This window comes from Babylonia areolata, chromosome 18 (genome assembly GCF_041734735.1).
Source record: "Babylonia areolata isolate BAREFJ2019XMU chromosome 18, ASM4173473v1, whole genome shotgun sequence".
Lineage (NCBI taxonomy): Eukaryota > Metazoa > Mollusca > Gastropoda > Neogastropoda > Buccinidae > Babylonia > Babylonia areolata.
In genome coordinates, this window is record NC_134893.1 from 73,583,841 (window position 1) to 73,655,929 (window position 72,089).

The 72,089-nt window shown below is 44.4% G+C and overlaps 3 protein-coding genes, 1 long non-coding RNA gene and 1 pseudogene across 5 annotated transcripts in view; 4 read left to right on the forward strand and 1 right to left on the reverse strand.

Moving 5' to 3' along the window:
- The window catches only part of LOC143293083 (uncharacterized), a 30,076-nt pseudogene extending 16,711 nt beyond the window's left edge, over nt 1-13,365 (forward strand). Inside the window, exons 2-4 of the transcript XR_013056726.1 lie at nt 5,672-5,945; nt 7,401-7,523; nt 10,830-13,365. The product of XR_013056726.1 is annotated as an uncharacterized LOC143293083 (transcript). The remainder of the gene's footprint in view (nt 1-5,671; nt 5,946-7,400; nt 7,524-10,829) is intronic.
- Nucleotides 13,366-21,102: 7,737 nt separating this feature from the next.
- LOC143293085 (uncharacterized) lies at nt 21,103-26,620 on the forward strand. Its single transcript, XR_013056727.1, has 2 exons — nt 21,103-21,200; nt 21,343-26,620. It is a non-coding gene; the product is annotated as an uncharacterized LOC143293085 (long non-coding RNA).
- On the reverse strand, nt 25,034-51,840 carry LOC143293084 (LETM1 domain-containing protein 1-like). Its single transcript, XM_076603988.1, has 9 exons — nt 51,456-51,840; nt 48,973-49,127; nt 48,591-48,703; nt 46,240-46,319; nt 44,283-44,469; nt 40,351-40,452; nt 38,131-38,265; nt 33,528-33,624; nt 25,034-29,771 (listed from the first exon to the last, which is right to left on the reverse strand). The coding sequence occupies exons 1-9, from the start codon at nt 51,581-51,583 to the stop codon at nt 29,656-29,658; spliced, it is 1,113 nt and encodes a 370-aa protein (XP_076460103.1). The 5' UTR covers nt 51,584-51,840; the 3' UTR covers nt 25,034-29,655.
- Nucleotides 51,841-52,651: 811 nt separating this feature from the next.
- Nucleotides 52,652-55,303, forward strand: LOC143292151 (uncharacterized). The gene is made up of 4 exons (XM_076602338.1): nt 52,652-52,842; nt 53,187-53,267; nt 53,900-53,972; nt 54,551-55,303. Exons 1-4 carry the CDS (start codon nt 52,747-52,749, stop codon nt 54,790-54,792), a joined length of 492 nt encoding a protein of 163 aa, XP_076458453.1. The 5' UTR covers nt 52,652-52,746; the 3' UTR covers nt 54,793-55,303.
- A 3,782-nt stretch (nt 55,304-59,085) lies between these two features.
- LOC143293086 (prohibitin 1-like) lies at nt 59,086-65,506 on the forward strand. Its single transcript, XM_076603989.1, has 6 exons — nt 59,086-59,245; nt 60,429-60,590; nt 61,508-61,650; nt 62,498-62,614; nt 63,266-63,361; nt 64,438-65,506. Exons 1-6 carry the CDS (start codon nt 59,158-59,160, stop codon nt 64,648-64,650), a joined length of 819 nt encoding a protein of 272 aa, XP_076460104.1. The 5' UTR covers nt 59,086-59,157; the 3' UTR covers nt 64,651-65,506.
- The last annotated feature ends 6,583 nt before the right edge of the window (nt 65,507-72,089 follow it).

The following is a 72,089-nucleotide window of genomic DNA, read 5'->3' on the forward strand; positions in this document are numbered from 1 at the left end:
CATTGACACAGGATGTGAGTACTGTGTGATGTGTAAATGTGGAGAGGGCGTTGAAGCATTGACACAGGATGTGTGTACTGTGTGATGTGTAAATGTGGAGAGGGCATTGAAGCATTGACACAGGATGTCAGTACTGTGTGATGTGTAAATGTGGAGAGGGCATTGAAGCATGGACACAGGATGTCAGTACTGTGTGATGTGTAAATGTGGAGAGGGCGTTGAAGCATTGACACAGGATGTGTGTACTGTGTGATGTGTAAATGTGGAGAGGGCGTTGAAGCATTGACACAGGATGTGTGTACTGTGTGATGTGTAAATGTGGAGAGGGCGTTGAAGCGTTGACACAGGATGTGTGTACTGTGTGATGTGTAAATGTGGAGAGGGCGTTGAAGCATTGACACAGGATGTGTGTACTGTGTGATGTGTAAATGTGGAGAGGGCGTTGAAGCATTGACACAGGATGTGTGTACTGTGTGATGTGTAAATGTGGAGAGGGGATTGAAGCATTGACACAGGATGTGTGTACTGTGTGATGTGTAAATGTGGAGAGGGCGTTGAAGCATTGACACAGGATGTCAGTACTGTGTGATGTGTAAATGTGGAGAGGGCGTTGAAGCATTGACACAGGATGTGTGTACTGTGTGATGTGTAAATGTGGAGAGGGCATTGAAGCATTGACACAGGATGTCAGTACTGTGTGATGTGTAAATGTGGAGAGGGCATTGAAGCATGGACACAGGATGTCAGTACTGTGTGATGTGTAAATGTGGAGAGGGCGTTGAAGCATTGACACAGGATGTGTGTACTGTGTGATGTGTAAATGTGGAGAGGGTGTTGAAGCATGGACACAGGATGTCAGTACTGTGTGATGTGTAAATGTGGAGAGGGCATTGAAGCATGGACACAGGATGTGTGTACTGTGTGATGTGTAAATGTGGAGAGGGCATTGAAGCATGGACACAGGATGTCAGTACTGTGTGATGTGTAAATGTGGAGAGGGTGTTGAAGCATTGACACAGGATGTCAGTACTGTGTGATGTGTAAATGTGGAGAGGGCGTTGAAGCATTGACACAGGATGTGAGTACTGTGTGATGTGTAAATGTGGAGAGGGCGTTGAAGCATTGACACAGGATGTGTGTACTGTGTGATGTGTAAATGTGGAGAGGGTGTTGAAGCATGGACACAGGATGTCAGTACTGTGTGATGTGTAAATGTGGAGAGGGCATTGAAGCATTGACACAGGATGTGTGTACTGTGTGATGTGTAAATGTGGAGAGGGCATTGAAGCATTGACACAGGATGTCAGTACTGTGTGATGTGTAAATGTGGAGAGGGTGTTGAAGCATGGACACAGGATGTCAGTACTGTGTGATGTGTAAATGTGGAGAGGGCATTGAAACATTGACACAGGATGTCAGTACTGTGTGATGTGTAAATGTGGAGAGGGTGTTGAAGCATTGACACAGGATGTCAGTGATGTGTAAATGTGGAGAGGGTGTTGAAGCATGGACACAGGATGTAGGGACAGACAGGGTGAGGGACCAGGTGACCAGCCAACCAAAGGGTAAGAGGAGGACGAGGGAAGGGAAGAGGGAGGATAGGAAGGTGGTGACAGGACAGGTCATGTGAAAGCCCAGTGCTGACTGCCTGCCTGGCCCTTGTGGATCCAGGCCTTTCTTGCTGGGCTCTCTCCTTTCACACTTTCATACTTGACTCTTTTTTTCTCTCCCTCCACCCTCCCTCTCTCTTCCTTCTCTTTCTTCCCTTCCCTCCCCCCCTCCTTCTATTTTCTTTCCCCCCCCTCCCTTTTTCTTCCCCCTTCCTTTCTTCCTCTCCCTCTTCCTTCCCTCTCACCCTTTTCCTTCGCTTCCCTATCCCCCCCCCCCCCACACACACACACACCCTCCCTTTTTCTTCCCCGTATCTTTCTTCTTCCCCCTCTCTCTCTTCCTCTCTCTTTCTTCTTCCCCCCCCCTCTCTCTCTCTCTCTCTCTCTCTTCTTCCCCCTCTCTTTCTTTCTCTCTCTCCCCCCCCTCCCTTTTTCTTCCCCCTATCTTCTTCCCCCCCTCTCTCTCTTCCTCTCTCTTTCTTCTTCCACCTCTCTTTCTTTCTCTCTCTCTCTTCCCCCTCCCTTTTCTTCCCCCTCCCTCTTCTTCCCCCTCTCTCTCTTTCTTCCTCCACCTCTCTTTCTCTCTCTCTCTCTTCTCCCCCTCTCTTTCTTCCTCCCCCTCTCTTCCTGCCCCTCTCTTTCTCTCTCTCTTCTCCCCCCTCTCTTTCTTCCTCCCCCTCTCTTTCTCTCTCTCTCTTCTCCCCCCTCTCTTTCTTCCTCCCCCTCTCTCTCTTTCTCTCTCTTCTTCCCCTTCTCTTTCTTCCTCTCCCTCTCTCCCTCCCCCCCTCTCTCTCTCTTATCCCCCCTCTCTTCCTCCCCCTCTCCCTCTTCCTCTCTCTTTCTTCCTCCCTCTCTTCCTCCCCCCTCTCTCTCTCTTCTCCCCCCTCTCTTTCTTCCTCCCCCCTCTCTCTTCTCCCCCCTCTCTTTCTTCCTCCCCCCCTCTCTCTCTCTCTTCCTCTCTCTCTCTCTTCCTCTCTCTTTCTTCCTCCCCTTCTCTTTCTCTCTCTCTCTTTCTTTCTCTCTCTCTCTCTTCTCCCCCCTCTCTTTCTTCCTCCCCCTCTCTCTTCTCCCCCCTCTTTCTTCCTCTCCCTCTCTTCCTCCCCCTCTCTCTCTCCCTCTTCTCCCCCCTTTCTTCCTCCCCCCCTCTCTCTTCCTCCCCCTCTCTTCCTCTCTCTTTCTTCTCCCCCCTCTCTTTCTTCCACTCCCTCCCCTCTTTCTTCCCTCTCTCCCTCCCCCCCCTCTTTCTTCCCTCTCTCCCTTCCCCCCCTCTCTTTCTTCCTCCCCCTCTTCTTCTTCCTCCCCCCTCTCTTCCCTTCTCTCTTTTTCTTCTTCTCCCTCTCTCTCTCTCTCTCTCTCACACACACACACACAGTTTCACAGCCATGTTATCAAATGGTTGTCTTTTTGGTGAAGATAATAGTGTTCTAAGTATGTTACACTTACATGATCGTACTCCTGTTTGTGTTAGAAATTTTGGCGCAATATTTGCATCAGTATGGAACATCATAGCCTTAGCATTCTTGAATTGGCCACACTTTTGATTTTTTTATTTATTTATTTGTATTTGTATTTCTTTTTATCACAACAGATTTCTCTGTGTGAAATTCGGGTTGCTCTCCCCAGGAAGAGCGCCGTCGCTACACTACAGCGCCACCCATTTTTTTGTATTTTTTTCCTGCATGCAGTTTTATTTGTTTTTTCCTAACATGTTTTATTTGAAATGAATTTTTTTAAAGACAAATACATGAACCCCAGTTTAGTTATGGGGATAGCTTTAAAGCTTTGATGCATCCATTTATAAAATGTGTTTTTTTGGTGAAATCTGTGTCAGAAAATAAATATAAAAACAGGACTGAATAATGTCATGGCAGTAGAATTTGAAACAGTTTTATGATCAAAAGACAGTCACTGATATTGAGGATGTTGTCATAACTATGGACATTCATCACAGTTAAGGTTAGACTTGCACAGTGGGCAATATAAATCAAGAAAGAAATGTATACCTTGTCTTTCCTGTCAGTTATCATCTATTCAAAAAACAAAACAAAAAAGAAAAGAAATAAAGCAAATGTATTGTAACATAAATCATTATATGGATCGGTCTGCACACTTTGATGTCTCCTTGAAACTGAAGCTAATATTCTGGTACTGTACTGGTTTTCAAAATATTAGAATTTATAACCCTGCAATATCATCAGCATCTTATGAAGTCCTGGCAAGAGATGTCAATTTTTCTCAGTCCACCTGTTTTCTGTTTGATGGCCATTTACTGTCCATGTGCTGTGTCACACTGAGAACTTGACATTGGGAAATGGAAGGGGTTTCCTGGCCAGTGCTGTGAACAGAGGAGACAGCTGACACACAGGCTGTGTGTGGAATGGCACACAGTAATAGCTCATCCACCTGTTTCACTCACTGGTTTGTGTGACGATGAGACACCTGTGAAGGTTGGCTGTAGACGCTGTGTGTAACATTCCATGCTGTCAGATCAAAGTTTCAACTGACACCCAGCAGTCCATCCACATATACTCAGCCAGTAATCGACATTAGGAATGTTTGTAGTATTGGTGAGAACAGTCTATCAGTATTTTCTGAAGGATACTGTTTTATTTTGTTTGACAACAGTGAAAGGACAAGCTGGTGGCTTCTGATATTCAGTGTCATCCCAGTGCGATAAAAAGTGTATTCTACAGACAGTATGGGATACTTTTTCTCACAACTTGGCCCCATGTAATTCAGGATTATGTGCACATAATACACGGTTAAAATCTGTCAAAATGCTGTTGTGAAACAGAATTGTATTGAGGTTAATCTCCCAACCTGGACATGATGTTAAAAGGTTATAACTATATAAGGTGGCACTTCAGCACATGGTATTCCTGGCAGGGAAAAGAAATGAAATGATCCCACTGATGACAATGAAATGGCAGACAGCTCAGCAGCAGACCAGAAAGTAGATGATGCAACATGTCAATATAGTTCTTATCATGGCCTTCAGGGCTCCATCACTTTCCACCAGACTGTAGAAGTGACAGTGATCTAGTCATCAGTGCTTGACGTGCTGTTGATCATTAATTTTTCATGCATGTACGTCTTTGCTGTGCCTTGTGTATTGTTACAGTTTGATTTTAGAATTTGGAGATTGATTTTAGAATTTGGAGATGTGTCTTCTACTCGTCTGAAGTGGTGGTACACCATACATGACAAAAACTCTCAACCAAAACATTACTTTCCCTGCACTTATTTTGTTAAGTGGGGAAGCTATTGTATAGTAAGACATCGTTGATTGGAGGTCTATGTCTTCATGTTGCAGTTCAGTTCATCAGGCTTGATTGAACAGTGGTATTGTCATTAAAAACCCACCAGAATCATAGTTCTTGACTGACAAATGCAAGAAGAGAAAATAAATAGTGACTAAGTTCAGGTTGCAGGAGATTAGTTCAGTTTATTTTCTGAATAGACCAAGTTTTGATAGTTTGTCTTCCAAACTGATATTCTGTTCATTTGATCTTGCTGCTGTGTTCTTTGTCTTTGTTTTCATTTTTCTATATTTATGAACAAATAAGACTACCCAAAAAACAAAAACAAAAAAAAATGTTCCTTCATTATAGACATGTTGTCCAGTTTCCTTGTCATTTACCTTGTTTCATGGTTCAGGTTACAAGCACAGCATGTGATGTTTATCCTTTGTGTTGTGGTTGTGTTGGAATGACAAATGTATCATTGTGGACCTGGCCTGTTGCTGCCGTGTGTGTGGAAATAGAAAGGAGGAAGGAGAGACAGGCAAACATGTCAGCTTGACCCTGTTTTGTCTAGACTTGATGACAGGTTTGGGGGTTTGCTTTTGCTTTTTCCTTTTGTGTTTTTTTTTTCTTTGCTTAAAAAAGACTGGTGTGTGGATGGCAGTTTTTCAGTAGGGCTGTAACTTGAAAGCAACAGGGTTAGATTTCATTTCATTTCATTTGACATGGATGACAGAGATGATTTTTTTTTTCTTTCCCTTTACCTGGCTGAATGACAAAGGTCGTCATTGATCAGCTCCCCTTGTCTGCCTGTTGCAGTTGTCAGCGGTGGTGGACAGACAGACAGACTGGCACCAGGGATGGAAGTGTGCTGACACCACCTGCACGTCGCCAACACCGGCCATCATCCAGCACAGCTGCTGCTTGTAGACTTGCCACCAGTGTCGTTTGGCTACCTCTGGCGTCAACATGCCGAAGCGCAAGTTGGAAGAGTTGGACAGTGGCGAGGATTTGAACTCGGCCCAGTCTGAGAGCGACGACAGCAACTGCAGCAGTGTTACCAACAGCAGTGCCGATGTTTCTGTTTCCACTGGTGAGTGCCACTTTAGTTTGTGTGTGTGTGCCCCGCATGAAAACTGTAGGAACCAGGTTTGTGAGTAGCTTGACTGTTAGTGTTGTTGAATTCCTGACTGTGGTGATAGCATGAACAATAATTACACCTTTGTGGTGATTTCACCATGTGTTTTGAGTCATGTGTTATGAAACCTAAGGTATCCGACAGAAAGTGGAGTCTCAGCCCTGAAACGGTCCCAGTGGGCTCTGCTTTAATTCATAGACCACAAAAGGTGTCATTTATTATATATTAAGAGGCAACTTGATTTGAGATAGTTGTGGTGTTCAGTTTCTTTCTGAAAGTAGTCACTGCCAAGTGGTTTGCATTTTATTGTCCTGTTTTTTCCTGGTGCTGTCTTTTCCCCTTCACTTTTTGTCTTCTTTTTTGTGTGTGCCTTCCATGTCAGTGCCTTCTCTGTGTTGGGTTTTTTTCCCTTCCTTTGTGATAACACACTTGTATCAGTTTTCTTCCTTTGTGATAACACACTTGTATCAGTTTTCTTCCTTTGTGATAACACACTTGTATCAGTTTTCTTCCTTTGTGATAACACACTTGTATCAGTTTTCTTCCTTTGTGATAACACACTTGTATCAGTTTACTTCCTTTGTGATAACACACTTGTATCAGTTTACTTCCTTTGTGATAACACACTTGTATCAGTTTTCTTCCTTTGTGATAACACACTTGTATCAGTTTTCTTCCTTTGTGATAACACACTTGTATCAGTTTTCTTCCTTTGTGATAACACACTTGTATCAGTTTTCTTCCTTTGTGATAACACGCTTGTATCAGTTTTCTTCATTTGTGATAATACACTTGTATCCGTTTTTCTTCCTTTGTGATAACATACTTGTATCAGTTTTCTTCATTTGTGATAATACACTTGTATCCGTTTTTCTTCCTTTGTGATAACACACTTGTATCAGTTTTCTTCCTTTGTGATAACACACTTGTATCCGTTTTTCTTCCTTTGTGATAACACACTTGTATCCGTTTTTCTTCCTTTGTGATAACACACTTGTATCAGTTTTCTTCCTTTGTGATAACACACTTGTATCCGTTTTCTTCATTTGTGATAACATGCTTGTAACCATTTTCTTCCTTTGTGATAACATGCTTGTATCAGTTTTTCTTCATTTGTGATAACACACTTCAAGATTTTCTTCTTTGTGATAACATGCTTGTATAAGTTTTTCTTCCTTTGTGATAACACACTTGTACAAGTTTTTCTTTATTTGTGATAACACACTTTTATAAGTTTTTATTCCTATGTGATAACACAGTTACAAGTTTTTCTTTCTTTGTGATAAAACACTTGTACAAGTTTTTCTTTATTTGTGATGATAGTCTTGTATGTGTCACATAGTTAAATGACGTTGTTACTGGTTATGGTATATTTCTAACACGTTGTGCTGGCTGCTTTGTTGCACCTAGTTGGGCAGCCACCGCCCGAGAAGCGTTCCAAGAAGAACGTGAAGTTCACGGACGTGACAGTGTACTACTTTCCAAGGAAGCAGGGCTTCACCTGTGTACCCAGCGAAGGAGGGTCTACCCTGGGTGAGTCCACAGCCATCTGTCTCTCTGTCACAGCCTGCTGTCTCTGTCACAGCCTGCTGTCTCTGTGTCACAGCCATCTGTCTCTGTGTCACAGCCATCTGTCTCTGTGTCACAGCCTCCTGTCTCTGACACAGCCTCCTCTCTCTGTCACAGCCTCCTGTCTGTGTCACAGCCTCCTGTCTCTGTCACAGCCTCCTGTCTCTGTGTCACAGCCTGTTGTCTCTGTCACAGCCTCCTGTCTCGGTGCCACAGCCTCCTATCTCTGTGTCACAGCCTCCTGTCTCTGTGTCACAGCCATCTGTCTCTCTGTCACAGCCATCTGTCTCTGTCACAGCCTCCTGTCTCTGTGTCACAGCCATCTGTCTCTGTGTCACAGCCATCTGTCTCTCTGTCACAGCCTCCTGTCTACAGCCTCCTGTCTCTGTCACAGCCTCCTGTCTCTGTCACAGCCTCCTGTCTACAGCCTCCTGTCTCTGTCACAGCCTCCTGTCTCTGTGTCACAGCCTCCTGTCTCTGTCACAGCCTCCTGTCTCTCTGTAACAGCCTGCTGTCTCTGTCACAGCCTCCTGTCTCTGTCACAGCCTGCTGTCTCTGTCACAGCCTCCTGTCTCTCTATCACAGCCTTCTATCTCTGTGTCACAGCCTGCTGTCTCTCTGTCACAGCCTCCTGTCTGTCACAGCCTTCTGTCTCTGTCACAGCCTCCTGTCTCTGTGTCACAGCCTGCTGTCTCTGTGTCACAGCCTCCTGTCTACAGCCTCCTGTCTCTGTCACAGCCTCCTGTCTCTGTCACAGCCTCCTGTCTCTGTCTCTGTCACAGCCTCCTGTCTCTGTCACAGCCTCCTGTCTCTGTCACAGCCTCCTGTCTACAGCCTCCTGTCTCTGTCACAGCCTGCTGTCTCTGTGTCACAGCCTGCTGTCTCTGTGTCACAGCCTCCTCTCTCTGTCACAGCCTCCTCTCTCTGTCACAGCCTCCTGTCTGTGTCACAGCCTCCTGTCTCTGTCACAGCCTCCTGTCTCTGTGTCACAGCCTGTTGTCTCTGTCACAGCCTCCTGTCTCGGTGTCACAGCCTCCTGTCTCTGTGTCACAGCCTCCTGTCTCTCTGTCACAGCCATCTGTCTCTCTGTCACAGCCATCTGTCTCTGTGTCACAGCCTCCTGTCTCTGTGTCACAGCCTTCTGTCTCTGTGTCACAGCCATCTGTCTCTCTGTCACAGCCTCCTGTCTACAGCCTCCTGTCTCTGTCACAGCCTCCTGTCTCTGTCACAGCCTCCTGTCTACAGCCTCCTGTCTCTGTCACAGCCTCCTGTCTCTGTGTCACAGCCATCTGTCTCTCTGTCACAGCCTGCTGTCTCTGTCACAGCCTCCTGTCTCTGTCACAGCCTCCTGTCTCTGTGTCACAGCCTCCTGTCTCTGTGTCACAGCCTGCTGTCTCTGTCACAGCCTCCTGTCTCTGTCACAGCCTCCTGTCTGTCACAGCCTCCTGTCTCTGTGTCACAGCCTGCTGTCTCTGTCACAGCCTCCTGTCTCTCTGTCACAGCCTCCTCTCTCTGTCACAGCCATCTGTCTCTCTGTCACAGCCTCCTGTCTCTGTGTCACAGCCTCCTGTCTCTGTGTCACAGCCATCTGTCTCTCTGTCACAGCCATCTGTCTCTGTGTCACAGCCTCCTGTCTCTGTGTCACAGCCTCCTGTCTCTGTCACAGCGTCCTATCTCTATCACAGCCTGCTGTCTCTGTCACAGCCTGCTGTCTCTCTGTCACAGCCTCCTGTCTGTTTCACAGCCTGCTGTCTCTCTGTCACAGCCTCCTGTATGTCTGTCACAGCCTGCTGTCTCTGTCACAGCCTGCTGTCTCTGTCACAGCCTCCTGTCTCTGTGTCACAGCCTGCTGTCTCTGTCACAGCCTCCTGTCTCTGTCACAGCCTCCTGTCTCTTTGTCACAGCCTGCTGTCTCTGTCACAGCCTCCTGTTTCTGTGTCACAGCCTGCTGTCACTGTCACAGCCTCCTGTCTGTGTGTCACAGCCTCCTGTCTCTGTGTCACAGCCTGCTGTCTCTGTCACAGCCTCCTGTCTCTGTCACAGCCTGCTGTCTCTCTGTCACAGCCTGCTGTCTCTGTCACAGCCTGCTGTCTCTGTCACAGCCTGCTGTCTCTGTCACAGCCTCCTGTCTCTGTCACAGCCTCCTGTCTCTGTGTCACAGCCATCTGTCTCTCTGTCACAGCCTCCTGTCTCTGTCACAGCCTCCTGTCTCTGTCACAGCCTCCTGTCTCTGTGTCACAGCCATCTGTCTCTCTGTCACAGCCTCCTGTCTCTGTCACAGCCTCCTGTCTCTGTCACAGCCTCCTGTCTCTGTCACAGCCTCCTGTCTGTCACAGCCTCCTGTCTCTCTCTGCCACATGCAGTCCTTGCCACATTTCTTTTTCACAGCCATTGCACCTGTACTACATACGTCAGTTCACTTCAAAATACTTTGTCATCTGCTTCAAACAAGTAAGATGGAAAATTTTCTTTAGGCTCACTCTTATGCTGGTGAACAGATAAATGCATAATAAAGAGATGAATATTCAGTACACTTTTCCCTGAGCACCATGCACTTACACATCATCAGGTGAAAGAAGACAATTCAGGTCAGAAAAATAGCACATTTAAAGACACAAGTGAAGCAGAAGTGAATGAATAACCTGCACACCATTGATTGAAACCTAAAACACAAGTTGCCAATGCTGTGATGATGTTGGCTGTACGTCCAAATACCATGCTGGTGTCTGTTGCCCAGCATTGTGGAAAAGTTGTATGCTGAGCAAGAATGTGAAGAATGAATTGCCTTGATGCTGCAGCATGTGCAGTGGTTGTGAAGTGTGTGTGGCTGTGTGACAGTGGGAGGTGTACCTTGACCTCTTCTTTCTCTGTCTGTCTGTCTGTTCTGTTGTCTCTGTCTCTGTCTGTGTGACGTGTTGACTAACTGATGGGAGCATGTTATGATAAAAAATGTGTGTGTGAGTGTGGGTGTTTTCGTGTGTCAGTTGCATTGTACTTTTTAGGGGTAGTAATGTAGCACAGTGATGTATACTTTTTTATAATGTTGTCTTCAATATTTTGGGAAATATGACAGACTAAGATTACGGATATGGATTTTCCATTTTTCTGGAATTGTTCTCAGCATAAAGCATAGCAGAATTGGTCAGCATTGAAAGGGTTAAATAATGCCACTGTTTATCTGTGTATTACTGGACACAGTTTTCCTTGAGAGCTTTGCAGCTGACAATTGAGTATGTCAGTGATGCTGAAAAGAGGGTGTGTGTGTTTCAGGCATGTCGAGACAGCACAGCTTTGAGAAGAAGTTCTCGCTGAAGGACCACGTGAAGGAAAAGAAGCGGGTTCACCGGCAGATGGTGATGGAACAGCAGCGTCAGGGCAAGCTGTTCCCCTCCCCCCTGCTGGCCCTGGCAGCCGAGGACCTGCCGGACGTGTCCTCGGGGTCAGACTCTGAGAGTGACTACGACGACTACTACTTCCTGCAGCCGCTGCCCATTCGCCAGCGTCGGATGCTGCTCCGCAGTGCGGGGGTCAAGAAGATCGAGGGGGATGAGAAGGACGACTGCCGGGACATCCGCATCTCTCGCAACCAGTGTGGCTGTGACTGCAAGGTGTTCTGTGACCCCGAGACGTGCGCCTGCAGCCAGGCGGGCATCAAGTGCCAGGTGGACCGACTCTCCTTCCCCTGTGGCTGCACCAAGGATGGCTGCGGCAACGCTGCTGGCCGCATCGAGTTCAACCCCATTCGCGTCCGCACGCACTTCATCCACACTCTGATGCGGCTGGAGCTGGAGCGGAAAGACGCCGAGTCCAAGCGCAGCCCCGCATGTGCGGGGGGAGGGGGGTCAGGGAGTGGTGGGGGTGGAGGGGTGGTGGGGGTGAAGACGAAGGAGGAGAGTGAGGACTGGAGCCAGTTCAACAGCAACGAGCGGGGCAGCTGTCGCGACTGCCAGAACACGGAGGTGTGCAATGTGATGATGCAGGACGTGCAGCATGCACACCTGGCAGCGGCCACAGAACACGGCAACCAGCGCTACCTGGGCTCACCCCCCATCCACCACCCCCACCAGCCCCCGCCCCCCATGCCCCGCGTCCTGTTGTTCAACGACTCCGAGGAGGAGGTGTACAGCGCGGACACCAGCAGCAGCCTGTACCACTTTGACGGGGAGGAGGGATCTTACACCGACCTGGGGGAGGGCTGTGGGGCCGAGGTTCTGACCCCGGGTCATGCCACCTACAGCCGGACAGGGGGGGGCTACTCCAAGTCCTACCAGAACCTGGTGTCCTTCCCCTCCCCCTCCTCCCTCCTCCCCAGCAGCATGACCTCCCAGCATCCCCCTCTGCCCTCTGTAGTCAATGTGCGCCACTCTCCTGGCGCCCACGCTGCCGACAAGGGCAAGTACATGACTCTGTCATCGTCAGGACCTCACTCCTCCTTCAAGCTGGAGCCCATCTCGGAGATGCTGAGCCCCATCCAGTCCCTGTCCTCCTACGTCAGCAGCCAGGAGACGCTGGCCGGCCCCCCTGCCCACTCCGCACCCTCCCACTCCTCACAGACATGGTCGTCCTCTCTGTCTCTGGCTGACACTGCTGCTGCTTCCACCTCCAGCGGTGGGGGTGGTGTGAAGGTGGGTGGGGAGGCGGGGCGGAAGACAGAGCCTGGCACCTACAGCCTGCTGACGTCACCCTCCACGTACGCAGTGATGACCAACACCACGCAGGACCAGCTGAAGGAGAAGTGTCCAGCCATCTCCTCCCACATGCAGAGTCGCCATGACGACACGGCTACGCCCTATGCCAAGCCCCACCCCAAGGCAGACTTTGCCTTCACTGTGGGCTGTGAGGACCCTGCCGATCCCTCAGCAGACATCAAGGACAAGCAGCACTTTGCCCTCAACTCCTTCTCAGAGTTTCCCCTCCTGCGCAGGCGGGCTGGAAACACCAGAACCGCTCCAGAGTTGTCTGCCCTTGGACGCTGCCGCCGTGGCCCCCCCACCCCCTCCGCCCGGCTCCAGCAGTCCACAGAGTTCTCAGGACAGTTTCCACTCCCAGGACCTGTGTCCCCTGGAGCCAGCCACCACCATCTGTGGACCTCTGGAGCCTGCAGGGGGGCAGGGGGGGGACTGCCCCCACAGGCCCCATGGCACCCCCCTCACTGACTCTAACTGCCCCCCTGCCGGCGCCGCGCCCTCTGTCCGGCAACCTGAAAGTCAGGCTGCTTCCTCCTCTCCCTCCTCCTCTCCCTCCTCCTCTTCCTCCTCTTCCTCCTCCTCCTCCCCCTCCTCCTCCAGCTCCTCTTTCCCAGCACAGCAGCAGTCCAGTGAGGAGACTGTCTCTCAAAACTTTGGTGAGATCATTAAAACTTCTATTGTGGAGACAGTGTCAGCTTAATTTGCTGCGGTGGCTCAGCACTGCTTTGGAGCTCAGATGTATGTAAAGTGAACACTGTTCAACCCGTGGTTGCTCAAAGGAAGAGTTTTCAGTGTGAGAGGGTTGGAGGCATGACAATGACAGACATTGGAACAGTTGCATGGCATGTGTGTGGTGAAGAAGACTGGGCAGTGGAGGTGGGTGACACAGTGTGACGCACTGCGGTGACAGGGAGGTCCAGGCACCTCAACTCCCTCACCACTGCTTGAAAGAAACCATCATTATTACTACTTATCTCTTTATTTATTGCTGTATTTTTTCCTTTTGGGGGCCCTTGTGAAGAGAGGGGGTGTTTATAGATGAGAACAGCTGATTGATCACATAATAATGGATTGATTTCTCATTTCTCATGATGGTTCAGAATAAAGTTCTACATGCAGTTGCTGTCATCCATTTCCTTGGAATGAATGATGACTTTATCTCAAAACCAAACCATGACCCCGAGTCATGAAAACCAGTTGTGGCATGATAATAAAAAATGAATGACTGCCCTGGATTTGATGACAAAGTGATCTGAGGATGAAGAAGCAAGCAGAGAGAGCCAGTGGAGGTGTGGGAAAACCTCACTGAACTGAAGGACACACCTGTTGGGTAATGTCAGGTCTCTGCTGTCCACGTCACCTGTATTAACAGCTGTGTACATACATCTGACAGACGTTTCTCTCTCTCTCTCTCTCTCTGTCTTTCTCTCGTTTTTTGATTTAGCATGAAGTCTTCATGCAGGTTTGTGTGTGTACATAATACAGTTTTGGATGCTGTCATGTTGGGGTCTGATTCGAATCTTTGTTTATGATGTACAATTTTGGTCTTTGTTTTCTTTATTTTATGATTACAAAAAAGTGTGTGTTTGGAGCAGGGGTTGTATGATGCCCAGTGCTGTGTGCAGGGTTGATATATAAGGTAACAGTTGAGGGACTGGTGGTTGACGGCCATGTGGAGTGAGGGTTGATATATAAGGTAAGAGTTGAGGGACTGGTGGTTGACGGCCATGTGGAGTGAGGAGCGACATGGCTGGCTTCTCTGTGGTCGCTGGCAGTGATGTGTTGCCTGGGACTGTCTCACCTCATATCCACTTTGTTCCTCATTTCCTGTTAACTCCAGTCATTTGTAACTGTGACACTAACTCTCAGTGAATGAAATCTGACACAAATCAACTTTCAGATCTGACATTTTGATTTTTTAACTAAGGAGGTTCGTCATTTATCTTTCAGGACTGGGTTGCACGAATTATCTCGGCACTGCTAAGGTAGCTAAGTGTTAAGAATGTACCCATGTCTATGGTAATTCGATAGACTTGTGAACAGTTTGAGCGCTTAACAAACTTAGCATTGTATAGTGTGATGGCTTGTGCAACCCAACCCTGTTAATGTGTCCAGCTATAAAAACCATGTTCTATTTTCAGTTCCGAGTTCAGTAATTTGGTGGAAATGTCAAGATATCTAGGTACTCACAGTGGTATTGAATTTGACAGAGAACCTTGATTGTGGCAGAAAACAGACGTTTGGGGTGGTTAGGGACAGATGAAAAGAGGAAAAGGGTATTGTGACAAATCAGAGTGGATTGGTGTTCACCAGGTTTTTACTCCAGTCCGTCTGCTGCTGTTAAACACTAGGTTCACTACCATGTAGATATGGTGTATGTTTGTGGGAAGAACTCTGACAAAGGAAGATTCAGCTTGAATTTCTATCTTTTGTATTTTGGGTGTTTTTTTCTTTGGGTCTTTTAAATTGGGTTTTTGTTTGTTTGATTTGGGTTTCCTTCCTCCTCTTGTCCACTGGAATTGATCACCAGGAAGAGTTAAGACACTGTGGGGAGGGGGGGGGATTTCCAGCTGGGAATATCTTGAAGAATAATTTCAGTTTAGTCACCGTCTTTGTTATTTTCCTTCTTTTTCCAAAGGTGAGATGAAAGGTCTCTTCAGTGAGTGTAAACCAATTTCAGTTTAGGTGTTTTATTTCATGTTGATTGGCATAGTTTGTAGTGATTTCACAATGTTCTGCTGGTCAAGAGGTACAGAAAGTGACACGCCCCAAAAAAACAACCACCCCAAAATCAGTCAGAAATGGTGGCCCCATATTGGTGAAACAAAACATAATCAAAACAAAAACAGCTGAAGGTTGCAGCTTGCTTATGCTGATATGAGCATTTAGGAAGGGCCTCATCACACATGGACCATTGCCCCAAGAGACTGGGGGATGGGGGGGGGGGGGGGGTTGGGGGGGGAGAACAACTGGCAGCTGATGAAACAGAAACATGCAGCTGGTGATGACATCACAGTGAGAGGGCTGTGGGGGCTGTGGTATGCATGTTTCCTGATATGACACTGTGCTGCTGTATGCATTGTGCCGGCACCACCATGGCCGCTGTTGACCTGCAGTCAGGGTCTGGGGCAGGCCGTGCTGGCTGTACACTGGGCTTGTTGGGGGTTGGGGGGATTGCACTCTGTTTCACCTTGTGGAGATAGTGTCCAACACTTGGTGAGGTGAACCAGTTGGCTTGTAGTTGTACCCACAAGGTGATGTTGAGTGCTGGGGTCTCCAAGTGTCAACACTTGTTGAGATGAACCACTTGGCTTACAGTGCCCTCAAGGTGATGTTGAGTGCTGGGGTCTCCAAGTGTCAACACTTGTTGAGATGGACCAGTTGGCTTACAGTGCCCTCAAGGTGATGTTGAGTGCTGGGGTCTCCAAGTGTCAACACTTGTTGAGATGGACCAGTTGGCTTACAGTATTCTTCTTTAGTTCTTTCCACCAGTCATAGGTGGTGGTTGTTTGACATCATCAAGTCTTGGGGTAGTGTTCAGTCTTCTGTCCTCCAGTCATAGCTGTTGGTTGTATGACATCATCAAGTCTTGGGGTAGTGTTCAGTCTGTCCACCAGTCATAGCTGAGGTTGTTTGACATCATCAAGTCTTGGGGTAGTGTTCAGTCTTCTGTCCTCCAGTCATAGCTGTTGGTTGTATGACATCATCAAGTCTTGGGGTAGTGTTCAGTCTGTCCACCAGTCATAGCTGTTGGTTGTATGACATCATCAAGTCTTGGGGTAGTGTTCAGTCTGTCCACCAGTCATAGGTGTTGGTTGTATGACATCATCAAGTCTTGGGGTAGTGTTCAGTCTGTCCATCAGTCATAGCTGTTGGTTGTATGACATCATCAAGTCTTGGGGTAGTGTTCAGTCTGTCCACCAGTCATAGCTGAGGTTGTTTGACATCATCAAGTCTTGGGGTAGTGTTCAGTCTGTCCACCAGTCATAGCTGTTGGTTGTTTGACATCATCAAGTCTTGGGGTAGTGTTCAGTCTGTCCACCAGTCATAGCTGAGGTTGTTTGACATCATCAAGTCTTGGGGTAGTGTTCAGTCTGTCCACCAGTCATAGCTGTTGGTTGTTTGACATCATCAAGTCTTGGGGTAGTGTTCAGTCTGTCCACCAGTCATAGCTGAGGTTGTTTGACATCATCAAGTCTTGGGGTAGTGTTCAGTCTTCTGTCCTCCAGTCATAGCTGTTGGTTGTATGACATCATCAAGTCTTGGGGTAGTGTTCAGTCTGTCCACCAGTCATAGCTGTTGGTTGTTTGACATCATCAAGTCTTGGGGTAGTGTTCAGTCTGTCCACCAGTCATAGCTGAGGGTGTTTGACATCATCAAGTGTTGGGGTAGTGTTCAGTCTGTCCATCAGTCATAGCTGTTGGTTGTATGACATCATCAAGTCTTGGGGTAGTGTTCAGTCTGTCCACCAGTCATAGCTGTTGGTTGTTTGACATCATCAAGTCTTGGGGTAGTGTTCAGTCTGTCCATCAGTCATAGCTGTTGGTTGTATGACATCATCAAGTCTTGGGGTAGTGTTCAGTCTGTCCACCAGTCATAGCTGAGGTTGTTTGACATCATCAAGTCTTGGGGTAGTGTTCAGTCTGTCCACCAGTCATAGCTGAGGTTGTTTGACATCATCAAGTCTTGGGGTAGTGTTCAGTCTGTCCTCCAGTCATAGCTGAGGTTGTTTGACATCATCAAGTCTTGGGGTAGTGTTCAGTCTGTCCACCAGTCATAGCTGAGGTTGTTTGACATCATCAAGTCTTGGGGTAGTGTTCAGTCTGTCCACCAGTCATAGCTGTTGACATCATCAAGTCTTGGGGTAGTGTTCAGTCTGTCCACCAGTCATAGCTGAGGGTGTTTGACAGCCCCCAAGGTTTGTCCCCTACTGATTTCAGTGTTGTCTTTCTCTGGTCCACACTTGGGACATTCATGTTCATTGCCCTCCACTTTACAACCACCGCGCCTCCCCTTGTAAAAAAAAGAATTTTGTCCTTTATTTATTTTTCCTTCAGTTTCTCCTCTTGTCTGGGTTAACTGTGAACCGCAGAATTGGATGATTGCTTTCATTTGTGCAGATTCCTACCTCTTTGATCTGAATAAACTGTCCTGTTGAATCATGATATGTGTAAACAGCATCTTACAGAAATTCTTTTCACAGTCTCTATTTTCTGGTTGAATGTTACTCTGCAGTTTGTGTCTCAGTTTGGGTTAGTTGTTTTCATCAGAGACACTTTGAACTCTGTCCCATCCTTTGGTGACTGACTGAGGTATATGTTGTTGTGTTGGTCACTTGGGTTGGCAAGAGTGGGCAGAACGGCTCCTCTTTGAAATCTTGCACTTACAGAGTTGTTTCGGCTGTGAACCTGTGTTCTCTCCCTTTGTATTGTGTTGACTACATGAACAGCTTTATGTATGTGTGTGTGTGTGTTGTTCACACACCCAGGAAAATGAAGCAACATTGATTTGACTGATTGAGTAGATATACAGTCACATTTATTGAGCAGTCAAGAGAATGATAAATATACCCCCCCCCAACCCCCCTCCCCAAAATGGGCATATAGTCAGCTGGCAGTTTTTTCCCCCTGTTCCCAGCAGTCATATGTCTGTAGCCATTCACCTCCGTTCCACATATGCACCTGCCTTTCTGCACACTTGGAAAACACACACACACACACACACACACTCTCACACAGCCAAAAATGTTGTTATCCTAACTCTACAGTATGCCTCAGTCAGGCAGTGAGTGGTAGAAGCGATTGAGGAACAGCACTCAAGGAATCCCAGACAGCTGCAACAGGAATGGTGGAGGGTGAGGTCCATTATGGGAGTTTGGACTTTTTTTTATTGCTGAAAATGTGGTCAAGACATAGAAGGGTGTGGGATGTTTATGTGTCCATTATGGTTATTATTTTCTTTTTGGCACTGTGTAGGATCATTTATTTGAGGGAAAGAATGGATTCTTTAGGGTCTCATTTCTTCCTCTCCCTTTTTCTGTTGGGCAGTAACACTAACCGAATAGAATGATGATTGATTTTTTTGTTTTTGTTGTTGTTGTTGTTGAGAGTTCTTGGTATTTTTTCTGTCAGTTCAATGTCACATCAGTGAGGATCATTGTGCTTAAAGTCATTGATGCCAGCATTACCTCAAAAGCTTTATTTTAAAAGATACACAACAGAATCTTGTCAGATATTTGGTACTTTGAAAGAGGGAGAGAGAGAGAATGAAAGATTTATTTAATTTTCTTTTCTTTTTTTCTTTCCTTCAGACTTTTTGCAGTTTCTGATACGTGCAGAGTTGAAGTAATGAATGTCCAGCTGTGACTGGGTTCTTGGCAGTGAGGCATGCTAACAATGACACACTATGGTGTCCAGCTGTGACTGGGTTCTTGGCAGTGAGGCATGCTAACAATGACACACTATGGTGTCCAGCTGTGACTGGGTTCTTGGCAGTGAGGCATACTAACAATGACACACTATGGTGTCCAGCTGTGACTGGGTTCTTGGCAGTGAGGCATGCTAACAATGACACACTATGGTGTCCAGCTGTGACAGGGTTCTTGGCAGTGAGGCATGCTAACAATGACACACTATGGTGTCCAGTTGTGACTGGGTTCTTGGCAGTGAGGCATGCTAACAATGACACACTATGGTGTCCAGCTGTGACTGGGTTCTTGGCAGTGAGGCATGCTAACAATGACACACTATGGTGTCCAGCTGTGACTGGGTTCTTGGCAGTGAGGCATGCTAACAACGCCACACTATGGTGTCCAGCTGTGACTGGGTTCTTGGCAGTGAGGCATGCTAACAATGACACACTATGGTGTCCAGCTGTGACTGGGTTCTTGGCAGTGAGGCATGCTAACAATGACACACTATGGTGTCCAGTTGTGACAGGGTTCTTGGCAGTGAGGCATGCTAACAATGACACACTATGGTGTCCAGCTGTGACAGGGTTCTTGGCAGTGAGGCATGCTAACAATGACACACTATGGTGTCCAGCTGTGACTGGGTTCTTGGCAGTGAGGCATGCTAACAATGACCAACACTATGGTGTCCAGCTGTGACTGGGTTCTTGGCAGTGAGGCATGCTAACAATGACACACTATGGTGTCCAGCTGTGACTGGGTTCTTGGCAGTGAGGCATGCTAACAATGACCAACACTATGGTGTCCAGCTGTGACTGGGTTCTTGGCAGTGAGGCATGCTAACAATGACACACTATGGTGTCCAGCTGTGACTGGGTTCTTGGCAGTGAGGCATGCTAACAATGACCAACACTATGGTGTCCAGCTGTGACTGGGTTCTTGGCAGTGAGGCATGCTAACAATGACACACTATGGTGTCCAGCTGTGACTGGGTTCTTGGCAGTGAGGCATGCTAACAATGACCAATACTATGGTATCCAGCTGTGACTGGGTTCTTGGCAGTGAGGCATGCTAACAATGACACACTATGGTGTCCAGTTGTGACTGGGTTCTTGGCAGTGAGGCATGCTAACAATGACACTATGGTGTCCAGCTGTGACTGGGTTCTTGGCAGTGAGGCATGCTAACAATGACACTATGGTGTCCAGCTGTGACTGGGTTCTTGGCAGTGAGGCATGCTAACAACGACACACTATGGTGTCCAGCTGTGACTGGGTTCTTGGCAGTGAGGCATGCTAACAATGACCAACACTATGGTGTCCAGCTGTGACTGGGTTCTTGGCAGTGAGGCATGCTAACAATGACACACTATGGTGTCCAGCTGTGACTGGGTTCTTGGCAGTGAGGCATACTAACAGTGACACACTATGGTGTCCAGCTGTGACTGGGTTGTTGGCAGTGAGGCATGCTAACAATGACACACTATGGTGTCCAGCTGTGACTGGGTTCTTGGCAGTGAGGCATGCTAACAATGACACACTATGGTGTCCAGCTGTGACTGGGTTCTTGGCAGTGAGGCATGCTAACAACGACACACTATGGTGTCCAGCTGTGACTGGGTTCTTGGCAGTGAGGCATGCTAACAACGACACACTATGGTGTCCAGCTGTGACTGGGTTGTTGGCAGTGAGGCATGCTAACAATGACACTATGGTGTCCAGTTGTGACAGGGTTCTTGGCAGTGAGGCATACTAACAATGACACACTATGGTGTCCAGCTGTGACTGGGTTGTTGGCAGTGAGGCATGCTAACAATGACACACTATGGTGTCCAGCTGTGACTGGGTTCTTGGCAGTGAGGCATGCTAACAATGACCAATACTATGGTATCCAGCTGTGACTGGGTTCTTGGCAGTGAGGCATGCTAACAATGACCAACACTATGGTGTCCAGCTGTGACTGGGTTCTTGGCAGTGAGGCATGCTAACAATGACACACTATGGTGTCCAGCTGTGACTGGGTTCTTGGCAGTGAGGCATGCTAACAACGACACACTATGGTGTCCAGCTGTGACTGGGTTGTTGGCAGTGAGGCATGCTAACAATGACACACTATGGTGTCCAGCTGTGACAGGGTTCTTGGCAGTGAGGCATGCTAACAATGACACTATGGTGTCCAGCTGTGACTGGGTTCTTGGCAGTGAGGCATGCTAACAATGACACACTATGGTGTCCAGCTGTGACTGGGTTCTTGGCAGTGAGGCATGCTAACAATGACACACTATGGTGTCCAGCTGTGACTGGGTTCTTGGCAGTGAGGCATGCTAACAATGACACACTATGGTGTCCAGCTGTGACTGGGTTCTTGGCAGTGAGGCATGCTAACAATGACACACTATGGTGTCCAGCTGTGACTGGGTTGTTGGCAGTGAGGCATGCTAACAATGACACTATGGTGTCCAGCTGTGACTGGGTTCTTGGCAGTGAGGCATGCTAACAATGACACACTATGGTGTCCAGCTGTGACTGGGTTCTTGGCAGTGAGGCATGCTAACAATGACCAACACTATGGTGTCCAGCTGTGACTGGGTTCTTGGCAGTGAGGCATGCTAACAATGACACACTATGGTATGCTAACAATGACCAACACTATGGTGTCCAGCTGTGACTGGGTTCTTGGCAGTGAGGCATGCTAACAATGACCAACACTACCCAGAAGGATAGGCAGGGAGAGGGATACATTTTGGGGCCTATACCTATAAACTTAGGGTGTGACTGGATTGTATTTCTGTTTCTCACAACAGATTTCTCCATGTGAAATTTGGGCTGCTCTCACTGGGGAGAGTGCACCACTACACTGCAGATTGGTTCTGTTGTCAGTGTATTTGTTGAACAATCACAGACAGTTTTTCAACTGAATTTTGCCAGGGACAACCCTTACATTGCTGTAGGTTCTTTTACGTTCACTGAATTGCATGATTGACGTGGGACGTCAGTTTGTCATCTCTTCCTGAAGACTAGCACCCAGACCACCAGTCAAGGTCCAGTAAAGGACTGATGGAGGAAGTAAAAGTAAAACTGCTGCTTTCTCCCGCACTGATTGGCTCAGGGCAAGACACTCTGGCAGCATTTGGGATTGACATTTTTGTCCCTTCTACACCACAGCAAGTGGTCAGTTGCACAACGTGGTGTGCAGCTGACACTACCACAGTGGAGTTTAACAGCAGATCTGGTTGGAGAGGGCTTTGTTGTTGTGGCCAATATTAACAGCAGATCTGGTTGGAGAGGGCTTTGTTGTTGTGGTCAATATTAACAGCAGATCTGGTTGGAGAGGGCTTTGTTGTTGTGGCCAATACACTACATTTTAGTTCAAAGGGAAAAGGGTTTTCATGACAGTAAAATAATTTTCTCAACAGCAGTTAACAGGTGAAATCCTGTCAGTCATTACCCAGTATTTGGTATGGTTTACACTTTGCAGGTATTAGTTATTTTCATTTTTAATGTTAGTAACTAGTTCAGTGATATTGAAATGGAAGCCATTGGATCAGGTGCATGTGAGCCTGTGCGTGTGTGTGTGTGTGTGACAGTCAAGTGTATAGAAGATGTACAGATTCTTTGACAAGGCTGTTTTTTTTCAGTTGCCTATCAAATTGGATGAACAGATGAACAAGGCTGCTTGTTGATGATCTGAACTATACTTTAACATGTTGTCTTTTAACAGATGAACAAGGCTGCTTGTTGATGATCTGAACTACACTTTAACATGTTGTCTTGCTGTGGAAAAACATGTTGGACTCTGGGAACCTTTGTGAGAATATTTGTTTACCAGGTATATAAAGAACACAGTATCATTTCTCTGACTGTTCCTGCTTAGATAGCTAGAGGTATGTCTCACATACTGAAAGTATAGTAATATTGACAGCCTGTTAATTTTGATTTCCTGACTTCAGTAGATCTGTGTAGGGACATTGTCACTTTGGACTGTGATGAGTTACAGTTATCACTGACGTCAGTCACCAAATGTATTGATATCCTATGGAATCAGTGACAGCCTGTAATCTGATTTTGCTGTCTGATGTGTGACTTGTGTGTGGAAAGGGCACAGGTGATGCTTGGGGTCAGGGGGCACCATAGATGTGTTTAACAGCAGGGTGGAATGATGGTGTGGAGTAAGCTGGGCTCCAGGCCACAGAGAGGTGTGTATTTCAGACTGTGATATCATGTGTTGCTAGTCACCACTACACTACCTACACAACAAAATGTTCAAGCTAAAGGGGAGGTCCTTCTTTGTTGACACTTTTGTCAGCTTGCAATTTTTTCTGTTGGAATTGAATTATGAAGCATTGACGCATTTGGGTTGTTCTGAACTTATTATTTTCCTTCTCCCAACCAACCTGTGTTTGGTTGATCACTCCCCCCACCCCCCTCCTCCATTTTAATCTGCCCCTGAATACTTGTGAACCGTTTGTGAATATTTTTCTGGACAGTTTTGGACGGGATGATGATGTGTGACGTAGCACTGTAAGTGCTCTCTCTGTCTGTCTGTCTCTCTGTCTGTGTGCTGGCCTGGCATCTGTTGGCTGGCCCATCTGTTGAGAAGTAAGAAGAATATGACTGATGCCTGTCCTTCTGCTTGTTATGCACTTTTCATTGTCCATGTATCACATCATTATTGAAACTGGTTTGATGTCGTGTTGCTTACATGGACATTGAATTGGAAGTAGTCACCAGTCAACTTGTAATCAATGTAAAACTGTATGTTTTTATAGTAGACCTAGGCGTTTGTGGTGGTTGTCGTTTGCAGTATATACACAAGTATATGACTGTCCATGTAAAGGTACCTATATATTAAATGTAGAATAGTTTGTATTGCATGTATGTTTTCATGGTTTTTTGTGATAAAAAGTGGCATGTTGAAACTTAATTTGTTGCTTGTTATTAAAATTTTTGTTTGTTTTACCATAGCAGATTTTTTTCCTTTCATTGATATGTAACTGCACTTTTTTTTTTCTTCAATCCAAAATGTATGGAGTCTAACATGCACAGAGAAAGCAACAACATAGTCAGCCTGGTTATAGAATTGTGTTCCAGACTTGTGAGCATTTTGCACTGTGGGTAGAGCAGTCAGGGAGACAGTGCAGCACAGTGAAGGAAGGGACAGAGTCCCAGACAAAGGAGAGCAATCCTGTGAGACGGTGGCTTTGGAAAGATGGGTGTGGGTCAGTCAGCACACACCATGACTACAGAGGAAGTGTGTGGTGCCTGCAGTGTCAGGCTGTGTGGCCAAAGCTAGGGCTCCGTGGTTGTCATGTACTGAACGTTTGTGACTGGTCTTGGTGACCGCCTGTACGTCTTGCACACTTCCTCCTTTTCCTTTCCTGCTTTTCCTTTCCGCTTGGCTAGAAGAAGGATAAATGACTAGATGTATGTTCGTGGTATTGTCTTGTTCCCTACAAGTCAGACACAGTGGATCTTGGACACCCAAGAATGGATCCAAGCTGTGGTCATGACTGGGAATCCCGGCAACTTGTGGGCAGCAGCGCTGTAGATGAAGCACACACAGCATGAAGCCTGCTTTTGTCGTCAACTTTCCACTGTATGCCAGTTTTCTTGTTGCGACGATAGAGAAATCCAAATCAAGTTGTAGTCCTTTGTATACATACAACCTGTTGAAGATGTGACACAGCGTAATGATAATGAAGGGGAGTGGGAAAACTGTAGGATCTGTTTGTTGGAAATCAGAACCAGTCAAACTGGACACGTATGGTTGTTTCTTTCTCTGCCTCCTTTTGGTTTTTTTTTGTTTTTTGTTGTTGTTTTTTCTTCTTCTTACTGTTTTGTTTAATTACTGAACTTTATTTCAGACATAGGTGGAACATGATTTTTGCCTCGTGTTAAGCTGGGGGGGTTTCTGCAGTTTTTATTTTAACTTAATTTTTGCTCATGAACTACCACAAAGCATTTGTTGTAACAATAATCATTTCTATTCTGTTCACTAGACAACAGACAAGTGCTAAAGCAGTACTTGTGTTCTCCAGATATCAAAGGAAAAACAATGGGGGAGGTTTTTGCCATTTGGCCAGAAAAGTGTCCAGTACACTCCGAAATTGTTTACCTTTTGGTCTGCTTACAATCATTGGGGACAAAGAAAAGTTTTTGAGGAAGTTTGAACAAGACAATAAAAAAAGGACCGCTGTTTGTTTTATTTGTGTGGTGACCATCCAGTTGCAGAGTGTTATGTTTTTAGTTTATTATATAAGCTAGATGAAGAGGTAAATTTGACAGCCTACAAATGGTGATTCAAAGACAGTTTGTGGTTGGCAGTTTGTGCATCTAAAGCAGAGAGGAGGTCAGTGGAAAGGGGTGGGTGGGGGAGGGAATGGAGAAAAGAATGTTGAGCAAGACAGGTGGGGGTGTGCGTTTCAGCACTAGTTTGTGACCACCGGCAGTATGCCTATAGTCAGATCCTCTTCATTATTGCTGACAAATGTGTGGTGTTCCAGATATAACAGGAACATTTTCCCTTGAATCACATGCACTTTTCAAACAATTGTATGTAATTGCTTGTGGTGCTTGAAAGCTGCTGTTGTTTTTGTGCTGTCTTTTCCCTCTTTCTTTCTGCTTGCTGTTTCATGTCATTTGCTTTGGTCTCTTCTGTCAGGAATTCTGGAACATTCCGGCACAAAGTCTCTGTGGTCAGCTTGCCGCTAATAAAGAGGATATGCAGAAATAGTTCCTATCCACGTGGGGCTAGTTTTTGACAGAAGATTGTTGTCTTACCACAAGAGACGGACACAATTGTCTGCTTCAGTGTAAACTTGTCAGTGTTGCAAGAGACGATTCCTTGAGCCTTTGGCCACACAAAATGGTGAATTCGTTTTTAGTGGAATGAGATTCACTTTGGTGGAGGCTTTGGATGCACATTTAGTTCATCAACTTTTTTTTTTTTTTAAGCTACTGTCATTGAAGAGCACTGCTTTTCCAGCAACATCAGGATTACGTGACTGGTCCACAGAGACTGGTTTATCAACGCAAAGTGAATATTCATAACATTATAATCAAAACTGTTTCCCACAAGCAGGTATATTATGATTACAAAATGAATAAATAAAAAACAAGCAAACCAAGCCAGCATCTTTAAAACCAGACATATACAACAAGTAACTGGACACTTCAAAGGCCTGTTGGTGGTAGTTCAAGTTGAGAATGATGCCAGGGAGCTCAGACTACAGTAACATGATAGGCATCGGCAGAGGTGAAAATGTTGGTAGGTGTTGGTGGAAAACACACATGCTGTATGGAATGACACTTTTTCTTTTTCTCCCAGCACAAAACAAGTGTGGCAATGTTTCACTCAGTAACAATTCCTTCACAAACATCAAGGACCAAGTTGAGTTTACAAGAGCTGTCCAATACACACCAGCCAGCAGCTGAATGCACCATGTTGATGGCATCAGAACATTCTTTTCTTCGTCATCCTCAGGAGAAGATGGAGAATGATAGTTTGGGGTTTTTTTCCCAGCTCTTTCGATGTTTCATCATATATATATGCAACCATTTAATGAGTTTTGAAATGTTGGATTCAGTGCGAGGCAGTCTTGATCCTCCAGCAATGTGTGTACCTCTTTCCCTGCCCCTAGCCATGAAAGGTTTCCAGCACAGTTTTGGATCCACCAGGCATGCTTTACTTCACCCCTCTTCCCTGCCCTTATCATTATGATATCAAACACCACAACATCAAAAACAATTTACTCCACTCATTTTGACACTTCGGGTTGAACACATGGTTCACTGCGCATTTCAATAATCTCTTTACAAAAAGAAAAGTGAGAATATTTTATATTGCAAAGAAGGAATATGGTTTGATAATATCTTTGAGCTTTTATTTGTTAGACGTCTGTACTGTGAATATGGAAATTTGCCCATGTATATGATGTTGTGCAATAAATCAGACAGTCAAGTTGATAGACACTGGTATTTGAGTTTGCAGTGCTGATAAATGTGTGTGTGTGTGTGTAAGCTGCGGGATATGTGGTTGAAGGCAGCTGACAAAAAAGTTAATGAATGATGTGAATATTGTCACCACTTACTTCACCCTGCATGGGTGCAAGACCCAAACAAGGGGTTTGTGATCATGACCAACATCAGTATGGACATGACATCCGTCTGCATTCTGATAAGATCAGTCATAATCATCCATCCATTTGTGATCTTGAGCAAGATCAGTCAAGACTGGACATCCATTTGTGATCCTGATGAAGATCAGTCAAGGTTAAACATCCACCTGTGATCTTAACTGATAACAATCATGATAAGATATCCAAGCACCGCTTGACCCAAGGCAGAAAAACATAGCTGTGGTCAGCTAAGTATGGCTCAACAACTAACACATCATTTGAATTAATTTTAATGTCATTTAATTGAACTGAAGATAATGGATCACAAAGCTATCAACTTTACATACATCACGCCCAAGGAACAGACATGCACTTCAATGTCTTTCAGCTTCAAACTATGTCTTTTTGCATCAGGAGAGATCCACTATTATTTCTCTTCCCCAATCACAGTTCAAGGAAAACTAATTAGAGAGAGTAAAGACTTCACTGAACCTGGGAAACAAAACAACAGAAAAGCCTACAGCCACTATCATTGATCATCAGCATCACAAACAATGCACACCATCACCAGAAACAGTCTGCATGAAGACCCAGAGAAACATGGCATTGGTCAAACTGATGCCAGTCACATGCCATCATTGAATCCCTGCAGACAGCCTGGCTGGAAACTAGTCACACACTACACCCTGCCAAGTCTGGCACACTGATCACATTGCTGGGGACATCCTCTCCCTGACAAAACATCAAAAACACCATGCAGATTCTACATTTCTCACTTCTACCCTCCTACAGACTATAAACACCTCACACCTAAACCATCACCAAACACCACTGCATTTATAAAACAAATATCTGCCAACCATGGAAAGGCACCAAAAAATAAACAAAATCTATATGCCAGAGAAAATTCCAACCCCTTAGAAAGCTAAATGCACACTGACTACTGACAAATTCTCATGAAACTGTATTCCAAAAGAAGGCTTAAAAGATTTCAAAATACTTGTATTACTGTTTCCTCTAAAATATTCTATACATGTGACATGTACTTGAGACAGACTTCATCTCCACCTTGGTAACAATGGTCAGGCTGAGGCAAACATATTCCCCACAGACCAGGCCCACAAAAATACCACACAGGCACACATCATCCCAGGAAAACAACAGAACTACTAACAGCAAGTGTGCTTCAACACATTGGTTTGTGCACTCACAATGATTAGTGAACCACAAAAAAATACTTCTTTGGTCACAGTCTTCACTTCATTATGTCATCACATTCAGCAGATGAGTTTGACAATGAATGGTTTCTGACTGATGCAAGGAATACTGAGAATAACTATAAAATGCAGAATGTCTTGTAAGCTGGGGGCAGTTTGCAACTCTGTATGCATTTCTATGTGTGCAAATATGTACATTTCTTGGTGTGTAAACATTTACACATTTCAAGAAGTGTAAAAATGTGAACATGTGTACATTCCTAGGTGTGTAAACAAGTCATCGTGTGTTCATTGCTAGGTGTGTACATGCATAAACTTCAAGATGTGCAAACAAATGAACATTTCTAGGTGCACAGTCTTAGGAACATGCATACATTTCAAGGTGCACAAACATGTGAACATGCCTTCCTTTCCAAGTGTGCAAACTGGAGTGGAAGTGACTTACATGGTAATGGATGATTAGAAACTGCCCAGGACACATCACCATAAAAACACAGATAAAACATGGAGGTCTGTGTCCAAAGCCAAGCTATTTCACATGCTCAAACAACGAAAAAAGGAAGGAAAAAGAGGAAACAAAATCGCATATCAAGCATAACAGCAGCTGCAACAGTAACAAGAAAAAAAGAAAAAAAGATTGGCCTCTGTAACAACAATGATAATCTCAAAATAAAGCAGGTTAATACAAATACATAACACATCCATGTTCTACATAACTTAGATACACTTGTTTATGAATATCATAAATATTATCTACATTGACTGTTTCCGACAGTTGGACTGATTATGACGATATTTTACACAAGCAAATATACACACCTGCACACCATTCATTAAGTTTCACATCTTTGCGCTATGAAATAGAAGTATATTGGTGTCTGTAAATCCATTTTAGTTGTGACAATAAAATGGTCATGAGTACAAATGACAAACTATCTAAGCATCACACATGCACACACAGTCAATACACACAGAATGCCAATCCAATATCCCGTATGACATATTGCAGCAACAGAATGCAGCCACATGTTGAGAGCAGCAAGGACAAATGACATCAATCACAACAACAGGAAATGGATATTCACATTAAGTCAGACTTCAGGGCAAACATATGAGCCAAAATCCAACATTTTCTGACAGCCTTGCACATACACACACACAGCAAAGCAAACCCATCACATGTATCACACAGCACACATGGAACACACACACACACACACACACACTTAAACACACACAACACACATGGAACACACACACACACACACTCACACTTAAACACACGCAACACACATGCACACACACACACTCTTTCAAGAAAACAACACACACACACACACATGCATACACACACACACACAAACACACACACACACACACATGCACACACACACACACACACACACACACACACACACACAGGGAAATATAAAAGCAGAACCTAAAGCCCCAAAGCCCAACAACACTGTCACTACTTCCAAAACAGCCCACATGATCACACAGCAGGAATACACCTGCACTACCACCTTCCACACCTTCACTTTCCGGCTTCTGCTTCTTGAAAGACTTGACGACAAAGATGACGCCTTAGGGAGGGGAGGGGGGAGGAGGTGTGTTGGGGGTGGGGGTGCTGGGCCCTGCCTCTCCAGGCCCTGAGGTCCTAGGATCACGAGGGCCGGTGGATACGGAAGCGGTACCTCCATCCACCCATCAGGTCACGGTTGGTGGGCTGGCAGAAAGCCAACAGCAGCGGCAGGTGAAGCAAGAGAGAGGCGCTGTGCTCTGCACACAACACACAGCACACCTTCACCACTCATCACCCACTGTGAGTCGTATGACCATCACCACACCACAACCATCACCACTCATCACACACTGTGAGTCGTATGACCATCACCACACCACAACCATCACCACTCATCACCCACTGTGACCATCACCACACCACAACCATCACCACTCATCACACACTGTGACCATCACCACACCACAACCATCACCACTCACCACACACTGTGAGTCGTATGACCATCACCACACCACAACCATCACCACTCATCACACACTGTGAGTCGTATGACCATCACCACACCACAACCATCACCACTCATCACACACTGTGTGTCGTATGACCATCACCACACCACAACCATCACCACTCATCACACACTGTGAGTCGTATGACCATCACCACACCACAACCATCACCACTCACCACACACTGTGAGTCCTATGACCATCATCACACACCACAACCATCACTACACATCACACACCACAACCATCACCACTCTGTGAGTCGTATGACCATCACCACACCACAACCATCACCACTCACCACACACTGTGACCATCACCACAACCTCACCACTCACCACACCTGTGACCATCACCACACCACACACACCATCACCACTCTGTGAGTCGTATGACCATCACCACACCACAACCATCACCACTCACCACACACTGTGACCATCACCACACCACAACCATCACCACTCACCACACACTGTGACCATCACCACACCACAACCATCACCACTCACCACACACTGTGACCATCACCACACCACAACCATCACCACTCACCACACACTGTGACCATCACCACACCACAACCTTCACCACTCATCACACACTGTGAGTCATATGACCATCACCACACCACAACCATCACCAAAAACCACACACTATAACCATCACCACACACTATAACCATCACCACACACCGCAACCATCACCACACACCGCAACCATCACCACACTATAACCATCACCACACCACACTATAACCATCACCACACTATAACCATCACCACACCACACTATAACCATCACCACACTATAACCATCACCACACACCACACACTATAACCATCACCACACACCGCAACCATCACCACACTATAACATCACCACACTATAACCATCACCACACCATAACCATCACCACACACTATAACCATCACCACACACCGCAACCATCACCACACACTATAACCATCACCACACACCACACACTATAACCATCACCACACACCACACACTATAACCATCACTACACACGCATACCATCACACTAACCATCACCACACATGATAACCATCACCACACACACCGCAACCATCACCACACACTATAACCATCACCACACACCACACACTATAACCATCACACACACCACAACCATCACTACACACCACACACACCAACCATTATCACACACCACACACTCATAACCTCACACACACCACAACCATCACTACAACAACCACACACCACCAACCATCACTACACACCACACACCACAACCATCACCACACACCACACACTATAACCATCACCACACACCACACACTATAACCATCACTACACACCACAACCATCACTACACACCACACACCACAACCATTATCACACACCACACACTATAACCATCACCACACACCACAACCATCACTACACACCACACACCACAACCATTATCACACACCACACACTATAACCGTCACCACACACCACAACCATCACCACCACATGCAACCTGGCTTCACACCGTTTTTTAAGTGTGTTATTCTCTCTTCACTAAATGGTGGAAATGGGTAGAGCTAGTCTGGAAAGAAGTGAAAGAGCTATGTGCAGAGATCTGACAAAGTGAAAGAGGGAGACAGCAACACATGTGACTCCACATACCAACCACAGTATTCTGACAAAGGGAAAGAGGGAGAACCACAGTGATCTGACAAAGGGAAAGAGGGAGAACCACACAGATCTGACAAAGGGAAAGAGGGAGAACCACACAGATCTGACAAAGGGAAAGAGGGAGAACCACAGTGATCTGACAAAGGGAAAGAGGGAGAACCACAGTGATCTGACAAAGGGAAAGAGGAAGAACCACAGTGATCTGACAAAGGGAAAGAGGGAGAACCACAGTGATCTGACAAAGGGAAAGAGGGAGAACCACAGTGATCTGACAAAGGGAAAGAGGGAGAACCACAGTGATCTGACAAAGGGAAAGAGGGAGAACCACAGTGATCTGACAAAGGGAAAGAGGGAGAACCACAGTGATCTGACAAAGGGAAAGAGGGAGAACCACACAGATCTGACAAAGGGAAAGAGGGAGAACCACAGTGATCTGAAAAGAGGGAGAACCACAGTGATCTGACAAAGGGAAAGAGGGAGAACCACACAGATCTGACAAAGGGAAAGAGGGAGAACCACAGTGATCTGACAAAGGGAAAGAGGGAGAACCACAGTGATCTGACAAAGGGAAAGAGGAAGAACCACAGTGATCTGACAAAGGGAAAGAGGGAGAACCACAGTGATCTGACAAAGGGAAAGAGGGAGAACCACAGTGATCTGACAAAGGGGAAGAGGGAGAACCACAGTGATCTGACAAAGGGAAAGAGGGAGAACCACAGTGATCTGACAAAGGGAAAGAGGGAGAACCACAGTGATCTGACAAAGGGAAAGAGGGAGAACCACAGTGATCTGACAAAGGGAAAGAGGGAGAACCACAGTGATCTGACAAAGGGAAAGAGGGAGAACCACAGTGATCTGACAAAGGGAAAGAGGGAGAACCACAGTGATCTGACAAAGGGAAAGAGGGAGAACCACAGTGATCTGACAAAGGGAAAGAGGGAGAACCACAGTGATCTGACAAAGGGAAAGAGGGAGAACCACAGTGATCTGACAAAGGGAAAGAGGGAGAACCACACAGATCTGACAAAGGGAAAGAGGGAGAACCACAGTGATCTGACAAAGGGAAAGAGGGAGAACCACAGTGATCTGACAAAGGGAAAGAGGGAGAACCACAGAGATCTGACAAAGGGAAAGAGGGAGAACCACAGTGATCTGACAAAGGGAAAGAGGGAGAACCACAGAGATCTGACAAAGGGAAAGAGGGAGAACCACAGAGATCTGACAAAGGGAAAGAGGGAGAACCACACAGATCTGACAAAGGGAAAGAGGGAGAACCACAGTGATCTGAAAAGAGGGAGAACCACAGTGATCTGACAAAGGGAAAGAGGGAGAACCACAGTGATCTGAAAAGAGGGAGAACCACACAGATCTGACAAAGGGAAAGAGGGAGAACCACAGTGATCTGAAAAGAGGGAGAACCACAGTGATCTGACAAAGGGAAAGAGGGAGAACCACACAGATCTGACAAAGGGAAAGAGGGAGAACCACACAGATCTGACAAAGGGAAAGAGGGAGAACCACAGTGATCTGACAAAGGGAAAGAGGGAGAACCACACAGATCTGACAAAGGGAAAGAGGGAGAACCACAGTGATCTGAAAAGAGGGAGAACCACAGTGATCTGACAAAGGGAAAGAGGGAGAACCACACAGATCTGACAAAGGGAAAGAGGGAGAACCACAGTGAGATCTGACAAAGGGAAAGAGGGAGAACCACAGTGATCTGACAAAGGGAAAGAGGGAGAACCACAGTGATCTGACAAAGGGAAAGAGGGAGAACCACACAGATCTGACAAAGGGAAAGGAGGAGACAGCAACACATGTGACTCAACGTACCATCCACAGTCTGGCTGATGGCAGTCCAGTGGTGCAGGAAGCTAATGCGTTCATGGCGCTGAAGGCCCACAGGGTTCAAACCTCGCCAGAAACACGCCTGAAACAGACCCAGTGAAATGACTGCACCTTGGTTTCATCAGCTATCCTTCAGCGTTGCTTTCTGTCAGCAGACCCCACAAGGCTGTCCTTATCAGGGCTGATTCAGTTCACTTTCTGTCAGCAGACCACACAAGGCTGTCCTTATCAGGGCTGATTCAGTTCACTTTCTGTCAGCAGACCACACAAGGCTGTCCTTATCAGGGCTGATTCAGTTCACTTTCTGTCAGCAGACCACACAATGCTGTCTTTATCAGGGCTGATTCAGTTCACTTTCTGTCAGCAGACCACACAATGCTGTTCTTATCAGGGCTGATTCAGTTCACTTTCTGTCAGCAGACCACACAAGGCTGTCCTTATCAGGGCTGATTCAGTTCACTTTCTGTCAGCAGACCACACAATGCTGTCCTTATCAGGGCTGATTCAGTTCACTTTCTGTCAGCAGACCACACAATGCTGTCCTTATTAGGGCTGATTCAGTTCACTTTCTGTCAGCAGACCCCACAATGCTGTCCTTATCAGGGCTGATTCAGTTCACTTTCTGTCAGCAGACCACACAAGGCTGTCCTTAGGGCTGATTCAGTTCACTTTCTGTCAGCAGACCACACAAGGCTGTCCTTATCAGGGCTGATTCAGTTCACTTTCTGTCAGCAGACCACACAAGGCTGTCCTTATCAGGGCTGATTCAGTTCACTTTCTGTCAGCAGACCACACAAGGCTGTCCTTAGGGCTGATTCAGTTCACTTTCTGTCAGCAGACCACACAAGGCTGTCTTTATCAGGGCTGATTCAGTTCACTTTCTGTCAGCAGACCACACAATGCTGTTCTTATCAGGGCTGATTCAGTTCACTTTCTGTCAGCAGACCACACAAGGCTGTCCTTAGGGCTGATTCAGTTCACTTTCTGTCAGCAGACCACACAAGGCTGTCCTTATCAGGGCTGATTCAGTTCACTTTCTGTCAGCAGACCACACAAGGCTGTTCTTATCAGGGCTGATTCAGTTCACTTTCTGTCAGCAGACCACACAAGGCTGTCCTTAGGGCTGATTCAGTTCACTTTCTGTCAGCAGACCACACAAGGCTGTCCTTATCAGGGCTGATTCAGTTCACTTTCTGTCAGCAGACCACACAATGCTGTCCTTATCAGGGCTGATTCAGTTCACTTTCTGTCAGCAGACCACACAAGGCTGTCCTTAGGGCTGATTCAGTTCACTTTCTGTCAGCAGACCACACAAGGCTGTCCTTAGGGCTGATTCAGTTCACTTTCTGTCAGCAGACCACACAAGGCTGTCCTTATCAGGGCTGATTCAGTTCACTTTCTGTCAGCAGACCACACAAGGCTGTCCTTAGGGCTGATTCAGTTCACTTTCTGTCAGCAGACCGCACAATGCTGTCCTTATCAGGGCTGATTCAGTTCACTTTCTGTCAGCAGACCACACAAGGCTGTCCTTATCAGGGCTGATTCAGTTCACTTTCTGTCAGCAGACCACACAAGGCTGTCTTTATCAGGGCTGATTCAGTTCACTTTCTGTCAGCAGACCCCACAAGGCTGTCCTTAGGGCTGATTCAGTTCACTTTCTGTCAGCAGACCACACAAGGCTGTCCTTATCAGGGCTGATTCAGTTCACTTTCTGTCAGCAGACCACACAAGGCTGTCCTTATCAGGGCTGATTCAGTTCACTTTCTGTCAGCAGACCACACAAGGCTGTTCTTATCAGGGCTGATTCAGTTCACTTTCTGTCAGCAGACCACACAAGGCTGTCCTTAGGGCTGATTCAGTTCACTTTCTGTCAGCAGACCACACAAGGCTGTCCTTATCAGGGCTGATTCAGTTCACTTTCTGTCAGCAGACCACACAATGCTGTCCTTATCAGGGCTGATTCAGTTCACTTTCTGTCAGCAGACCACACAAGGCTGTCCTTAGGGCTGATTCAGTTCACTTTCTGTCAGCAGACCACACAAGGCTGTCCTTAGGGCTGATTCAGTTCACTTTCTGTCAGCAGACCACACAATGCTGTCTTTATCAGGGCTGATTCAGTTCACTTTCTGTCAGCAGACCACACAAGGCTGTCTTTATCAGGGCTGATTCAGTTCACTTTCTGTCAGCAGACCACACAAGGCTGTCCTTATCAGGGCTGATTCAGTTCACTTTCTGTCAGCAGACCACACAAGGCTGTCCTTAGGGCTGATTCAGTTCACTTTCTGTCAGCAGACCACACAAGGCTGTCCTTATCAGGGCTGATTCAGTTCACTTTCTGTCAGCAGACCACACAAGGCTGTCCTTAGGGCTGATTCAGTTCACTTTCTGTCAGCAGACCACACAAGGCTGTCTTTATCAGGGCTGATTCAGTTCACTTTCTGTCAGCAGACCACACAAGGCTGTTCTTATCAGGGCTGATTCAGTTCACTTTCTGTCAGCAGACCACACAAGGCTGTCCTTAGGGCTGATTCAGTTCACTTTCTGTCAGCAGACCACACAAGGCTGTCCTTATCAGGGCTGATTCAGTTCACTTTCTGTCAGCAGACCACACAAGGCTGTCCTTATCAGGGCTGATTCAGTTCACTTTCTGTCAGCAGACCACACAAGGCTGTTCTTATCAGGGCTGATTCAGTTCACTTTCTGTCAGCAGACCACACAAGGCTGTCCTTATCAGGGCTGATTCAGTTCACTTTCTGTCAGCAGACCACACAAGGCTGTCCTTATCAGGGCTGATTCAGTTCACTTTCTGTCAGCAGACCACACAATGCTGTTCTTATCAGGGCTGATTCAGTTCACTTTCTGTCAGCAGACCACACAATGCTGTTCTTATCAGGGCTGATTCAGTTCACTTTCTGTCAGCAGACCACACAAGGCTGTCCTTAGGGCTGATTCAGTTCACTTTCTGTCAGCAGACCACACAAGGCTGTCCTTATCAGGGCTGATTCAGTTCACTTTCTGTCAGCAGACCACACAAGGCTGTCCTTATCAGGGCTGATTCAGTTCACATTGTCAGCAGACCACACAAGGCTGTCCTTATCAGGGCTGATTCAGTTCACTATCAGTTTCTCAAGGAGGCATCACTGCATTTGGACAAACCCATATATATGCTACACCACATCTGCTAGGCAGATGCCTGACCAGCAGCATAACCCAACGCGTTTGGTCAGGCCTTGAGGGCATGTATATATATTTGTGTACCTATGTATCAGTGTGGATTTCGTCTACAGAATTTTGCCAGAGGACAACACTCTCGTTGCCATGGGTTCTTTTTCAGTGTACCAACTGCGTGCTGCACACGGGACATCGTTTTATAGTCTCATCCGACCGACTACATGCTCAGTTTGATTTTCCACTCAAACTTAATAATAATGGTATTTATATAGCGCTGGATCTTGTGCAGAGACAAATCAAAGCGCTTTCGCACCAGTCATTCACACACATGCATAACCAAAACTGTTGAAACTAAAGACAAGGAAGGGCAGGCAAGGGAGGCTATTTTGGGAAGAGGTTGGTTTTAAGGCCAGACATGAAAGAGCTGAGTGTAGAGACTTGACGAAGCGAAAGAGGAAGTTCATTCCAATCGCAAGGTCCAGAGACAGTGAAAGAACGGCGCCCAACAGTCGAGTGTTTGAATCTGGGTATGCGTAAACAGAGTGGATCCGAAGCCGATCGTAGTGAGCGAGATGGAGTGTAGAGGTGAAGGCAGCCGCAGAGATAGGAAGGGGCAGTTTTGTGAATGCATCTATAACATAGAGTGCTGATCTTGTACTTTATTCGGTGTGAGACAGGGAGATGTGAGAAAGACGAGAGCAGGAACTGAACCCAGACCCTCACAGACTCTATCCTGGCAGACAAGTGGCCTGATACTGCCACCTTCGTCAGGGCTGACGACACTGTCAATATCAACTGCACATAACCTGGGACAGTGGAGGGTTACAAACCCCCGCACCTGGAAATCAAAAGTACGGTCACATTCATGCACATAGGACATAATACAATGTTGACTATCACGTCAATTTTTCATCAGAGAATTGAAAAACGTAACACGAACACAATCATAATTACACATAATACCCAAGATTAAATATGACAACAGGCATACAATGCCAGCAGGCAATTCACACATCCTTGATGCCCAATCATCAAGTGTAGACAAAGAGAACAAATATTCAAGGCTTACTGGTAACAAATGTAGGTGACTTGACCAGCAAGGCAGAACACCACACAGGAACAGACGACAGAAAGAATGGAAAGGCCAGGAACACAGTGACAGAAACAAGGACACTTCTAGCACACAATTTCCTCAAAGTGGGGATACACATGCATACACAAACACTGAAAAACAAGCTCAAACACACACACATACACACATGCAAAAGCTGACAGACACACATCCACTCACATGCACACACTCACTCACAAATACCTACTCACAAATGCGCTTGCACACACACACACACACACACACAGACACACACCCTTGAAACCTTGACACCACAGACAGCAGACAGGACAGATGGAGTCTTACCCGCTCCAGCTCGAAGTCATTCATGTTCTCGATGCCTTCCCGCGCCATCGCCATGTCCGTGTAGTGCAGCAACATGGCATCATGTCGCAGCCATCGCCGCCGTAATGACATCCGCATTAGCTTGCCCAGGTGACGCTGACCACAACAGACACACTATATACCTTTGGCCAGGTGACGCTGACCACAACAGACACACGCTGACCACAACAGACACACTATATACCTTTGGCCAGGTGACGCTGACCACAACAGACACACGCTGACCACAACAGACACACTATATACCTTTGGCCAGGTGACGCTGACCACAACAGACACACTGTATACCTTTGGCCAGGTGACGCTGACCACAACAGACACACTATATACCTTTGGCCAGGTGACGCTGACCACAACAGACACACTGTATACCTTTGGCCTGGTGACGCTGACCACAACAGACACACTGTATACCTTTGGCCTGGTGACGCTGACCACAACAGACACACTGTATACCTTTGGCCTGGTGACGCTGACCACAACAGACACACTATGTACCTTTGGCCAGGTGACGCTGACCACAACAGACACACTGTATACCTTTGGCCTGGTGACGCTGACCACAACAGACACACTATATACCTTTGGCCAGGTGACGCTGACCACAACAGACACACTGTATACCTTTGGCCTGGTGACGTTGACCACAACAGACACACTATATACCTTTGGCCAGGTGACGCTGACCACAACAGACACACTATGTACCTTTGGCCAGGTGACACTGACCACAACAGACACTCTATATACCTTTGGCCTGTATTTCACACATCTGTCAGCATGTATTTCACACATCTGTCAGCATGTATTTCACACATCTGTCAGCATGTATTCCACACATCTGTCAGCATGTATTTGACACATCTGTCAGCATGTATTTCACACATGTATCTTTTAGGCCACTGGGCTCTCCCTCCCAAACTCTCTCTCAATTCTACAACACTGCATGAAGAGATCTTAGAGTAAGGCACACTGGTCTAATGGCAACGATCAAATTACCATCTACCTGCTGAAACTCTATCCAGCTTTGAGACCAGGCTGAAGGAATCTGACCATGTCACAAACTGATTACTGTAGCATTCATTTTGTATTCATATAAAACAAAGAAAGAAAAGAAGGGAAGATAAGATGTATTCAATGTACCATGTGAAGATCAAATTTGGACTATCACTTTGACAGGACAGTGACCAGGTCAGAGCAGACTAATGTGTATTTGACATAAAATGACATGACAGGACAGTGAGCAGGTCAGAGCAGAATAATGTGTATTTGACATAAAATGACATGACATGACATTGACCAGGTCAGAGCAGAATAATGTATATTTGACATAAAATGACATGACATGACATTGACCAGGTCAGAGCAGAATAATGTGTATTTGACATGACATGACATGACATTGACCAGGTCAGAGCAGAATAATGTGTATTTGACATGACATGACAGGACATTGACCAGGTCAGAGCAGAATAATGTGTATTTGACATGACAGTGACCAGATCAATGCAAAGCGCTGTGTATTTGACTGACATGACAGTGACCAGATTAATGCACAGCGCTGTGTATCTGACTGACATGACAGTGACCAGATCAATACACAGCGCTGTGTTTGACATGACATGACAGTGACCAGATCAATACACAGCGCTGTGTTTGACATGACATGACAGTGGCCAGATCAATCCACAGCACTGTGTTCACCATGACATGACCAGATCAATGCACAGCACTGTGTATTTGACATGACATGACATGACATGACAGTGACCAGATCAATGCAGAGCACTGTGTATTTGACATGACAGTGAGCAGATCAATGCACAGCGCTGTGTATTTGACATGATAACAGTGACCAGATCAATCCACAGCGCTGTGTATTTGACATGACAGTGACCAGATCAATGCACAGCGCTGTGTATTTGACATGACATGACTGACCAGATCAATGCACAGTGCAGTGTGTGTGACATGACATGACCAGATCAATGCACAGCACTGTGTATTTGACATGACATGACCAGATCAATGCACAGTGCAGTGTGTGTGTGACATGACATGACCAGATCAATGCACAGTGCAGTGTGTGTGACATGACATGACCAGATCAATGCACAGCGCTGTGTGTTGGACATGACATGACTGACCAGATCAGACCAGAGCACAGTGTACAGCACTGACCACATAGGCGATGGACAGTCGCTCCAGGTTGTAGGGGTAAGACTCAAAGAGTGGCTTCACGACCAGGATGTCTGTCACAGTAGGGTGCACGGAATGCTGAAGCTGAAACACACATCAACACCCTCAGTCTTTAAAAAAAACCCATCTACATTGTGTATGAAATCCAAACAGTGATGAAACCGACATACAGAAGCTGCAGTCACTGCTGCCCGCATCATGTTAGGATTCTTTCTGTGTGCTGTCCCCTTTCCTCTTCTGGTTTTTACTTCTTGTTGTTTGTAGTTCTTTTGTGTTGCTTGTTGCTACTGTTTTTCCAAACAGCATTTACAGCACCCACCCACCTTTCTGACGATGTTGAACACCCTGTCCTCAAGACAAATCATCAGACAACAGTCAGAACAACACACACAACACCTGCCCACCTTTCTGACGATGTTGAACACCCTGTCCTCAAGACAAATCATCAGACAACAGTCAGAACAACACACAACACCTGCCCACCTTTCTGACGATGTTGAACACCCTGTCCTCAAGACAAATCATCAGACAACAGTCAGAACAACACACAACACCTGCCCACCTTTCTGACGATGTTCAACACCCTGTCCTCAAGACAAATCATCAGACAACAGTCAGAACAACACACAACACCTGCCCACCTTTCTGACGATGTTGAACACCCTGTCCTCAAGACATACCATCAGACAACAATCAGAACAACACACAACACCTGCCCACCTTTCTGACGATGTTCAACACCCTGTCCTCAAGACAAATCATCAGACAACAGTCAGAACAACACACACAACACCTGCCCACCTTTCTGACGATGTTCAACACCCTGTCCTCAAGACAAATCATCAGACAACAGTCAGAACAACACACACAACACCCACCCACCTTTCTGACGATGTTCAACACCCTGTCCTCAAGACAAATCATCAGACAACAGTCAGAACAACACACAACACCTGCCCACCTTTCTGACGATGGTGAACACCCTGTCCTCAAGACAAATCATCAGACAACAGTCAGAACAACACACAACACCTGCCCACCTTTCTGACGATGTTCAACACCCTGTCCTCAAGACAAATCATCAGACAACAGTCAGAACAACACACAACACGTGCCCACCTTTCTGACGATGTTCAACACCCTGTCCTCAAGACAAATCATCAGACAACAGTCAGAACAACACACAACACCTGCCCACCTTTCTGACGATGTTGAACACCCTGCCCTCAAGACAAACCATCAGACAACAATCAGAACAACACACACAACACCTGCCCACCTTTCTGACGATGTTCAACACCCTGTCCTCAAGACAAATCATCAGACAACAGTCAGAACAACACACAACACCCACCCACCTTTCTGACGATGTTGAACACCCTGTCCTCAAGACAAACCATCAGACAACAGTCAGAACAACACACACAACACCTGCCCACCTTTCTGACGATGTTCAACACCCTGTCCTCAAGACAAACCATCAGACAACAGTCAGAACAACACACAACACCTGCCCACCTTTCTGACGATGGTGAACACCCTGTCCTCAAGACAAATCATCAGACAACAGTCAGAACAACACACACAACACCTGCCCACCTTTCTGACGATGTTGAACACCCTGTCCTCAAGACAAATCATCAGACAACAGTCAGAACAACACACAACACCTGCCCACCTTTCTGACGATGTTGAACACCCTGTCCTCAAGACAAATCATCAGACAACAGTCAGAACAACACACAACACCTGCCCACCTTTCTGACGATGTTCAACACCCTGTCCTCAAGACAAACCATCAGACAACAGTCAGAACAACACACAACACCTGCCCACCTTTCTGACGATGTTGAACACCCTGCCCTCAAGACAAATCATCAGACAACAGTCAGAACAACACACACAACACCTGCCCACCTTTCTGACGATGTTCAACACCCTGTCCTCAAGACAAATCATCAGACAACAGTCAGAACAACACACAACACCTGCCCACCTTTCTGACGATGTTCAACACCCTGTCCTCAAGACAAATCATCAGACAACAGTCAGAACAACACACAACACCTGCCCACCTTTCTGACGATGTTCAACACCCTGTCCTCAAGACATACCATCAGACAACAGTCAGAACAACACACAACACCTGCCCACCTTTCTGACGATGTTGAACACCCTGTCCTCAAGACAAATCATCAGACAACAGTCAGAACAACACACAACACCTGCCCACCTTTCTGACGATGTTCAACACCCTGTCCTCAAGACAAACCATCAGACAACAGTCAGAACAACACACAACACCTGCCCACCTTTCTGACGATGTTCAACACCCTGTCCTCAAGACAAATCATCAGACAACAGTCAGAACAACACACAACACCTGCCCACCTTTCTGACGATGTTCAACACCCTGTCCTCAAGACAAATCATCAGACAACAGTCAGAACAACACACAACACCTGCCCACCTTTCTGACGATGTTCAACACCCTGTCCTCAAGACAAATCATCAGACAACAGTCAGAACAACACACACAACACCTGCCCACCTTTCTGACGATGTTCAACACCCTGTCCTCAAGACAAATCATCAGACAACAGTCAGAACAACACACACAACACGTGCCCACCTTTCTGACGATGTTGAACACCCTGTCCTCAAGACAAACCATCAGACAACAGTCAGAACAACACACACAACACCTGCCCACCTTTCTGACGATGTTCAACACCCTGTCCTCAAGACAAATCATCAGACAACAGTCAGAACAACACACACAACACCTGCCCACCTTTCTGACGATGTTCAACACCCTGTCCTCAAGACAAACCATCAGACAACAGTCAGAACAACACACAACACCTGCCCACCTTTCTGACGATGGTGAACACCCTGTCCTCAAGACAAATCATCAGACAACAGTCAGAACAACACACACAACACCTGCCCACCTTTCTGACGATGTTGAACACCCTGTCCTCAAGACAAATCATCAGACAACAGTCAGAACAACACACACAACACCCACCCACCTTTCTGACGATGGTGAACACCCTGTCCTCAAGACAAATCATCAGACAACAGTCAGAACAACACACAACACCTGCCCACCTTTCTGACGATGTTCAACACCCTGTCCTCAAGACAAATCATCAGACAACAGTCAGAACAACACACAACACCCACCCACCTTTCTGACGATGTTGAACACCCTGTCCTCAAGACAAATCATCAGACAACAGTCAGAACAACACACACAACACCTGCCCACCTTTCTGACGATGTTCAACACCCTGTCCTCAAGACAAACCATCAGACAACAGTCAGAACAACACACAACACCTGCCCACCTTTCTGACGATGGTGAACACCCTGTCCTCAAGACAAATCATCAGACAACAGTCAGAACAACACACAACACCTGCCCACCTTTCTGACGATGGTGAACACCCTGCCCTCAAGACAAATCATCAGACAACAGTCAGAACAACACACAACACCTGCCCACCTTTCTGACGATGTTCAACACCCTGTCCTCAAGACAAATCATCAGACAACAGTCAGAACAACACACAACACCTGCCCACCTTTCTGACTATGTTGAACACCCTGCCCTCAAGACAAATCATCAGACAACAGTCAGAACAACACACACAACACCTGCCCACCTTTCTGACGATGTTCAACACCCTGTCCTCAAGACAAATCATCAGACAACAGTCAGAACAACACACACAACACCTGCCCACCTTTCTGACGATGGTGAACACCCTGTCCTCAAGACAAATCATCAGACAACAGTCAGAACAACACACACAACACCTGCCCACCTTTCTGACGATGGTGAACACCCTGTCCTCAAGACAAACCATCAGACAACAGTCAGAACAACACACACAACACCTGCCCACCTTTCTGACGATGTTTAGCACCTTGCACTCCATGTCGGGGTCATCAATGTGTCGAGACATGAGCTGCATGTTGTCCAGGATGGGCTGCAGGTGTTCCAGCCGATGCTTCAGCTCCTTCTGCCAGAACTCGTGACGCTGCTGCTCCGTCCAGAAGTGGTGCGATAGTAACAGCCGTGGAAACACGTACCTGTTGGGAAGAGGGGGCCCAGGGGAGTGAGGAGGGAGAGAGGCAGTTCAGGGCAAACACAGACTGGTCTATCGTAACATCCCTGATGTCACATTGATTTTTTTCTTCTTCTTCTCTCTCTCTCTTTTTTTTTTTTTTTTTTTTTTCTCATTCGTGGGCATCAGTTCCCACATTCACTTGTGTCTATCATCTGTGTAGCTTTCATCTATATATATCATCTATGTATCTATGTTCTATCAACTATGTCTCCATCATCTATGTGTCTATGTATCTATCATCTATGTATCTTCTATCATCTTTGGATGTATGTAGAGTGGGAAAGAGAAAATGTGAGTGGGGGGTGGGGGGGGGGGGGGGGAGGGGGAGGCAGGGGGGGGGGGGGTTGAGAATGAGTGGTCATTAATGTTTTATGTTACTTGTAATATTTTTCTTTCAAGTAAAGCGCCCTGAGCTCTTAGTGAGAAAGGGCGCTGTATAAATGTACATTATTATTATTATTCTTTTCCAGAAAAAAAAAGACAATTCTTTTGAAGGGAATCATTATTGCTTTCTCTGAAGTAGTAGGGTCATCTCGACAGAAGCTGTACAGAACAGACAGATGAACAGAACAGACAACAGACAGATGAACAGATAAATGGAGAAAGAGACAAACTGACAGATGAACAGACAGACAGATGAACAGATAAATGGAGAAAGAGACGAACTGACAGATGAACAGACAGACAGATGAACAGATAAATGGAAAAAAGAGACAAACTGACAGATGAACAGACAGACAGATGAACAGATAAATGGAGAAAGAGATGAACTGACAGATGAACAGACAGACAGATGAACAGATAAATGGAGAAAGAGACGAACTGACAGATGAACAGACAGACAGATGAGCAGACAGATGAACAGATAAATGGAGAAAGAGACGAACTGACAGATGAATAAACAGACAGATGAACAGACAGATGAACAGATAAATGGAGAAAGAGACGAACTGACAGATGAATAAACAGACAGATGAACAGATAAATGGGGAAAGAGACAAACTGACAGATGAACAGACAGATGAACAGATAAATGGGGAAAGAGACAAACTGACAGATGAACAGACAAACAGACAGATGAACAGATAAATGGAGAAACAGACAAACTGACAGATGAACAGACAGATGAACAGATAAATGGAGAAAGAGACGAACTGACAGATGAACAGACAAACAGACAGATGAACAGATAAATGGAGAAACAGACAAACTGACAGATGAACAGACAGATGAACAGATAAATGGAGAAAGAGACGAACTGACAGATGAACAGACAAACAGACAGATGAACAGATAAATGGAGAAACAGACAAACTGACAGATGAACAGACAGATGAACAGATAAATGGAGAAAGAGACGAACTGACAGATGAACAGACAAACAGACAGATGAACAGATAAATGGAGAAACAGACAAACTGACAGATGAACAGACAGACAGATGAACAGATAAATGGAGAAAGAGACGAACTGACAGATGAACAGACAGAAAGACAGATGAACAGATAAATGGAGAAACAGACAAACTGACAGATGAACAGACAGACAGATGAACAGATAAATGGAGAAACAGACAAACTGACAGATGAACAGACAGACAGATGAACAGATAAATGGAGAAAGAGACGAACTGACAGATGAACAGACAAACAGACAAATGAACAGACAAATGGAGAAACAGACAAAAACTGACAGATGAACAGACAGACAAACAGACAGGGGCATGACTCACGCGATGGGGAAGGCGCCAGATCCCCCTGGCACCAGAGAGACCAGCAGGACAGGGATGATCTTCACAAAGTCTCTGGGTACCTGCACAGTCATCTGGCCCTCACTGCTATTGCTTGTTGTGTTATCATCATTATCACCATGTTTATTGTTATCAATATCAATATGTACACAGTCACCTGGCCCTCACTGCTATTGCTTGTTGGGTTATCATCATTATCACCATGTTTATTGTTATCAATATCAATATGTACACAGTCACCTGGCCCTCACTGCTATTGCTTATTTGGTTATCATCATTATCACCATGTTTATTGTTATCAATATCAATATGTACACAGTCACCTGGCCCTCACTGCTATTGCTTGTTGGGTTATCATCATTATCACCATGTTTATTGTTATCAATATCAATATGTACACAGTCACCTGGCCCTCACTGCTATTGCTTGTTGTGTTATCATCATTATCACCATGTTTATTGTTATCAATATCAATATGCGCACAGTCATTTGGCCCTCACTGCTATTGCTTGTTGGGTTATCATCATTATCACCATGTTTATTGTTATCAATATCAATATGCGCACAGTCATCTGGCCCTCACTGCTATTGCTTGTTTGGTTATCATCATTATCACCATGTTTATTGTTATCAATATCAATATGTACACAGTCATCTGGCCCTCACTGCTATTGCTTGTTGGGTTATCATCATTATCACCATGTTTATTGTTATCAATATCAATATGTACACAGTCACCTGGCCCTCACTGCTATTGCTTGTTTGGTTATCATCATTATCACCATGTTTATTGTTATCAATATCAATATGCATACAGTCATCCGGCCCTCACTGCTATTGCTTGTTGGGTTATCATCATTATCACCATGTTTATTGTTATCAATATCAATATGTACACAGTCATCTGGCCCTCACTGCTATTGCTTGTTGGGTTATCATCATTATCACCATGTTTATTGTTATCAATATCAATATGCATACAGTCATCCGGCCCTCACTGCTATTGCTTGTTGGGTTATCATCATTATCACCATGTTTATTGTTATCAATATCAATATGTACACAGTCATCTGGCCCTCACTGCTATTGCTTGTTGGGTTATCATCATTATCACCATGTTTATTGTTATCAATATCAATATGTACACAGTCACCTGGCCCTCACTGCTATTGCTTGTTTGGTTATCATCATTATCACCATGTTTATTGTTATCAATATCAATATGCATACAGTCATCCGGCCCTCACTGCTATTGCTTGTTGGGTTATCATCATTATCACCATGTTTATTGTTATCAATATCAATATGTACACAGTCACCTGGCCCTCACTGCTATTGCTTATTTGGTTATCATCATTATCACCATGTTTATTGTTATCAATATCAATATGTACACAGTCATTTGGCCCTCACTGCTATTGCTTGTTTGGTTATCATCATTATCACCATGTTTATTGTTATCAATATCAATATGTACACAGTCACCTGGCCCTCACTGCTATTGCTTGTTTGGTTATCATCATTATCACCATGTTTATTGTTATCAATATCAATATGTACACAGTCATTTGGCCCTCACTGCTATTGCTTGTTGGGTTATCATCATTATCACCATGTTTATTGTTATCAATATCAATATGTACACAGTCATTTGGCCCTCACTGCTATTGCTTGTTTGGTTATCATCATTATCACCATGTTTATTGTTATCAATATCAATATGCACACAGTCATTTGGCCCTCACTGCTATTGCTTGATGGGTCATTAATATTATCATTATTTTTTGTTATCATTATTATTACTAACCCATTCAACTGTGGGAAGTTCACAGCATCGGCAGCCTTCCATGCCACACTGATGAAGAAAAAGGAAAGGAGATACACTGCTTTTCCTCCAAATTACGTGTGGACACATTGGGAAATACTGTACAAGTTAGGTCCCTTTCCTTGCCGTTAACAAAAATGTAGGAATGTGAAGACGGTTTTAATGAAACAAATTTTGATGCCAGAGCAATGCTCAGGTGCTGGGCTCAATGAGTTAATATCTTCATAATTATTATTAACATCATCATTACTGATAACCCTGCCGACCACAAATGGTCACATCAGGTCTGACAATGTTAACATTACTCCTGTAGAACCAGAAAAAAACAAAGAAAAAGTAAAAAACCGGAGAGAGAGACAGAGACACAGAGAGAGAGAGAGAGAGTGAATGAGACACAGAGAGAGGGGCAGAGAGAGAGAGACTAATAGAGAGAGAGAGAGAGAGAGAGAGACAGAAGGAGGCAGACATAATTCTAAAGAGGAGTTCTACAAACAAACAAATTACTTACTTGTCTGAGAATTTCCAGCTCTTTCCTGGACAAGTCTCGCAAGCTGTGACCTGACCACACTTCCGTGGACACATTGTAGTACTCCCTTGAGTCTTGCACAAAGCCACTTAGACCTGCACACACACACACACACACACACACACACACATTATATATCTATATACAGAGAGAGAGAGAGATACAAAAGAACACATGACTGTTTAAAACTTTAATGGATTAACTTTCAAGTACCAATAAAAGCAATACACACACACACACACACACAACAACAACAACAACACACAACAACAAAAACAACAGAACCACACCCACAATAACTGCAACTCTACCATCCCCAAACACATAAACACATAACAGGAGACCCAGCCACTCCACCAATTACCTGTTTTAAATGTTTTGTAGATCTGAAACACGGTGGGGTAGGCTTTCTCCAGCCGGTTGGTGGAGTTGTTGACGATGGTGATGACTCGGTCCACCAGCAGGCGTTTGATGAACCCTGGGGGCTGCACCTTGTCCCCCGCCCGTCTGGAACAACTCCTGAAAAAATAATAAATGAAAAAGAAAAAGAAGAAAGAAAAAAATGTCTTTGGTCATTAACTAAAAAAAGAGAAAGAAGATGTGTGTGTGTGTGTGTGTGTGTGTGTGTGTGTGTGTATGTATGTGTATAGGTGCTGGAGAGAGAAAGAGCGTATGCATTTTACATAAATAAATTTGTGCGTGTGTGCTGTGTGTGAGTGTGTGTGTGTGCACAAGTACACACACATGTATGCGCTCATGTATGTGATATATGTTCCATTGCACCAGAACCAACAGTGCTACTGATGTGTGTGTGTGTGTGTGTGTGTGTGTGTGTGTGTGTGTGTGTATGCATGTGTGTGCGTATAACTTACAAACCAGGATCAGAAACACTAACGATCCCAGTGCTATTCTTGTGTATCAGTTGATAAACTGACATGGTTATTATGTTTCAGGTAAAAACCAGCCTTGTTTTTTTAAAAGCACTAATACTTCACTGGCAAATATTTCATATACATGCTGTGTATTTCATCAGATGGAAGGTTATAAGTAAAAATATGAGTACAGTACATATCAAGTAATAAAAAAATTGCAGCTCAAAACTTTCGCAAAAGTATCAGTAAAGGTTGTGCATGTAATTTGAAATTGTTTTACATATAAAATGGCAAGGTGTAAATCCTTAGTTGTTCCAGCAAAAATCTCCACCCAATAAGAGCACAACTTACTTAAGTCCATACTGGGGTATTTTAATATTTCCACAATCCACTGAACGTAATGGATTACACCGGGTCTGTAATAAAGTATATATTTTTTTATCTTCAGCACACACACACACACAGACAGAATGACACACACACACACACACACACACACACACTCACACACACACACGAATGGGGTTCAGGCACTAGCAGAACATCTGCTGACCTTGGAGATCGGAAAACAATAGCCACCCTTCACCAACCAAGTGTGCTAAAACAGCGAGTCGAACTTAGGGCACTCGGGCGAGAACCATGCGCTCTGAAGTCTAACCATTAGACCACCGCACACGTCGAACACTAATTTGCCACAACATAAAGAGTGCATTCAATCACAAACACTAGTTTTCTCTATTGTCCAGTTTATAAGGTCAAGAATGTGAGCGTGCCTTTACAGTACAAAAAAGCTCACTGTTGTTAACACGCTCATTCACACGCTGCGCTCACTCACACGCTGGCTCATTTCAACAGTTTGGACAGGCGGTCTGACCCAGACCGACAATCATCCGAACACAAATTCCCCCCAGTGTGCTAGTTTGCTGGTGTCGTGTGCACAAACACACAATGTATGCGCTCTGTATGTGATATTGTTCCATCACCAGAACCAACGTGCTCTGATGTGGTGGGTGTGTGTGAGTGTGGTGTGGGGGTGTTGCATTATGCTTATCAGCATTACAAACCTGGATCAGAGAACCTAACTTATCGTGCTTTCTTGGTATCATAAACGACAGGTTTTATGTTTCAGTAAAACCAGTTTTTTTAAAAGCACTAATACTTCCTGGCAATTGTTTCATAACCATGCTGTGTATTTCATCGAGAAGTATGAAGTCAACAATATAGACAGTACATATCAAGTTATAAAAATTGCACTCAAAACTTTCGCAAAGTGTTTGTAAAGGTTGTGCATTTTATGAAAATTGTTAATTAAAATGGCAAGGTGTAACTCATGCTAGTGTTCCACAAAATGCTCCACCCATAAAGGCAACAATCTATAAGTCCATACTTGGGGAATTTAATATTTCCACAATCCACGAAGAATGATTCACCGGGCTGATATAAAGTATATTTTTTCTCAGACACAACACAACTACCAGCAGTTGGAACACACAAACACACACACAAGTCATACATCACAATGTACACACACACGAATGGTTCAGCACTAGCAGAACATGGACCTTTGGAATCGATGGAAAATAATAGCACCCTTCACAACCAAGTTTGCTCAACATGCGATCTTGGCACCGGCGATACAGCGTCTGAAGTTATAGCCATTAGTACACCGACACGCGAACAGTTATTGCCACAACATAACGAGTGCATTATCAACAAAAAAAAAAAAAACATAGGTTTCTCTTGTGACAGGTTAGCTAAGGTCAAGAATGTAGGTGCCTTACAGTACAAAAAAGCTCTGTTGTTTAACACGCTCTTCACGCTGCGCTCACTTGCACAACGCTTGGCCAGTTTCAACAGTTGGAAGGCGGTTGCAGACGACAATCATCAACAAATTGCGCCCAAGACCGTTGGATAATTAAACATGCATTCGCTACAACATGAGGTGTATTTAAACAGGCAATATGTCAGGACTCACCTGCAACCATTGGAAAGTTTTGTTGCGAGACCTAAGTCTCGGAATGCAATCGAAAGCACTCGGCCACTGTTTAAGGACGTCGCCATTTTTGTTTGGTAAAAACCGAAACTTACTGAAAATATGTACATAAGCTTATAGTCATGTATTTTCTTTCGTTGTAGAGATGTAATATGACATGATCCGTTTTATCCGGCAAACATCATATGAAGAGAGTGGCTCACTTTCTGGTTCTGTGCAAACCACCGAGATGTCACGCGGATATTTTTAAAAAGAAAATCTCTTTTTGGGGTGGGTGGGGAGGGGGGGGGGGGTTGCATTATCTTTTCAGTGGCATTTCTAAGAGCCCTGAAAGAGCCAGCCATTACTTAGTGTGTCTTTGGCATCACTCCCACGACGTTCATTCCAAGTTTTCAACGCACAGCCACACAATGTCTGCCGCATGGTCTTGGTTTCAACACCCCACAGGGAACTATTCGATGCTAGATCGCCAGGACGCCTCACACCAGACATAGACACTAATATCTCAATTCTAGTGTCTATGCACCAGAGGAAACCCTGCAAGCTTGTTTTGTCAAAAATGTATTTTAGAAAATCTTGATGTAAACCACCGGCCAGTTTGAAACGGTGCATGAGGCGTAAGCTTAACGAAATTATGAAAGGCTGAAAGGCCCCATGGAACACCGTACTGAGGCAATCGAAGTTGCGTACATGCGTATGAAATTTTTTATGTTCATTCATCAAAATCGAATGGTTTTATTAATGATTTAGAGTCATTGTCTAGAAAATTCTTGAACTGGTCAATAGTTTTTTTTCTGTTTTTGTCGAATTTTTCAGTGCATTCCATCCTTTAATTGCTCTAAAGCTTAAAGAAAACTTACGAATATTTGTTCTGCAAAATTTTGTGAAAAGGTTAGTATTTGAACTTCTGGTGACATGGAGTTTGTTAGTAGAAAAGAAGGTGCAGGGGTCAGTGTCAACTATTTTATTAATTATCTTGAATATTATCATGCTTCCAGAGATCTCAGTGTTCGAGGAACCACTTGATGTCCTTGCAATGGCCTTGGTTGGCCGGTGACTTATTTATTCCGGTTTGCCTCAGTGTCGAGAACCGAGTTCGGAGGCGTTTTGATTTAGCTTTGGGTAGATTCCGTTTAAAAACATAATCGACCTGAAATAAGGGAAGGCACTCTTGCGGCTAAAAATCCCACAGACGAATGGATTGTCGAAAGTAAAACAGGGGACAGGGAAGCAGAAAGAAACCTTCAACCAAGGAACACACAGTTTGATCACGATGTCTAAGTACAGAGAGCTTGAACTGCTGAAAGAGCAAGAAATGACTCTGCAAAAGCTGCATATGAGTTTTAATGATCAGTTGAACAGATTGAAGGTAAACTAACTTGTGCTGTTTATCGATGTTACGCCTTTCCACAGAGTGGTGTGTGTGTGTGTGTGTGTGTGTGTGTGTGTGTGTGTGTGTGTGTGTGTGTGTGTGTGTAGATCAGATCATGAAAGTCGGTTTCACTATCATAGTATGATTCATTCTACAGCGTCTATGTAAATATACCCCCACCCTTAAAAGTTCATGCAGATAATGAAACAGAATTAGGATCAGGATAGATACGTCGAAGGGCCAATATGGCCATCGTGGCAACGGACTTGGGACTTTAGAATGATGTGGTTATATGTTTGTGATGTTTGTTGTTGATATGTTGGTTATGACTGTGTTTGCAGGTGGAAGAACTGGCCTTGACCAACTTGTTACGTCTGCAAAAGGAGAGAGAGATGAGTGCCCAGACTGGTGCCACACAGGAAGTGAGAGAGTGGAAAAATGACATGTCTTGCATTGTATTTGTTTTGTGTTGCATTGTATTGCTATGCATTGCAGTCTGTTGTGATTGCATTACTTTTTGTCACAACAGATTTGTCTGTGTGAATTTTGGGCAGCTTTCCCCAGGGAGAGCACATTGCTGTAGTGCAGTGCCACCTAAACCCTTTTCTTTTTTCTGTCTGTAAGTGTGTTTTACTATCAAAATTGATTCTTTATACATATTTGCTGTTGTTGTTTATTGCCAGGGACAACCATTTTGTTGTCTTGATTCTTTTATATGTGCTGAGCACTTGCTTCACAGGGGACCTGGGTTTATCATCTCATCCAAAAGACTAGCATCCAGACCACCATTAGTTTCAGGAGTGTGTGTGTGTGTGTGTGTGTGTGTGTGTGCTTTTGAGTGTGCATATATACAGATTGGGAGTAAACAGATTTTATGAACAAATAACATAGCCAGGTGTGGGTGTGCGTGTGTGTTTTTTTTTTTTTTTTTTTTTGTGTGTGTGTGTGTGTGTGTGTGTGTGTGTGTGCATTTTACATACATTACACATATCTAGGAATGACTTTGTGTCTATACAGGTAGGAAATTAACCTTCTTTTTTATTTGAACAAACAGGGAGGACGATCTGAGGAAACTATTGAGCAGGAAACGATGGAAGTGCTGAATCTGCTTGTTTCTGATAAACCAGGTAACAACAGTAGATTTTGTTTTTCAACTCCTGTGATAACTATGTCATGTAGACTGCTTACATTCAGGGCAATCACTTTGTCAACATAATTTATTATGATGCCTAAGTCATTCACTTCCAAAATATCTATACTGTGTATGACACCATTGTCTGATATCGACTGTCAGCTCTTCAACTAGCTGTGTTCATCTTTTGAACAAGTTTGGGATGGACTTTGTCCAAAGCTGAATTATGAGTTTTTATGATCTTCACAAAAGAATGAATGAAAACGGAGAATAGAATTGTGTACAGTGATGACAATGCTTTATGCTGTTCTGGGATATGGATCAGTCTGTACATGTCAACACCTGCTCGAAACAGAAACTGAAACTGCTGTTTTGTCAGTTTAAGTGCACAGAATAAAAACAATTATTTGTGATAACAAGTAGTACTTCTTGTTAATTTATTCCCCCTGAATACACAGTTTTAAGTCTTAAGTTTTTTTGCATAGTAAAATTTGGCCTGCATTTAAGATCCGGAACCATTTTAGGTTTTTGATAGAAAGAGTTTGATAATTTGGTCTGCTTGCATTGTTCCAGAAGATGAACAGGTGGAAGAAGAGGAAGAAGAGGAGGAAGAGGAGGAAGGGGGTATGGGAAAAGAGGACATTGATGATGATGGCGATAATGAGGAGTCCAGTGCTTACAATGAACAGCTGGCAACATATCTGGAAGACTTGTTTCAGCAGCAACAGGAGCAGAACCAAGACAGGCTTCTCCTCACCTCCAGTCAGGAGGAAGAATTGCAGGAAGTGGAAGAGGAGGAGGAGGAGGAAACGTGATTTTTCTGAGTACACTGGTGTGTGTGTGTGTGTGTGTGTGTGTGAACTGAAAATACAGATGTGTGTGTATATGTGAACTGAAATACAGGTGTGTGTGTGTGTGTTTGTGTGAACTGAGAATGCAGATACATGTGTATTTGTGTGAACTGAAATATAGATGTGTGTGCATGTGTGAGTAATTTTTGTGTGTGAGTGCTGTCTGTGCATCTGCAGAGAGAGAAGAGTGAAAGTTAGTTTTTTTCTTCATGCATGTGTATGATGTGAGACTTCTGTCTGTAGTTCAATGCGAGTGAAGGTGTGCTCATCTGCCAGTAAGATGTGTTCTGTTATTGACATTATGTGTTTGGTAGGAGACCAACATTGCAATTATGTGTGCATTCTCTTTTTTTTTCTGATGAAGCAACATTGAAGAATATTGAATTTGGTTTGTGCTTTTTTTTTTGCTTTTTTTTTCTTTTCGTTTTCTTACATTTTGTTCAAGTATCTTTGAATCAATGAAAATAAAGTAATTCAAACTGCCTGTGTTTTTCATTAGTGTACTTGGAATGTGCCAGCAAGCATGCAGTGTGTGCACATGGTGTATGTGTTATCGTGTTTCCTTTTCAAAGCAAAGTTTTTCATATTTTTCTCACTTTTTTAAAAATTTCCTTTGTTTCTCATCTCCTCTTCAACCCCCTCCCGTCCCTTCCTAAATCGTACTGAATTTGTTTCTCATCTCCTCTTCAACCCCCTCCCGTCCCTTCCTAAATCGTACTGAATTTGTTTCTCATCTCCTCTTCAACCCCCTCCCTTCCCTTCCTAAATCGTACTGAATTTGTTTCTCATCTCCTCTTCAACCCCCTCCCTTCCCTTCCTAAATCGTACTGAATTTGTTTCTCATCTCCTCTTCAACCCCCTCCCTTCCCTTCCTAAATCGTACTGAATTTGTTTCTCATCTCCTCTTCAACCCCCTCCCTTCCCTTCCTAAATCGTACTGAATTTGTTTCTCATCTCCTCTTCAACCCCCTCCCGTCCCTTCCTAAATCGTACTGAATTTGTTTCTCATCTCTTCAACCCCCTCCCTTCCCTTCCTAAATCGTACTGAATTTGTTTCTCATCTCTTCAACCCCCTCCCGTCCCTTCCTAAATCGTACTGAATTTGTTTCTCATCTCTTCAACCCCCTCCCTTCCCTTCCTAAATCATACTGAATTTGTTTCTCATCTCCTCTTCAACCCCCTCCCTTCCCTTCCTAAATCGTACTGAATTTGTTTCTCATCTCTTCAACCCCCTCCCTTCCCTTCCTAAATCGTACTGAATTTGTTTCTCATCTCCTCTTCAACCCCCTCCCTTCCCTTCCTAAATCGTACTGAATTTGTTTCTCATCTCCTCTTCAACCCCCTCACGTCCCTTCCTAAATCGTACTGAATTTGTTTCTCATCTCTTCAACCCCCTCCCTTCCCTTCCTAAATCATACTGAATTTGTTTCTCATCTCCTCTTCAACCCCCTCCCTTCCCTTCCTAAATCGTACTGAATTTGTTTCTCATCTCCTCTTCAACCCCCTCCCTTCCCTTCCTAAATCGTACTGAATTTGTTTCTCATCTCTTCAACCCCCTCCCTTCCCTTCTTAAATCGTACTGAATTTGTTTCTCATCTCCTCTTCAACCCCCTCCCTTCCCTTCCTAAATCGTACTTGCCATAGCCAGTCAATCAAATCATTTCAAATGTCTCTTATAGTCTTCACTCTTTCATGGACTGGAGCATGAATATTGACAGTAGTTCCAAGCATCCAAATACATTTATTTCAACACAAACAATTGAGTCGCATGCTCAAGTAAAATGGGAGGTCATCCTTGTCTTTTTTTTTACAGAATAACACTTCATTTTGGTCTCCCTTCCATGTAACATCACCAAGCGTGAGTGACACCACCCTGGAGCTGCACTTTAAGAAGAATGCAGGTGGTTATATACTGCAAAGCTCCACCCCATTTTGAAATCACTGGATACATGCTATTTTTCTTTGCTATATTGGCAACAATAACCATTTTCAAATATGTGCATGCTGGTGGTGGCTATGTTCTTATCTCAATGATGCCAGCTGGATTACAGATCTTTAATTTTTCACCCTCTGCGTGCATATATACACACATAGAGGGTTCAGACACTAGCATGTCTGCGCATGTGGACCTTGATTATCAAAAAAATTTTAATTCTTAAACCAGCAGGGGCTGTAACTGGGGTTTGAACCCAGGTCCCTCAGATTGAAATTCCAACACTTTAACCAGTTAGCTGTTGTACCCAGGTCCCTCAGATTGAAATTCCAACACTTTAACCAGTTATCTGTTGTACCCAGGTCCCTCAGATTGAAATTCCAACACTTTAACCAGTTATCTGTTGTACCCATGAACCCAGCTCCCTCAGATTGAAATTCCAACACTTTAACCAGTTAGCTAATGTACCCGTCATGAAGAAATGAAAGGAATGGTGATTTTAATCAAATATGGAGTTGAAAGAAAGCATCTGTTATAAACCGAACAGGCAACTCAGATAATGTCAACCCTTCCTCACAAAAAAAGCACACCATTTTCCTTTCTTTCTTTCTTTTTCTTGCTTTTTGTTGTTGTTGTTTGATGTATTATTATTATTATTATTTTTTTTTTACAGAGTACTTGAAAGGGCATCTGATATCAATATTGAGGGGAAGAAACTCCTGTCCTCGTGTTTCCCGTTGTTTACACCAATCTCATTTCCAGTTATTGACTGTGACTGGTGAATCCTTGCTTTTGCTTTGCTCTGACATTGTGAGAAAATGAAATATCAATGAATGAATGCAAGCTGGAGAGAGAAAGAAAGCATCTGTTAGAAAGTGGACAGGCATATTGTCTGTTTCTTTTCTTTCTTTCTGTCTTTCTGTTTGGTTTTTCCTCTCATGCTTGCCTTCTTTCCTCCTTTCTTTCTTTCTTTTCTTTTCTTTTCTGTCTGTCTTTGTTCCCTTCTTTTTGATTCCATCTTTCTCCCATTTTTCTTTAATTTCTGAAGTTTTCGTTCGTTTTTATTTCTGTATCTCCTCCCCGGAGCTATTCATCACACAGTTTCACCTGGCACCGTTGGGATGACCCTCACTGTGTGTTCACTGGTGGAGAAAGAAAAGGCATCACCAACAGATGGAAAGTGCCAAGACCCCAGCACTAAAAAAAAAAAAAAAAAGAAAGAAAGAAAAAAAAAGACCTTTTATAAGACAGCACTGAAAAAAATTGACCTTTTATTAGACCACAGCACTGAAAAAATTGAATTTTTTTTTCTCCAAAGATCCAAGCATTGAAAAATGTACCTTTATAAGACCCCAGCACTGAAAAACAACTACCTTTCTTTAAGACCTCAGCACTGTAAAACTTGACCTTTTGTAAGATCCAATCACTGAAAAACTTGACCTTTTATAAGACTCCAGCACTAAAAGTAAAAAAAGAGGATCTTTTCTAATACCCAAGCAATGAAAAAAAAAAAAAGGATCCCAGCACTGAAAAAAAACGCCCCCCCCCCCCCCTTTTTTTATTTTTTTATTTTTTTTAAAGACCACAGCACTGAAAATGTGAGCTTTTATAAGACCACAGCAGTGAAAAACTGGACATTTTATATGACCCCAGCACAGAAAAGAAACCCTTTTATAAGACCCAAGAATGCAAAAAGTTGACATTCTATGAGACAACAGCACTGGGAAAAAAAACTGTTGAAAGATCCCTGCACTGAAAAAGATGACCTTTCATAAGACACAGGCACTGAAAAATCTGACCTTTATAAGACCTAAACACAGAAAACCTTCTGATACATCTCTTCTATATTCCCCTTTCTGTTTGTTAGGTCATTTCTCATTCATTAAAAAAAAAAAAAAATAAAAAAAAATCCCATATTTACTCCATAATTATGTCTACATGGCCTGATCTTCTTGTTTTTCTTCCTGTTTCTTCTTCCCCCCCCCCCCAGCCCCACTTTTTTTTCTTCTTTTTCGTTTCTTCTTCTTTTCTTCTTCTCCCCCCCCCACCCCCACCTCCCACCCCATCATTATAATTGTTACCATTATATCTATTATTGTTCTTCTGGAAATGAGGGAGAAAGCTATGACATATTTTGATTTTTTTTCTTCTTTGACCGAGAAGTAGAGGTAGATTTCAGTTCGGTTCATTTTCTCAAGGAGGTGTCACAGCGTTCAGACAAATCCGCGACACCACATCTGTTTAGTCAGGTCTTGAGCAGAGGTAGAGTGTAGGAACAGTGATTTTACTTCACGGAACTTGCTCGAACGCTCATGCGCAGTATCATCTTCCTGTGTCCCCATGTGAAAACCTGGGCAGAAATTACATCAGTGACCGTGAAAGAAGCAGACGAAAAAATGGCACAAAGATTATTCAGTTCGATTGGTAAACTTGGCGTTGGTTTGGCAGTTGTTGGAGGCGTTGTTCAGAGCGCTTTATACAACGGTGAGTTAATGCAAAGCCTTGTATAGTTTTGAATCGCACGAATGACGAGCAGAAGTGAGGTTGAAACACCGGTGGTTCCAGCAGCACGCAAAAGCCCACACCATTGTTTTGTGAGCTTCACGCTCGCAGTTTTGCTTTTTAAGCCATGTTTACTTTTCCATGAGCTGCAGCGTCTGCCGATAATGTGATAGCGAAGTGCAGACTTTGAGAGCATCTGTCGCACAAGCGTGGGACTTTGGCAGATGACCCCAAATGACCCATCCAGCCATTGTGCCTCGGGGTGATGCGTAACCCCCATTGCCAGGGCAAACCACGAGGAGGAAATAAACAGTTCGCTGACATCAAGATTATCATATGAACATCTGGGCCATTGATTCAACAAAGATAGTTCAAAGTGAAAGCAGACATTGGAGTTGCCATAGAGAAACAAGTTCAATAGATAAGTATTTGGGCAGTTGAAGATTAAATAGCATTCCAAAAAAATCAAAGTGAACATCTTCGAAGTGTGAATGTAGCCTCCACTTCAGAAGTTTTCTGCTTCCTTATAGTTCGGAAATAACTTGATGATGAGACTGTCCCTGTCCAAGAAACCAACACCTTTACAGCTCAGGTTTGTCTGTATATTTGAATCAAGGATCAGAGATCACTTGCACAATCTGGGGGTTTATGTGTTTGTTTTGGTTTGCTTGTTTTTTTATGATTGTACTTTACTTTTGAAGCATTCATAAGTTGGCTGTCACAAGTCTCACCACAAGTAAGGACTTCGTCACATACGTTGAAGTTGCAGTTAAAACTTAAGTGCATACTCAGTGAGATGTGAATATAGTACTATTAGTATTATTGAAGTGTGATGTGGTGTCATTCCATAGTGTAGAATCAGTACTATGTAAGAACATATCTGGATATGCTGATGTTATGATTTTTCCTGATTCTGCTTCCAGTCCCACCAGTTTGAAATGGTAAGCCAAAACCTGAACACACATAACAGGGACTGAGGGTATGTACCAGTTGCACCAGTTTGTAATGGTAAACCTAAAGCTGAACACACATAATGGAGTATACCAAGAAACCCTGCTGATTAAGTGTCTGCACTGTTCATATTTTGATCTTTGTTTTCTATTGATCTATTGAAATTTGTCCCTTGAAGTGATGAACCAGCTGTGTTTTTCTTCTTTCCTTGCAGTGGATGGGGGCCACAGGGCTGTCATCTTTGACCGCTTCAGGGGAGTTCAAGATGAAGTGGTGGGTGAAGGCACACACTTCCTTGTTCCGTGGGTGCAACGACCAATCATCTTTGATTGCCGGTCAAAGCCACGCAATGTGCCTGTTGTCACAGGAAGCAAAGGTAACGAATATGTTACTTGGTGGTGCTAATCCAGTGCTATTGTCCAAGTACGATACATTGTAATTCCATAGTATAGAATCAGTATTATGAAAGAACATTTCTGGATACGCTGTTGTTCTGATTTTTCCTGATACAGCTTCCAATCACACCAGTGACCAAGATAGTCCACTGACAAAAATCAGATTTTGTCCTGAATTCATGTTCTGTCATGTGAAAAATGCATAGATTTTTCATGTTTGATGCTTTGAATTATTATCTTAGACCTTATCACTTTGATCTTTGCCTTGGTTTATATTTTTTCTACAGTATATTTTATGTATAGATGCAGTACCGCATATTTGGATCATTACATAGATGTGTGACATAGTCACAACTTTGTATTAATTTTTTTTTTTTTATCAGGTAAATAGGTTGATTAAAAATGCTGGTTTCATGCACTCAGAAAAAAAACAGTTGGAAAAAGGAAATAAGCAAAGAAACGTGGTTGAATAATGATCAGTTAGGAAAAGAAACAACCTTTTATGTTAAGAGAATAAATTTGTTTCTATCAAATGAAATATGGTAGTTTTAGAAATAGATAGTAATCAGAAACGGACTACGAGTGTGGCTGGAAGATCAAACATGTGAACCACAAGGTGTAAGGTTACAGTTTAATTTGATCATTTCCACCTTGATTTGTATTTAAAAAAAACTAAACTTGTGTAAGCTTACTGGCTCAGTCTTTGAAGTGTGGAAAGTCATTGTTTCTCACAGCCTAGGTTTTGATGTACTGCATTGTCAGGTTTTCATCTGATGTTTCTGCCTAAATATGTAAACTTATCAGCATGCGTTACTGTCTTTCACAGCCTGTATTTTGATGCTGCATGGTGAGGTATTCATCTGCTGGTGCTCTGTGTGTGTGTGTGTGTGTGTGTCAGACTTGCAGAACGTGAACATCACCCTCAGGATCCTGTTCCGCCCCCAAGTGCCTATGCTGCCCAAGATCTTCACCAATCTGGGCACTGACTACGATGAGCGTGTGCTGCCCTCCATCACCAATGAAGTCCTCAAGGCCATTGTGGTTCGTGGACCTTGTTTTTACCCTGTTTGTGGGCTGCATTTCCCAGGTTAACTAGTGTCTAAGAGTGGACTTTGATGTGTATCACCCCACCATTTAGGCGTTTATTTATACTAAGCTATTAGAGTGTATGTGCTAGGTAAGTTTGTGTTTCCATATCTGGTCAAACTGACATGGATTATGGGATCTTCAGTGTGTGTGTTGGATGTTCTGCATTTGTAAACTAATCAAGGTTTTTTTTTTTAGACACTAGCAGGTCTGCACATATATTGACCATGGAGATTGGAAAATTCTCCGTTCTTAACCTGCCAGATGCTTTAGAAAAAAGAAGAGCAAAGTTTCAGGAAAAAAAAAAATCTTCCTGACTTATGCAAGAAAACAGTTTTCCATTTTGCCTTTGAATTTTACTTTATGCTGTGATATTGTAATGTTATACTGTCATATTGTACTGTTATTTCAAAACAGATTGTAAAAACATGTGCTGTTGTAGAACCTTTTTCAACACGTCACCTCCAACTTCAGACTGTGGCTGCCTATATGGCCAGCTAAGAATGGTCATGCAGGTAAAAGCCCACCTATACATGTCATGGGTGAACGTGGGAATCACAGGCCACGAACAAAGCAGTTAAATATGTCAGTATAATTTTTTGTGATCTCTTTGAATGTCTGAACTTGTACATTTCTTTTAACTGTATAACTCATGTTGTATTGTGAGCTACATGACTGCATGGCAGTATGTTTTGAGAGATAATGGGGTTGACGTGTGTTTGATGTTTTGAGAGATAATGGAGTTGACGTGTGTTTGATGTTTTGAGAGATTATGGGGTTGATGTGTGTTTGATGTTTTCAGGCCCAGTTTGACGCCAGTGAGCTGATCACACAGAGAGAACTGGTGTCCCAGAAAGTGAGTGAAGAGCTGACTGATCGTGCCTTGCAGTTTGGCCTTCTCCTTGATGACATCTCTTTGGTGAGACAGTGTGACACATAGCCATCATTGCTCAGAAATGATAGTCTGTCAATTATCTGTGTTAGACTCCTTGCAGTGGGTCGGGATATGATGTCCAGCATTTGCTGCATCACTTTTAAAATGCTTATTTTGTCATGTGCATGCACTGTCTAATGACATTTTGAAATTGAATAGGTTTTTTTTTCTTTCAGATTCTTTGGTGACAGGTGATAAAAGATTTGTGCTGGTCTAAATCTTAGGAAATCTTTGTAAAAATAAGCTTGAAAAGTGGGGAATAAGCATGAAGGTCTATCATAATCATGTAATTGTAAGTAAAGTGCCGAGTTGATATAATTTAAGATGTCTGTAATGCTTTAGGAAGTGTGAGTTTTGTTCCCTGAAGTCACAGCCGACAAAATGAAAATTATCAGTAAAAAGCCTGTCAGTCTCTGTATTTACAACAGGTATTCCTGGGGATATTTTATGAAAGCTTGGTTAGAAATACTTTGAGTTTATATTCCTTCATTTTATGTGTCATCATTGATTGAATATTTTTTCAGTAGTTTAAGAAGCAGGGAGACTGAGCTGGGTCATATTTCATGCTTGTGTGAAACAGCTGTCAACAAGAAAATTTGTGTAAAAAGTTGGTGACTTGCTATGGTGACTGTGCAGACCCACTTGACGTTTGGCCGAGAGTTCACAGAAGCTGTGGAAAGCAAGCAGGTGGCCCAGCAGGAAGCTGAACGTGCTCGCTTCGTTGTGGAAAAGGTACAGTCTTGTCAGCACACATGGCACATGCACACGCACACAAGCAGCCCACCCCACACACTGAGTTTGGAATGGCCAATTTTTGTTGAATAAACATGTATAAAATGTGAACAATGTGCTGCCTGTGGTAAGTGTTTCTAAAAGTTGTCCTTTATCAGTCTCTGTGCTGGGTTTCTAATCCAAGTGGAAGAAGTGTGTAGCTGTGGTCAGATATTGCCCATGGAAGGGCTTGTCAGGACTGGGTTCAGGGCGGTGGTCAGCCAAGTGCCTTGCCTGTCAGACTGGTCAACTTTCAGCGTCCCCACCTCTCTCAGTGTAGAATTAAAATGCTTTGTATGAAATAAGGTGGGTTTTTTTTTGTTGGCATTTCCAGTCATTGTTGTCAAACACAAGTGATTTGAAAGGAAAAGAGTTCAATGGAAACAGCACAGTGGAAAAAAAGAAGGTGTTGAAGACCTGCTTTTGTTTGGTTTGCAGGAATATATGTATTCATCTTTTGAATATTGAAGGTTGTCCTCTTGTATCATTAAGATTGCCCTGTTGTATGATAGTGTAGTTGTTTATTGACCCAAGAGATTTGTGTGTGAAATGCAGGCTGCGCTGTGTCAAGGGAGAGCATGTCACCACATTGCTGTGCCATCTTGTTTCTGTTGTTCTCCCTGTCTGTAAATGTATGATACACTAGCAAAGTGGATTTTTCTACAACATTTTACCTGGGATGTTTTTGTTGCCCTGTGCACTGAGTGCATTGTGCACACCGTTTGTCATGTGTGTTTTGTTGTTATTTTGATGCCAGGTCTTGTGGAGAAAGGAGAACAAATCTGGGTTCATGCAGGACTCCCAGACATGGACACTTGCTTCCCACCGCTCCACACGTGTACCAGAGACTTACACCAGAACTTAAAAAAATTAAACACACTATATCATGATCCACTGGTATAGATACAACATTGGGTCTAATTCCTGTCCTGGCCAGACTGCTAGTCCGCCCAAGGGAAAAAACCTCAAGTAGCTGTGGCTAGTAGCTTCCCTTTGAAAATTGCCTTTTTTACTGGTGTGTGTGTGTGTGTGTGCAGGCAGAGCAGCAGAAGAAGGCAGCGGTGATCTCGGCAGAGGGCGACTCGGTGGCTGCACAGCTGTTGGCCAAAGCCTTTGGTGATGCTGGAGAGGGGCTGGTGGAACTGAGGAAACTGGAGGCGGCAGAGGACGTGGCCTACCAGCTGTCACGGTCACGCAATGTGGTCTACCTTCCCCAGGGACAGCAGACACTTCTCTCCCTGCCCCAGTAGATCATTGTGGTCATTGTCATCATCATCGTCGTCTCGCTAAGTGGGACTGTGCGTTGTATCAAAGACAGACTGGCTTGTTACACGTGTGACCAACATCGACTGGCTTCTTTTTGTGTGGCGACACAGAAATCATGGTGGAGTGAAAATTGGGGAATAGTGAATGTTTGAGTTAGTTTGGTGGGTCATCGCTAGCCAGTTTCTCTGCTTTTTTTTTCTTTCTTCTTTTCTCTTCATCGTTTCCTTTTCATCAACCAAAAAATGTGAGGGAGGTACAGGAGCACAAACACTTGTGCATGTGTTTGTGTGTGCACCTTTTGTTTGATTGACGAAGATGTTACTGCTTTGTTCTGTGTGCTGTTTTTCCTCCTGGAGCAGAAAGATTGGAGTAGGATTTTCCACCAGCCCAAATAGACCTTGACACATCTACTGTTGACAATAACTAAGATGAGGATGAATGAGATATTCTGAGAATATTAGCATATTGTGATTGTGTGAAATGTCTTTCTAGTTCATTCTGTTGAAAAAAACACAACCAACTTATGTTTGTGACATTATGTATTACAGTATGTTTGTTTTTTCTAAAACAAAAAATGGGAAGGGGGTTGTTAAACAAAAAGCTCTCCAAGGATTTATTCAAATGTGAAAAGGGGGATTTATTCATGGAGAAACTACCCATATACTCTGATTATGTAAAAAAAGAGAAACTACAGAAGTTGACACACAAGAAGGTGTAGACCACTGTCATTAAAGGAAGGAATGACGTTTTTTTGTTGTTGGTTTCATTTTGTTGGGTGATACTGTATGAGTCATAGAAGTATGAATATTCAAAAGTCATTAAAATGATGAATGCTGAGAAGAGTTTGCTTTATTTGTTGGGGTGAGACCGACACATTTGAGTTTGTTTCTGTTCAGTTTGTGACTGAATGAGACACACACACACACACACACACACACAGACGCATGCACAAAACACATGAACAAGCAGCCATGAAGGAATGATGGACCTTTCAATTTCACACAGTATTTTAAGACACTTTGTGAGTTAAGTGCATATATCATTCCCCACTTGTTTTTAATTTTTATTTGTTTATTACATATTATTGTCTTAAGTATTCTTGTGGGAAAAATATATATCTTTAAAAAAAAATCATTTTATTCATTTGTTCATACACACACATGTAGTTTATTGGGTTTTTATGTTAAGGTAAACAGCTTCTCCAACTGTTTTCCATCACTCCTACCCTCCAGCCCCCATCCACCATCTCCATCTTCCCGTTCACATCCTCTTCCTTCCTTTGTCCACCCTAACCCCCCACCCCCATCTCCCCCTTCCCATTCACACCCTCTTCCTTTGTCCACCCTAACACCCACCCCCATCCACCATCTCCCTCTTCCCGTTCACATCCTCTTCCTTCCTTTGTCCACCCTAACCCCCACCCCCATCTCCCCCTTCCCATTCACACCCTCTTCCTTCCTTTGTCCACCCTAACACCCACCCCCATCCACCATCTCCCCCTTCCCATTCACACCCTCTTTGTCCACCCTAACCCCCACCCCCATCCACCATCTCCCCCTTCCCATTCACACCCTCTTCCTTCCTTTGTCCACCCTAACACCCACCCCCATCCACCATCTCCCCCTTCCCATTCACACCCTCTTCCTTTGTCCACCCTAACACCCACCCCCATCCACCATCTCCCCCTTCCCATTCACACCCTCTTCCTTCCTTTGTCCACCCTAACACCCACCCCCATCTCCCCCTTCCCATTCACACCCTCTTCCTTTGTCCACCCTAACACCCACCCCCATCCACCATCTCCCCCTTCCCATTCACACCCTCTTCCTTCCTTTGTCCACCCTAACACCCACCCCCATCCACCATCTCCCACACCCACCCCCATCTCCCCCTTCCCATTCACACCCTCTTCCTTTGTCCACCCTAACACCCACCCCCATCTCCCCCTTCCCATTCACACCCTCTTCCTTTGTCCACCCTAACACCCACCCCCCATCCACCATCTCCCTCTTCCCATTCACACCCTCTTCCTTCCTTTGTCCACCCTAACACCCACCCCCCACCCCCATCTCCCCTTTCCCATTCACACCCTCTTCCTTTGTCCACCCTAACACCCACCCCCATCTCCCCCTTCCCATTCACACCCTCTTCCTTTGTCCACCCTAACACCCACCCCCCACCCCCATCTCCCCCTTCCCATTCACACCCTCTTCCTTTGTCCACCCTAACACCCACCCCCCATCCACCATCTCCCTCTTCCCATTCACACCCTCTTCCTTTGTCCACCCTAACACCCACCCCCATCCACCATCTCCCTTTCCCATTCACACCCTCTTCCTTTGTCCACCCTAACACCCACCCCCATCCACCATCTCCCCCTTCCCATTCACACCCTCTTCCTTTGTCCACCCTAACACCCACCCCCATCCACCATCTCCCCCTTCCCATTCACACCCTCTTCCTTTGTCCACTCTAACACCCACCCCCATCCACCATCTCCCCCTTCCCATTCACACCCTCTTCCTTTGTCCACCCTAACACCCACCCCCATCCACCATCTCCCCCTTCCCATTCACACCCTCTTCCTTTGTCCACCCTAACACCCACCCCCATCCACCATCTCCCCTTTCCCATTCACACCCTCTTTCTCCACCCTAACACCCACCCCCATCTCCCCCTTCCCATTCACACCCTCTTCCTTCCTTTGTCCACCCTAACACCCACCCCCATCCACCATCTCCCTCTTCCCGTTCACATCCTCTTCCTTCCTTTGTCCACCCTAACACCCACCCCCATCTCCCCCTTCCCATTCACACCCTCTTCCTTTGTCCACCCTAACCCCCACCCCCATCCACCATCTCCCCCTTCCCATTCACACCCTCTTCCTTCCTTTGTCCACCCTAACACCCACCCCCATCCACCATCTCCCCCTTCCCATTCACACCCTCTTCCTTTGTCCACCCTAACACCCACCTCCATCCACCATCTCCCCTCTTCCCATTCACACCCTCTTCCTTTGTCCACTCTCACCCCCATCCACCATCTCCCCCTTCCCATTCACACCCTCTTCCTTCCTTTGTCCACTCTCACCCCCACCCCCACCCCCACACCCCAGCTCCACTGAGTTGTTTCTCTTTCAACTCGCCCTCTGTTTCCTATGTCCTTTTGTGGCTTCTCACTATTGTCCTTTGATGAACTGTACTCTCTGTCTGTCACTCTGTCCTTTGATGAACTGTACTCTCTGTCTGTCACTCTGTCCTTTGATGAACTGTACTCTCTGTCTGTCACTCTGTCCTTTGATGAACTGTACTCTCTGTCTGTCACTCTGTCCTTTGATGAACTGTACTCTCTGTCACTCTGTCCTTTGATGAACTGTACTGGCTCTGTCTGTCTGTCACTCTGTCCTTTGATGAACTGTACTGTCTGTCTGTCTGTCACTCACTCATTTCGTTTGCCTGAATAAAAGCCGGTGGTTTGATACATCGCTTCTAATCCCGTGTAAGTCGACTTTTACTATGATTCTTTTAATCTACCTTTGTCTTACTGTAACAGCTGCTTTCTTCCGTACCAACATACCGGCGGCAGTTGTGGACCATGAAACTCTCTCTGTCTCTATCTCTATCTCTGTCTCTCTGTCTCTGTCTCTGTCTCTCTCTCTCTCTCTCTCTCTCTCTCTCTCTCTCTCTCTCTGTGTGTGTGTGTGTGTGTGTAAAGTTGATATATTTTTGTCTATTTGATGAATCACTTGGTCATTTTCTAGCTAGAGGCTTACTTGTTAAATGTAGTTCCATTACTCTCTCCACTTCCACAACTCCTTGTAATGCTCTTTTTCATGAATGATATGAATTTGTGAGTATGGATTTATGTAGCGTGTAATCTAATAAATATGAATCTGGAAGCTGTTACAGGGAAAATGGAGACACACACTGACACACACACATCAATGTACCCCCACACACCCACCTCCGCTGTGTGCACGCACGCACTACACTACACTACACTACACACACACACACACACACACACACATACTGACACCCCCCTCCCTCCCTCCACACAAACACACGCACGCACACGCACGCACACACACACAAACACACGCACACACACACGCACACAAGCAAGCACGCACGCACACACACACACATACACACACAAACATATAACAGAAAAATATCAGAATCATCTCCATGTATTTACAGATGGATCTGTTCTTGATGACAAAAACGCTGGTGCGGCTTTCTATATTCCTGCCTTTAAAGTTGAAAAATCTTACTTTATTGGAAAACACCTTTCCATATTCACAGCTGAGCTAATTGCTATTATACAAGCTCTGAACTACTTAGTGAGCCATCAAATAGTTTTCTCGAAAATAGCATTCTTTGTTGATTCCAAATCAGTACTTTATGCTCTAGAACTATTCAGCCTTGAAACAAGACCTGACTTAGTTATTGAGGCAAATCATTTGGTACATTGTTTAAGGATTAAAGGGACTGAGGTCAGTTTTTGTTGGGTGCCTTCTCATGTGGGCATTCTTGGCAATGAAATTGTTGATAAAGCAGCTAAAAGAGGAGCGCAAGATTCAGAAAAATCGACAAAAATACATGTCCGTCTCTCCGTAAAAGAGGCATACACTTTGTTAGAAAAATCAGCATGGGGTCGATTTCATAACCGATGGAAGTTAAAGTTTTTAAACCATAAAGGAACATTATTCCCCGAGAATATTATTAAAGAAAAGATACCGAATCCATCAGCTTGCTATACAAGATTAATAACCTCTACTTTCTTCCGTATAAAACTTGATGCGCTGAAGATAAAGTATAGTAAAAATGTTACATGCATCTGTGGTAAGCAGTTCAGCTTGCATCATTGTTTGTTTCACTGCCAGCAGTTACGTACCTTCTTGCCCAAGTATTTCAAAGAGAATAATAATTCTGCAGATGATTTTTGTAAAGTTATTTCCGACGAGGTTCTTATGGTCGAACTTTCACAGGCATTAGTTCATAGCCCTATTTCTACATTCCTTTAATGCACTTCAGAATTGTGTTAATGGTTTCTGATTATTTAAATTATTATTATTGAATTGTTACTGTTAAATGTAATAGCATGTTAGTTATACCCCATGCCCCCACCCCACCCCACCCCACCCCTTTAATTTTTTTTTTTTTTTATTATTTTTTTTTTTTTAACGTCTAATATCACTGATAGTGAAAAGACGCTAAACAAAAGAACGAACACACAAACACACGCACACAAGCAATCATGCACGCACACACACACACACATACACACACAAAAACACACACATACACACACACACACACACACACACACACACACACACACACAAAGAAAACCCTAACAAATAAGCCAAAACACACCACACACACACACAGAAGAAGAAGAAAAAGAACCTTCCAGGGATGCTGAAAGTATCCTGCTTGTTTGCAGAACTTTTTTACGCATCCACTGATTTCTCCTTTCCAAAAAAAGAAGAAAAAAAAGAAAAAAAGAAAAAAGAAGATGGTTTTTGACACCCTGAATCTGTAGCTTGATGAGATTTTAGCCATCTTAAGAAAGAAGAAAAGAAAAAGATTTTTGATAGTGACAGATTGATGAAATTAATTATACGCTCATTTGTGAATGAACACTCATGTTGGATCAGTTCCTGGGTGAGAGAAGAAGGTACGTAACTCGTCTATGAATGTGAATTTTTTTTTTTTTTAGGAAGCAGCTGTTACTTCCCTTGTCCGGACTTCGCTCCAACTTCCAAAGCATCCGTCAGACAGCCAATAAAATACACCGAAACTGGGTCAGTATGACCTTGCGGAATGATTGACACGTGGGTCAAAGTATTATGCAATTGTCTCGGTCAACCAACCAGTAACATGTCCACGAAACTTATCGAACACGTACAAAAGAAATTGTATGAAAAGAAAGGATGAATATTTTCCGAAAAGACATTTGTTGCGAGAAAAACAGACTGACAGAACAGACTTTCTTCTGGGAACTACATTTTGCAGGAACAGCGGAAGATGACAAGAATTGACAGGGAGTCTCAAGCTGTGACTGGGGGCTGCGTGTGTGTGTGTGTGTGTGTGTGGCACGGGATGGGAAAGCCCTCGACAGAACCTCGAGTTTAAAACGCGGTGAGTGACGTAATACCTTCCCACCTCACTCTCATCTTCTTCCTACCTTATTACAGCTTTAGGTAAAGTAGCGCGGACTGGTTGGAACCAGACGACACAGAGCAAAGCGCGCGCTCAGCACGTTTTCCGAGTTGGACAAAACACGCCGCGTGTTGTGTCCAGTCACCAGCAGGCACAGTTGGCCTTCTCCCTTCGGGAAGCTTTCGGTCAAGCCGTTTGTCCCCTGCGATCTCAAGTCCGATCTGCCTGGCATGGGACAGAGAGTGACCGGCACCACCCTTTCTGTTTGTCAGCCTGTCTTTTGGGATGAATACCGTAGTTTTGCTTTGTACTGTCTGGTCAGTTGGGATGAATACCGTAGTTTTGCTTTGTACTGTCTGGTCAGTTGGGATGAAATACCGTAGTTTTGCTTTGTACTGTCTGGTCAGTTGGGATGAATACCGTAGTTTTGCTTTGTACTGTCTGGTCAGTTGGGATGAATACCGTAGTTTTGCTTTGTACTGTTTGGTCAGTTGGGATGAAATACCGTAGTTTTGCTTTGTACTGTCTGGTCAGTTGGGATGAATACCGTAGTTTTGCTTTGTACTGTCTGGTCAGTTGGGATGAATACCGTAGTTTTGCTTTGTACTGTCTGGTCAGTTGGGATGAAATACCGTAGTTTTGCTTTGTACTGTCTGGTCAGTTGGGATGAAATACCGTAGTTTTGCTTTGTACTGTTTGGTCAGTTGGGATGAAGGGAGGTTCGCGTCATCTGCTGGAACTTCTGCTACGATTTGTTGGTCAATTGTTTACATCTGGTTGAAGCCGTGCTAAAAAGAAATCATAAAAAAATCAGAGGGAATGATATTTTTCTCTCTCGATATTTCGTGCTTGCATTTATATTTAATTTTGTGCTGAATATGTCTAGAGTTTGGCATGAAAAATTCCTGTTTCTTTAAAATGAATGAATTATTTTGACAGACTTTGCCGGTGAAAGAAAGTCGACGGAAAGAGTAAAGCAATACATAGAATTATTTATTAATTTTGAAATGAATTATTGAATCTTTGTAAAACAGTTTCTTACTTATTTACACCGTTGAGAAATACATTTTGAAATAAAATGTTAATCTGTTTATTTATAATATGTTTTCTTAATTTGTAAACAATTATTATTTCAACAAACAAACGATTCTGATTGCGTTGCTGTGAAACACAACGGCCTACAACGTTCACCTGGATACATGTACTGCCGGACCGTGACAAAGATTCAGTGACAAAAATCTTTTTGTGTGATC

Coding starts and splice junctions, on each gene's coding strand:
- LOC143293084 (XM_076603988.1), bottom strand. CDS start 51,583: ATGTACATATTTTCAGTAAGTTTCGGTTTTTACCAAACAAAAATGGCG. Junction 46,320..48,590: donor AGCTGGAAATTCTCAGACAA/GTAAGTAATTTG, acceptor ATGACTGTGCAG/GTACCCAGAGACTTTGTGAA. Junction 29,772..33,527: donor CATCAGCCAGACTGTGGATG/GTACGTTGAGTC, acceptor TGTTGTGTGCAG/AGCACAGCGCCTCTCTCTTG.
- LOC143292151 (XM_076602338.1), top strand. CDS start 52,747: ATGTCTAAGTACAGAGAGCTTGAACTGCTGAAAGAGCAAGAAATGACT. Junction 52,843..53,186: donor ATCAGTTGAACAGATTGAAG/GTAAACTAACTT, acceptor CTGTGTTTGCAG/GTGGAAGAACTGGCCTTGAC. Junction 53,268..53,899: donor AGACTGGTGCCACACAGGAA/GTGAGAGAGTGG, acceptor TTGAACAAACAG/GGAGGACGATCTGAGGAAAC.
- LOC143293086 (XM_076603989.1), top strand. CDS start 59,158: ATGGCACAAAGATTATTCAGTTCGATTGGTAAACTTGGCGTTGGTTTG. Junction 59,246..60,428: donor TCAGAGCGCTTTATACAACG/GTGAGTTAATGC, acceptor CTTTCCTTGCAG/TGGATGGGGGCCACAGGGCT. Junction 63,362..64,437: donor CTCGCTTCGTTGTGGAAAAG/GTACAGTCTTGT, acceptor GTGTGTGTGCAG/GCAGAGCAGCAGAAGAAGGC.